Here is a 72,089-nt window from a genome sequence, read left to right as displayed (position 1 = left end):
GGAGGGTCTTGCGCTTCCGAGTGCAAGGATATCCCTTACGTTATGCTCAGGTAAGCAACGTAGATCTATAGTCATGATTCCCCGGTGGATCCACTACTACTATAGGAGCAGTAGATACAAGCAAGTAAGTATTAGGGTAGTAATAGCTTACGGAAAAACTAACTAACTAACTAAATGAACACACCTTTTGAGGATGTTTTGGATGTTCCAACCTTTCGAACAAACCCCATGGATTCAACTTTCTTTCTATTATAGGAATAAGAATATGGATATTCTTCAAATATGGAGAAGAAATAATAACATACTTAGTCTAACTGAGATATCAGAGCTATCTCTCTCAGGCTTATAACGTAGATATGCTAGTATTGTATGTAAAGTAGTCTCCATTATTTTCATTTCATTCAATTAGTCCCATCCTTACCTGCTGCTGAGGCCATTGAGAAATGAGAACTATATTCTTATTGTCGTCTGGTGGGTAGTAAGTAATGTAATGTAGCCTAGGGAGATTATAGCGGATTAGAACAGCTCCCATGGATACCAGGAATCCAAGAATATAGGGGCTCGACTGTTAAGGACCTTTAGGTGCTCGACTGTTAAGGATGCGTAAGCAGGCTCGACTGTTAAGGAGAGGACCTTTAGGTGCTCGACCATAAGGACCTTTAGGTGCTCGACTGTTAAGGAGAGGGAGAGGAGAGGAGAGGACAAGGTTCAATTTACTTATTGGGTGGGGGGGCTTATGGTCGAGCCTGCTTGCGCATCCTTCGTGATTGATCGATTGATGGGTGCGTTAGCACACTCGACCAAAAGGCCGCCATCGCCTACTATTTACCCACCCACCCCAATCCCCGGTGTGAAGCAGGTTCAATGCCTGCTGTATCAGAAAGAATGTATCGTACGGATGCGTTCTAAGGGAAGGTGATTGATTGCTCACCCATCAAGGACCGGTTAGGTACTCACTATTCAGATGGTGAGGGTGAGCCAGCCGAACTCTCGACAATAGGCCCGAAGGGTGCGTTAGCACACTCGACTAAAAAGCCCGACTCGGCCGAGGTTACGAGCCCCCCCACCCAATAAGTAAATTGAAACTTTAGTTGCTCGACCATAAGGGAGAGCAAAGGTACGTAGTCGCTCGACTCAAAGGCCGCCGGAATCTCTTCCAACCAAGAAGAAGGTGATAGCCCTGTAGAGAGTCCCATGGTTGTGTCCCAAGATAAAATTGATGGTTTGTGATTTGTGGCTTCATGGGCTGGCTTCTCCGCTTCATGGGGAACGGTATTTCATGGGGAACAGAACTCGGTTGTGCAGCTTTCGTTTCAACCCAACGATGGGCCGGCTGTGCTCCTCTCGACCCACCCTACCGATGATTAGCAGTTTGCGCTTCTCTCGACCCACCCCCTTAGGACCAGCCTTCCCGTTCGCTTTCGTCCTCCTCTCCCTCTCCTCTCCTTATCAGTCGAGCCCCCTAAAGGGTCCTTGACAATCGAGCACCTAAAGGTGATGGCGGCCTTAACAGTCGAGCCTGCTTACGCATCCTCTCCTCTCCCTATGGTCGAGTACCTAAAGGTCCTCTCCCTATGGTCGAGCCTGCTTACGCATCCTTATCAGTCGAGTACCTAAAGGTCCTATGGTCGAGCACCTAAAGGTCCTTGACCGTCTTAGGACCAGCCGGTAACCCGATAAGCTGGGTAGGACCAGCCTTTTGAATTGAGGGGAAGAAATCGATCTATCATTCATGGCATAATAACATATATAATATATGCATTCACGCTCTCTCGATCGAATAATGAATTCGATAGCGTAATTACATATATAATATATGCACTGTGTCTGCTCGAGAAAGTGTCGAAATGACGATCTAAGAAGAGCGACAATGACGTAGAGAATGGCGGATATATCGCCAACCAAATAGAATCTCGTCATCTCGCAAATAGAATCTCGTCATCTCGCGCGGTGCATTTCTCGAACCATGTATCCACACATTTAGGAATAGCCAAAAGCGTCGGCACGAAGATCTGAGATGTCTTCCCGGGCGGGCATCATTGTCAGACGGGAAACACACCCGATCCCATACCAACCTCGATATGTGAAATCGTCTTACGCCATATGTACTGATCTTTCTTGGGAGACTCGTTATGCTCAGCAGCTTCAACAAGCCTGAAAGTTTCTTGCCGCCAATCACTCTACCGGGAAAGCGCTGCTTTACGTTTTCTCCTATGCACCCTCCGAACACTATGCGCTCCCCACCTTCGGACCTCGCAAAGAGAGAACTTTTTTTCTGAAAGAGTTCTTCTCTCATTCGCGGAGCGAAGAAAGCGGGCTTCGCCCCAACTACCGCTATCCTTGGTAAACCCAAAGAGCGTAAGGAAGGGGAAGTTGCAGCCTCTCTCTGGGCCTCTGGAGAGGAGAGGGCGGGTAATAAAACGTCCTTGATCTCCACGGGTAGGGAGGAGAACGAAAATAGGCCGCCGATGGTGGCCATAGTAGGTTCGAGGATCTCACGCGGAGTGTTGCAGCAAGTCCTACTCTGGCGGCGTAGCAGCACCCCGGAGATCCATCGTACTAAAGCAATCCGAGAGGAAGGTGGCAATTGAAAGTTAACTCAATAGGTGATAGGGGCATTTGGTCCCCAAAAGAATCAATGGTAGAAGGGGTTGGGAGGATCCAAGGATCAGTATGGATATCAAAAATATTCGAGACCATTGAAATGGTCGGAGGAACCTTGGGCGAGAGAAGTGAGAAGGCATTCAATAGACTAGTACCAATGCTAAGAAATGTGTCAAGAGGGCCACACACTAGAGGAACACTGTTGGCAGGTTGAAACTCGAGGGTGCAAAAGGAAAATTGATCCAAAGTGACAATTTTTCCTTAATGAGGGAAAGTGATAACTTAGAAGACATACGATAAAATGGCTCACATTTATTAAGTCCAACTACGACCAAGAAGAAGACTGTAATCAAGTGAGAAATCTACATCTTCGATTTCAAAAGATACAGTTTTTCCCCAAAGAGTGATGGGAAAACTAGCTAGATATCCTTTAGGAGTGAAGGTGTGGCCGTAAGAAACTTTCAAGGAATTTGACAGTGGGGATAAACTAGGTGAACCCAAGTGATCCAACAAGAAGTAGATATCACACATACTGAAGCACCTTCGTCAATGATGGTGTAGTGGATGACTTTTTCCTTTTCTTGAACTTACACATCGAATTCAAGTTGATCGGAAAGGCGAGGTTTAATTTTCTCCATGTTAAAGACAACTAAACGGGAATCTTGAGAGTTAACTCCACCTATGGATGTATGAAAAGCCTTTTGTTGTATAGGAAAAGTTTGTAATACTTTGGGAGTGGACATGGCAGAAGGTGCATGTGCAAGGTATTCTACGATATTATAGTTCTTTGTAGCATGAGCAAACAGATTGTGCATAGTACGACGAAGTGTACCTTTGGCAGGATGAATCACATGGTCTAAAAATGGCCTCTCGATATGTAAATAATTAGGAGGATGCAGGGTGGTGCTTAACGGGGTGTACAAGGTGTCTGAGACAGGGTTTCTATAATTCGTGGCACGGGTTTGTAAGTCAAGTTTCTTAAAAGCGTAGAAAGTTGACAATCATTCTCCAAAAGAATGGGGATGAGAACCACCATTTCCCCGTTCCGGGGGTTTGGGTGGGTTTGCAGCAAGGTGTTTCTACTGCTGCTACTGCTACTGGGCAAGGAAAGGGCTATTAAGGACAACAAGGGTCCTAGAATCCTTCTAAGCAAGGAGATCGATACATTCCTATAAATGAGGAAATTTTGTAGTTCAAAGGGTCCTCAATGCGGATATTACAAGGAAACTTAACTGCTTTCTCTTGTCCTTTATCATATTTTGCAGCGAAAGGGGCTTTCGGAGTCAAGGAATTTTGAATAGCTTACTACTTCTCAGAAGGGGCAGATATTTTCTTATTCTTCTTTTTCTTACCACTGGTTTATTACGTAGATTGTACAAAAATTAATTGCAGTGGTTAGAGGGGTAGTAGGGTGGGCCATTGTAGTTGAAGTGGGAGATGCATTAATAGATAATTGAGTAGATTTCCCTCTAAACTAGTTTACAATAGTTTTGGTCAAAGAAACAATGAGACTATCGACATGCGAACCAAGATATTGAGTGGTAGGAGCATTTTAAGTTTGGGAATAATTAGGGATCAAGCCATCAAGGGTGATCAATTTCAAATAGATAAGTTCAAGATGTTGGGTAGATCTAATGAATGGGTCTTCAGTGACTGCTCTAGGCATGGAAACATCCTTTGTGATGGTAGGTAAAAGCAATTTGCGGAACTAATCGACAAGTAGATAGCCCAGAATGGGTGCCTTTACTAACCTCTATCATCTTCTCCATTAATGGATACGATTGGAGATATGGATGGAATTATTATGGCGCAAAGTAGTTAGTAATTATGTTCTTGTTTCATAACGGATTGTTATCTAAAAATGTTTAAGAAATTCCATGCTGAGGATGTTAAATCTATCGATCAATGTGCGTGGTAATTCGATGTACCATTTGGCAACCTTCCCAGACATGGTATAAGGGAAAAGTCTAAGTCAGAAATTGTCGTCAATCATAGAATTGGAAAAACACAATACATGGTATATAGTGACGTGTTGTTTGGTCGTCTCCCTATTTTCCTTCAAACTTTAGAATGTCAGAAGGAATTTTGTGCGGGGTCAGAGTGATGGGCCTCTAAATTAGACATAAATTAAGGCCTGTGCCTCTAATTTAAAACATAAATTAAGGCCTATGACTATCCTTCAACACATTAAACCTCTCTTTTTGCATTAGATAATTTATTTTTAACTTTAATATATTCATGAGGAAGGTTTATGAATAATTGAAAATTTGTGCCTAATATTATTTATTTTTTGTGGAATAATATGAGAATATTGGGTAGATTATGAAGAGTTGGAGGAGGAGATAATTTAGGGACTTGTTCCCTACTACTGGAGGATCAATAATAAATAATAAGTCAACAAGATATTATGTAATTATGGCACAAATTGTGGAACTCCAATGATTGAAAAAATCTAGGAATGTGTTCCACTAATCAAGGAAGCAGATCCACTAATCAAGGGAGAAAATCCATTAATCAAGGGATTTCGGTGGGGAAATATTCCTCCATCCATGGGGAATGATTCTTAATCATTTTTTATAAGTACCAAGTCGAATTTTCCTCTAGGGAATGATTGAGAAAATCTAGGAATGTGTTCCTTGCCATTTAATGCAAATTCCTAGTATTGGGGACTAGATCCACTAATCAAGGGATTTTGGTGGGGAAAGCTTCCTCCATTCATGGGGAATGATTCCTAATCATTTTTTATAAGTACCAAGTCGAATTTTCTTCTAGATAGAGATTTTCATTAGTGTTATTGTGGAGAGAGCTTGTCTTTTTGCAGCTCCTTTGTATTTTCTTGCAAGGATGTAATTCTATCGATAAAAATAATGAAGATTGGTGTCATGTTCAACTTCTAAATCTTGTTCTCCTCCATAGGTCTCTGAGTTTCTTTGGGCTTGGCCATCCCAGGAGCCTCAAAGCCCTTTTGTATCATTTTCTTTCCTTCTTTTCGTTGCTGATTCACATGCATCTCTAGTTTTTATTTCTTTCTATTTTTGCATTTAGTATTAATGATTTGTTGTTGTGGGATTTTGTTAAATGGTTGATGTAAGTTCTTTTGAAAGATCACAAGAATTATTTCATCCTTGGAAAATCTTTGGAAGTTCATAATAATCATTGAGTTGCTTGGATTAGTCTTCTTATTCCCAAATCTAGATTGTTCGACCTCCTTTTTAGCAAAGAACAATAAATTTCTGCTATTTTTTAGAGCATACTAACGAGCTTCAATAGACTTGATTCCACTTGTATTAGATCAAAAAGGCATTCATGTTCATAACAAAATTACCCCATTGCATTTTCACTTGATTTGGTTAGGAATTTTTTAGCTTTATTAGCCCACTAGTTCTCGAATTTCTAGATTTTCGACTAGTAATGTTTTTTGCTTTTTTTGAATGGGTTAACAAAGGTCTTTTTGAGTGATTCCACTTGGACATCCTAAGACATCCTAGTTAATAAAAAAATTTGTCCCATCCAATTTGGATTTAATTTTTTTGTTCATTCGATGAATTATAGTGAATCTATACATCCTGTAGGAAACTTCTCCGAGCTTTTTGAGCAAATCCATCCATCTCCCAACTTTGGTTTTGAGTTCTAAGAAATCCTAGGAATTTTCTCACTCCATTCCATCCATCTACAACCTTCCCTAAGCCTTCCATCACCTCCAACACCTTCCATTTTTCTCTCGGTTGTACCCTATAGGTTTTAAGGGGATCCTGTAGGTTTCTCCTACATCCTGTAGGTTTTCCTGAAATGGCCTGTTTTGAGGCCTAATTGAGAAAAAACCTCTAGGAAGTCACCAAAAGCCTCTCAAGGGTCTCCAACACCATCCAACCATCTCCTAACCCTTCCATACAACCTCCCATATCCTTAATTCACCTGCCACATCACCAAATGAAATTAGTTTGCATACTTGATTTTGCATGAAAAGACAAAAAGACAAAAACATATTTATTTCAGTCCCTTTACTTGCACATTAGTGTTGTTTGATGCTTCTTACTTCCATGCTTAGATATCAGCATTTGTTTCATGATAATTTAGCATTATTTCGAAGCATAGTTTCTTGGCAGTTAATTAGGAAATGGTGTGATTTAGCATTGAATTTCCATCTCTTTCCTTGTACTTTCTTTCTTGCAATAGGTTAAAGTTCCATTTCGAACATTTCATTTTCTGCAATTAGTTTAGGATTTGACTTCAGTACATGCACTCCATTACATCGTGATAGCAAAGGAAGGACACATTGTATGTCGCACATATAGTGCCGACACCTCTTAAGTTTGTACGAACCCCGGGTTGATAATTAAAGTCGGTAGCCTTGTGAGTTGCAACATTATTGTTGCAATACCGAAGCTCATCACAGAGGCCACAACAATTTATGTTTGATGGGGTTGATAGTTAACTTGTACAAATATGGGATGTCGATAGTAGCCAAAAATGACAATGGAGTAGGCATCATCGAATCTGACCAGGGTATACTAGGGTGACCTAAAGGACCAGAAGGCCCAACCATCAAGTAGTTCTCGGTAGAGTTTACAGATGCAGTTAGATAGTAATTTCCTTATGGTGGAGGTGGAATCATATAAAGCAAGATACCATATGTTATGTCCCCAGCCTAACGGATGTTACCAATAAATTTGTTACCCCTAGAATATAGGTTTCCCAACAGGTATTGATGATTGAGTTGGAAGGCCCCAACGAGATGCAGCACGCCCAAGATACAAGACACCGTTGGCAACATAAGGAGGTTAGGCATAGGATTACCACCTTTTACGATAATGGGACTCGTATTAATAGGATAACCACTAATAGGGATAGAATCAATCAAAGACGCACCCTGTTGTACCATCGGTTGCATGGGTGTAGGTGTTCCGGAAAATTTTCATGAATGATTTCAAACAAAAATCCCCATTATATAAGACCTTTTACCAACGCTTATTTTCATGTGAAATCATGAGAAATGTGAATTATTAAACAACACTTCAGGGAACCATCAACATGAATCAAGAAGTAATAATCAGGAAGCACACATAAACACACAATATGATAACGAAGTTCATTCAATGTGGACTACGTCTCTGGGGCCAGTGTCAAGAGTGGGGAGGTCACCTCATTGGTTTCTGCAAGAATATGATGAGTACATGATGGAATCTCTATCAAATACAAAGATGAACCCCCTTAACTAGAGTGGCATGTCTCTCCTAGGAGATGTTCTTCTATAAGAACACTCCCTCATAAAATCTTTCCTTCAACATGACAAAATAACAATCTCTCACACAAAGTGGCATACATGAATCTCAAATTCAAATAATCATATCAACAAAATCAAATGAACACATGGCAAAAATACACCTTATACCTCCAAGTCTAGGGACATCCTGAAAATTGGCTACTCGAATGAAGGAACTACTAGCATCATTGCGTTCCTTGTGAAAAGCCATGAAATTTGACTATAAACTTGACCCCTTTCTGTCTCCGTCAAATCTGAGCTCCTCCAGAATCTTTTAGATTCCTTACAAGATTCTCTTCTAGGCACTGTTAGCTTTGCTGTGCAAAACTATCAAAAATGGATTCAAACACTCTCAAAGGTTGCAATTACACTTTATAATGGTGCCAAAGGATCCATGGTTGTTGTTCAAATTCTCAAATTATGGCTAAAAGTCTTCCACCGATCGAAAAAATTGCAAGGGGAAAGCCCTTTGGAGGGCAAAAATACACTATCGGGAGGCGGAAATACCCCAAAAACCATGTAAAAATCAAAGTTACAAGCTTAAGGATCCGCTTTAATCTCAGTCGTTGGATCTGGCCGATCAACGGTCCAGATCTCGTTGGCATATCGCAAGTTGGGGAAGGCAGTGGCAGCGACAAAGGAGACCTTGCTAATGAGCGATCGTCGATATCGCATCGGCGTATCGTATCGGCACTTTTAAAAAGAGGAAATGGAGATGGTGATCGACGATTTTGTGAGGACCATCGATCGTGTATCCAGATCAACGGCCGAGATCACGTCGGCATTTTGCTATCGGGGTTGCCAAAGGCCAGGGCCTTCACATATGATATGCTTCCGACCCGATAAGCCGGACCCGATGGCGTTATAAGTGGTTTCTGATAGATTATCGGGTCCGCAGCAATTGGGGCATAAGACATCGCTGATGAGCGATTGCCGATATCGCATCGGCATTTCCAATGGAGCATGGCCTTTTGCATATATATGAGCGATCACCGATGGGCTAGACCCGACGGCGGTGTTAATTCCTTCTGATAGATTATCGGGTCCGCGGCAATATCGCTATCGGCGCTTTCAAAGGGGCGGGCTTTAACATGAGTTATGTTGCGATGCGATAGGCCGGACCCGATGGCCATACAACACTCCATTTCATATTATTTCGAGTCCACGCCCTTCGCGTTTTTAATGTTTTTTTATGTATTTTCTTTGTATAAAGAAATTACAAAGGAGGCCTTGGGCAGGTGCCGATTGCGATGGAGTTCGGACCCGATGGGTCGGACCTGATATTTTATGAATCATTTCTTATAAAATTTCAAATCCGCGCTTAAGCCATTTTCAATGGTTTTGGGCACATTTTCTGTGTATAAGGAAATATAAAGAAACAAAGGATTGGCCGGTTAAGATATGCATTGCGACCCGAAAGGCGGACCCGATAGATGATTGAACCATGCCCGAACCTTTTAAAGTCAAGATTGAAGCAATGATGGGCGGGAATGAACAGTTTGGGCAGCGTTTCACTGTTTATAAGCAAAACAGTCATAATGGAGCCATTTTTAATGTTCAGCTACTGCAATTAATCGGCAGTATGGCCGAGAAGGAAGCAGGACATCGTTTATCAATTCAAAGCATTCAATGGTTATGGTTCCTTTGGTATTTCATGCCATCTGCTCAAAGGAGGACTGCAGAGCAACACAGGGATCAAATCCATTTATAACATAGCCAGAGTTGTATCAGCAGCCCCATTTCTGAATGTAAATGTGGTTGGTGGCCATTTATGGGCTCCTCCGTGCATAGCTAATAGGGTGATTGTGTGATGAGACACCATATATACTGAAAAAACAGATGTAGTGGGGGATGAGTGTTTGATGAATGATAGTTTTGTTGTTGCCTTTAACTTCTGGAGACTGTAAATACTATGAGACCTGCATCTTCTGGTCTTGATTTCCAACTAATACAAGCTTCTTTTGCTGTCACTTGCTCACTTTCCACTTCTATTTCTTGTTCCAGGTTGTGTCTGCTTGCATTTATTTGATGTCCTGTAAATGTTTAACATCAGAGGGTTGTCATCCCACCTCTATGTTATAATTTAGTGGTTCATTGAAATTGCTTGCAGATTGTTGTTGTTTTAATATTAGGGAGTTGTCATCCTGTCTGTGTATTAAACAATAGTTTTACAGATCTTCTAACTGGTTGCAGCTGGCCATCACAGGCTTCTGTGTATCTGCTGGTGTAATTAGTCTTCTCCATCATCACCTTTACCTTAAACTGTGAGTGGTTGGTAGTTGAAAGCCTTGTAGTTTGGGGGTTTTCACCCATGTCTGGGGATAGTCATAGTAGGAGTGTTTATCCGGCTTAAATGTGCAGCATATCTGCATCTATCCATCATCTTATCCAACGTAATTGTTGAATTTGTAATTTTCCTGAGCATCACTGATTTACAACCTAGGTGAGTTTCCTGGGGTGATAACATTAATTGGCGTCGTTGCCGGGAAGAGGAGAATTGGAGCTCAAGCTTCCTTGGGAGAACGACATAGTTTCAAGCTTTGATGATAGACAAGGTTTGAACATAGTATTGGTTGTAATCTTCTATCTGGCGACTCCATTGGTGGAAGACCATCCTTTGGCGACTCCACTTTGAAGTTCTGGCTCAGTTTGTGAGGCATACTAGAAGAAATCCGTAGAAATCTCCAGCTGAACCATTGCATGACCCTGAGAAAGTTGTTAAATCGAAGAAATCATCATAGAAAGGGGCATCAGGATCAGGTAAGCCTAAAAACTCCAATTTATCTCTGAAAGATGAGTTTATAATTGAAGAACTACAACTTGAAGTCTTAGAGCCCAGTACTGTTAATAAAGAAATTCTTTCAGAGATTAGTTCATCCCCTTGTGCAGTTGCTTCCCCTTTGAATCTTAGTCCAAAGAAAGCTTTCCATACTGTCCAAAACATCCCATTATCTCTGCCATCCATTACATTATTTCCTACTGCTCCATCTGCTAGTGTTCTTCCACATATTCCAAACATGGTAGGACAGCAAGCACCTACTAGGATTGAGAGGATTGTTACTGCTAGATATGGACCTTTGGTATTGCCTATGCCTCTAAATCCTATGCCTGTGGGAGAATATCAAAAATATATGCCTAAATTTACTGGAACAGAGGGAGTGACAACAGAAGAACATCTTGAAGCATTTTACAGTTATGTTGATAATTTAGATATAAATGAGAATGATGTATGGATGAGAGTTTTTGTCCAAAGCCTTGATGGAGAGGCTAGGAAGTGGTTTATAGAATTACGCCAAAGATATATAATAGATATTGAAGCATTAGATGATGCATTTTTGAAGCAATGGGGAGATAATAAGGACTTATTATATTATCACACTAAGTTTGGAAACCTGAAAAGAGAAAAGGGTGAATCTTTGCCTGACTTCAATAAGAGATTTAATATGATGTATAGTAAAATACCAACTGAGGTAAAGCCTACTCCCACTGCCACCAAACTCACATATGCCAATGCTTTTAACTCTGATTTTTGCTTATTGTTGAGAGAAAGACGATGCGCTACTCTAGGTGATATGCAAGATGCAGCCCTGGAGGTGGAATCCAATATTATGGCAGCATAGAAGTTAAAGAGTCAAGTTGATAGGAGAAGGCTGAGAGGTGAGGCTTCTTCTTCCCCTGCATCAACTTCAGAGCCTAAATTAGACAAAATGACTAAGATGATCGAGTCATTGGCTGTTGAAATTTCTAAGTTAAAGGTCGAGCAGACTTCAAGGAAAACAAGGCAGCAGAACGCATTTGCTCCAAGAAATCCAAACCTTTTCAGAAAAGCTAATGAGCAGTTACAAATTATGCAAAGGGGTGAAGAAACAAAAGAAGATCATAAAGTTAAAGCTCCCTTTCAAAATGTAGTCATGGAGGGGGAACAATTTGAAGAAGATGAGGATGAAATTCACTGCTTGGAAGATAAAGGCAGTGCTGCATTTTTAACATTGGCCGAATATGAAGAGTCATTGCTGCAAGAACAAAACAGTCAGAGGTGGGATAGTGGTGTTGTTCTGCAATCTGGTGAGCAGTAGCAAAAATATAATCTAAGATCCAATGTAAAGAATCTCAAAGAAAATGTGGGACAAGAAGCAGCTGCTCAAACAATGCCACAGAGTAGCAGGGAAAGAAGACCATCAGCTGATCCTATCACCCTCAAAGCTCCAGTTCAAGAGGTAAAAACTGTTGATAAAGTATTCTCTTCTTTTAGTTTTGAGTCAGAAATTCAGAAATTGAAAATATCCATGCCTCTGGCTGAATTGGTGAAGAGTGAATTATTCAGAAAACCCATCCTTGAGGCCCTTGAACTAGAGTCTAAACAAACCTCCATTGACCCTGTCAATTTGCAAGATGACAAGCCTGCTATTGTGCTTAGCCCCATGATTGAACCTACTGATAATAGTTCTCCATCTTTCTATGTTTCATTAACTATCCATGATAAAATCCTCCACAATTTCCTGCTAGACACAGGGGCCAGCCACAATCTAATGCCCAAAACTGTCATGGAAGAGTTAGGCCTTGATATCACTAGACCTTATCATGATTTGTTCTCTTTTGACTCAAGGAAGGTAAAATGCCTTGGATTAATTAAGGATCTGGCCATTACCTTAACCCAGCTGCCCATGAAAAGTATGATGATGGATATAGTGGTGGCTGATGTTCCTCCCAAGTTTGGTATGTTGCTGTCTAGAGGATGGATTAAGAGACTAGGTGGGACATTGCAGAATGATCTATCTTATGCAACTGTTCCAGTGTTTGGAGGAGAAAGCAGGAGGTTATATAGAGAAGCACAGTTGGCGTATATCATTAGTGATGAGAAGAACCCTACAAACCATCCCATATATGCAGTGGACACTAATTTTGGAGCTTGCATTCTCCAAAGAGAAGAATCTCAGACGGCTGCATTGCAGATCAGGAAACCAACAGCTCAGGCCGAGCGTGATACAGGTGGTCAAATTTGGGAGATGTTCTTTGATGGAGCATGTACCAAGAAGACTGCAGGAGCAGGGGTGGTGCTAGTATCTCCACAACAAGAAACAGTGCAATTGTCTCTGAAGCTGGTTTTTCAGGTGACAAACAACATAGCAGAATATGAAGCACTGTTGTTGGGCCTTCATGCAGCCAAAGATAGAGGAATAAAAAATTTGAAGGTGTTTGGAGATGCTGATCTGATAATTTAGCAAGTAAATAAAACATTTCAAGCAAAGCATCCAAGGTTGAGAGCTTATAGAGATGAGGTATGGAGATTCAAAGAGTTCTTTTATTTTTTCTGCATTTCATATATTCCTAGAGCCCAAAATCAGCTTCCTGATTCCCTTGCTGTCTCTGCTAGTTTGTTAATCCCTCCGTCGCCTCCCAAACTAGTTTATGAGGTACAAATGAAGTATAGACCCTATGTGCCTGATAATGTTCGCCATTGGAAGGTTTTTGATGATGATGATGAGTTAAATAAGTTCCTTCAAGTCATTGATGAGTTCTCTGAAATGCATATTGACCAAAATAATGATGCTTTGTTAGAGGATCCCAAGGCTCAACTTAGAAATAAAATTGGCAAGAATATCATAGTCCAGCTTCCTAGTAACCATATCCCTAAGGGTCTAATTCCTCTTGAGAGATTGTTTGATCACAATGATGTGCCTTATAAAGCTGCCCAAAAAGAAGATTAATCTGCAATTTGTAAGCATGATATAGGAAGTCCAAGTCAGCCCAAATTTATAAATCTGTCCACTAATTTATCTGTTGATCAGAATGCTGAATACTGCAAGTTAATGAGGCAATTTTTTGATGTGTTCACTTGGGAGTACAGTGATCAGAAAACATTTGACAGGAATATAATTCAGCACAAAATTCCACTTGAGAAAGATACTATTCCTTTCAAACAGAAGCTGAGACCAATGAATCCTATGCTCCTTCCTCTGGTTGAGAAAGAAATTAAAAAGTTGCTGGCTACTAAGATTATAGTGCCTCTCAGATATTCTAAATGGGTGGCCAATCTGTTTGTTGTGAGGAAGAAGAATGGATAAATCAGACTGTGTGTTGATTTCAAGAATCTAAATAAATGCTCTAAAAAGGATAATTATCCCCTGCCAAAAATGGAGCATTTGTTGCGGCAAGTCTTAGGTGCCAAAGTAATGTCTTTTATAGATGGATTTTCAGGCTTTAATCAAATCGTTGTGAATCCAAATGATCAAGAAAAGACAGCATTTACCACTCCTTGGGGCACGTTCATGTATGCAAAAATGCCATTTGGGCTGATGAATGCTGGAGCCACCTTTCACCGCGCTATGGATATTGCTTTTGTAGGTGAAAAGGATAAATTCGTGCTGATATATCTTGATGACATAACTATTTATTCTCGCAGCCATCATGATCATCTACAGCATTTAAAGAAGGTGTTTTTAAAGTGCAAGAAATTTGGAATTTCACTCAATCCCAAAAAATCCCAATTTGCTTTGGAAGAAGGCAAACTGTTGGGGCATGTAGTGTCTGCTGCAGGTGTTCAGATTGACCCAGAAAGAGTCAAAGCGATTCAGGCCTTGACTCTTCCAAGATCAAAGAAATATATACAGTCTTTTCTGGGAAAAATTAACTTTGTAAGGAGGTTCATTCCTAATTTTGCAAAGCTGGTTAAGCACATAACCTCCATGTTGAAAAAGGGAGCAGAGGTAAAGTGGACTGATGCGGCCAGAAAATCATTCGAGTCCATTAAGATGGCTATTGTAGAAGCTCCTACTTTAATAAGCCCTTATTATAGCAAGGAGTTTCATCTATTCTCATTTGCCTCTAAGGATACCATTGCAGCTATCCTGTTGCAGCAAGATGAAGTAGGTCAAGAGCATCCAGTGGCCTTTTTCAACAAGAATCTGAGGGATGCTGAACTAAGGTATGATATTATTGAAAAGCAGGCTTATGCTCTTATCAAATATTTGAAAGCTTTCAGAGTATACATCTTGCATTCCAAAATAGTTGCATATGTGCCTTCTGCTGCAATAAAGGATGTCTTAATGCAGCCTGACGCTGATGGAAAAAGAGCGAAATGGATTGCAAAAATGATAGAATTCAACATAGAGTTGAAGCCCACCACGCTGGTAAGAGGTTAGGGGCTTGATAAACTGTTGGCTGAAGAAAATTGCAGGTCTTTGGACATTGATTTCTTATTCAATGTAGTAGAAAATGGTCAAATAGAAGAGCATGAAACAGCGGAAACGCAGAGAGGACAGTTAGTGGCCGAGAACCTAGCTTCATGTAGTTGGTATCATAGTTTTAAAACTCTGACTCTGACTCCGACTCGGCCAAGGGTCGACTCCGACTCCGACTCCGACTCGGTATCGACTCGGCCGGCTCGATTTCAATGACTCGGTCATTGTAAAAAATACATTAAATATTTATTTTTTATAAAAACACATAATTTTAAAGATTTTCATTCACGTTTCCAAACACACAGCATTAGAATATAGATAGAACACAACATATGATCAAAGTAGGCTCATGAATATATCCATTATATCAAAATGGCACCCAGTGCATTGTCCAATACATAACGATGATGATATAGAGATCAAAACAAAAACACAACCAAGGAGGCTATAAATGGCCTCTACAACAAAAGTCTGTGACCAATACTACTGGCTACTACCAGAGTTGCCAACATCATCTGGCTCAGTGTTACTTGGGAGCAGGAGCGAAAGTGGGGAGCGAGAGCGAAAACGGGAGCGAGAGCGACATTTTCAGAAGCTCTTGGTTTGGGAGCAAATCCCATAGGAGTTTGACAACCAATGTCACTAACATCAAGGTACATAGAGGGATTACTGCGCTTGATTAAATACAAGTTCCATACCCTAATACATGACAACATTCAATGGAAACATTGCAATCCTCCAATCCTGAAATCCTGAAAAACTGATAAGTCTGCTGGATTTTGAATGAAATCTAAAATTCTACTTTCTCTATATGAAATCCAATGAGGCCGAAACCACTCTCAAACATCCTGAGTCATTTCATGGTAATGTTAAAAATTTAAGTAAAAGGATGAAAATAAAGATTAAGGAGAATGTCACTTTTACTTTAAGAATTTAACATTACCATGAAATTTGAATAGCATATCAATAGTAGAGAGCATTTGCGTGTGTTAAATAGGGTTTGGGAGGGGGAAATGGACCCCAAATAACATTTAACTAATTCATAAAACACATTGGAGTCCAAACCAATCAACAAACACCTTAAAAATCATCAAAAAATTGTTAAATCGTTGTTTTACTAGGGTTACAGGTCGCTATTTGTGACTCGGCCGAGTCAGTATGGAAACGGTCGAGTTGGCCGAGTCAGCCATGACTCGGCCGAGTCATTCAATGACTCGGCCGAGTCATGGTTGACTCAGCCAAACGAGCCGTTTCTTCTACCGAGTCACTCCTGAGGGCAACAAAACGGATCAACTCGGCCGTTTCGGTTTCGAAATGGCCGAATTTTAAAACTATGGCTGGTATGCTGCAATAATTAATTTCCTTTTAAAGCTAGAAGTTCCTTCAGAATTTTCTCAAAGTCAAGAAAGAACGTTAAAGCTCAAGGCAATAAAATATTGCGTCAATGGTGGCTTGCTTTATTGGAGGGATCCATCTGGAGTGATTTTAAGATGCCTGGACAAAGAACAGTCAATAGAAGTTATGCAGCAATTCCATAACAGCATGTGTGGAGGACATCATCATTGGAGAACTACAGCCCAAAAGATTCTCAGAGTTGGGTACTATTGGCCCTCTTTATTTTCTGATGTATTTGTTTTTGTTAAATCTTGTGACAGGTGCCAAAGATTTGAAGGTAAGCAGCAGTTAAAATCCCTGCCCCTAAAGCTAATAATTACAAAAGGACCTTTTCAGCAGTGGGGCTTGGATTTCACTGGTGAAATCAACCCACACTCCAGTGGCAAAGTTGCTCCAAACAGTGCAGAATGAAGAAGATGATATGGCCAATAGAATCACTGATTTAACAGAATTATGTCAGATCAGAGAGCAGTTGATTGAAAAAGCTACAACACATCAGCAAAAGATCAAGGAAGTCTTTGACAAGAAGGCAAAAAGAAATAATTTCCAGGTTGGGGATTTGGTTCTGAAATGGGATGCATTTAAAGAAAAGAAAGGCAATCATGGGAAGTTTGATGCTCTCTGGACAAGCCCTTTCATCATTTCACAGATTCAAGGAAACAACACCTTCATACTGAAAAGTATGGGAGGAGAACCAATCTTTGATGGCCCAGTTAATGGGCGGTTTTTGAAAAACTATGTGATTTAAGGTCTTTGGGCCTTAAAAACTGTAAATATTGTGCTTTTATCAGTTTTTAGTATAACTGTAGTAGACTCCATGCCCAATGGAACACTAGGAATTTTGGCTAATTTGTTTGTTGTTGGAAAGGCATTGATCTGCAGGTTCTTGAGACCTCACAGGGAGGATCTCATCCTGTTGTGGCCAGCAACAACCCCCCCTCGTTCAAACTAGTATCGACCACGATGCTAGAATGAATGGGGACCCTTAGTTACATTTCAGAGAAAATAAAGATTTCTTTTGAAATTACAAGCATCAGCTTAGGAAAGGTTTCTTGGACAACTTAAGCCTAAGCCTGTGTTCATAAAAGAAAATCTTCAAGGTCGCAGCACGAAAGGGTAAGAAACGCCTGCATTTCCCTTCTAAAGGCCAATATGCACATCATCTCGGCATTAATATACCACGTCGCATCGCAATACGTTAGCATCCATGAAAAAAAGCTTACGAGTCCGCCGATTTGCGCTATTGCGATCGCGCGATCGCACATCGCAGAAATGAGGCGGGATACGTTAGCAAACGTTGAGCCATTGCGATCCGCGATGTTGCGATTTGCGATATTGCGATCTGCGATATTGCGATCGCTACCGTTTGCGATCGCGCGACATGCAGGATGCGTTGGCAAGTCATAAAAGCACCTTGATACGACTCCTTCGGGCACACCACCCAAAGAAAATCCACTTACTATAACCTGACTTGGAAATTATTGCGCTTTTAATGTTAGTAATGAATTAGTTGTCAGTTATTAAGTGGCATAAAGACGCGTGCCTTAATGCGGATTTACTTCACGTAAGGTGGCGTATCTGATTTATCTCTTGCATTCAAAACTCTCCCATCACCTTTTTGATCAATCTTTCCATTTCTCTCATAACCTGCAGGAGCAAAGTGCGAAGGCAAAATCAAACAGAAACGATAAGCAAGATGGGGAAGAAGAACAAAGCTCAGAGCTCAGAAACAAGAGAAAAGACCAAGGAGATGGCGCCCCTTTACACAGATACCGCATGCAATAAAGATGCAGGCATTTCCACATGGGAAGGCATGTATAGGCTGTTAGAGGAAGAGAACCCTAGAATAATCAAGGCAACTGCTGCTGTCGCAGATGCACCACGTCCTTCAGAAGCATCCCTGGAAGACCTAGCGTGCTCTTTCCTCCACAAAATAGCGGCAAGGCCAAAGATCCTACCGTATACAGACATGATCAAGTGGATTTTAGACGACGCAGAGTTGCATCATAGGCAATTCAAAGTCAAAGGACATGGGCTCGTAGGATCGTTCGTGGCTCAAGACCTGAAGCTCATGTATCACCTTCCCGAACCTCAAACGATCTACAATGCAGATTTTGTTAGGAAGTTCGCAGCAGAAAATCCGGACCTATCAAACACCACCAAGGAATGGTCAAAAAGGGATGAACCACTGAAGAAAGATAAGAACGGTATGTATAGCACCGGTTCCCTTACTTCTCCGTATTGTTTTGTTGCAGCCATGCTCTGTAGGCTATTCGGTAAGCCCAATATCAATAAATTTCCATCTGAATGGCTACCATTAATTGATGCTGCGACTAACTCCGAGATAATAGATTGGGCCAAAATCCTTTCTGACACTCTATACACGGCGATTCTCTACTATCGTTCTAAAATATCCTTCTCCCAAAGGTTTTATCCCCTTTTTATTTGTCTGCCTACATAATGGACTCTGTCTGTCTTGTGTCTAAATTCCCTACTATGGGCTGGCAATGGACTACCCAGGACCCATTGCCCATTCATGTCTACCATAAAGTCTTGTGGGATTCTCAGTTTATCCCCCATTTTTACCAGATTTGCCACGGGCTCATACTGCCCATGCATAGAATGATATATGACAAAGACCCTCCGAGATGCTCTCCCGAGCCACAAAACGACATCACCTCCGTAGCAAGATGGTTTGGAGAAGAATGGTTTACTTACATTCGAGTTTTTGGAAGCACAGTACCTCCTCATGTCCTACCCTTGTACATACCAGATAAATTGTTGGCCCGAGAGATCGCTTATCAGACTTGTTCTGAAGGTGGTTTAACTAAGGACCTAAAGAACAAGAAGAAGGCCATTTGGCCTCCATTCCCCGTCACATGTGGGCCTTCTCTTTATTCGATGTGGGACACGCTTTTGGCGAAGTGGAGAATGTGACGTGTCTCCAACTATTTAAATTCTCACCAAGGCCATTTGATCCAAATAAGGTGGCCCAGGAATTTACAACTAACGTCAAGATAAGTGTGTTCTCTGGACATAAAGATCTATTCGACGACCTCTTTCAGAGTAAGAACTCGATCAAAGAAGTTTTGCAAGAATCTCAGTCAAGGTTGTCCCCAGACGACCTCCGAAAATTCAAGTTGTATAGAGAAAGAAGGTTGGCTAACATTCCCCTGGAAAGACTGCGAGTGGCTACCAGAGAACCAACTCCAAGCGTCAGCCTCAGTGAACACTCCAACGCCTCCAAATCTGATTCCAGTGCCGTAAAAGAAATATCTCCAGATCCTGAAGAGTCTGTCCACAAAGAAGACAAGAACGAAGAAACAATCAAGGACACGGCTCAGTCAAGTTCGATGGCTCAGCAGCAAGTTGTCGTCTCGCCACCAAGAGAAGTTCCCCCTCCCGTCACCGAAGCACCTCTGGTTACAGCAGAACTAGATAAAGAATGGGAGACCTTCAATGAACTGATAAATCTTGAAGGCCAAGTCCCGCAAACACCTGTGAGCAATACTCAGGTTGTGCAAGAGTTCTTCTCAACCATAGTCAGTAGTACCGTAGAGACGAAGCATCTTCCTATCACTCCATCCTCAGAACTTCTACTCGGCGTAGAAGAAATTCCTTCACTGGACGTATTCTACAGTCCAGAGCACAAGGTAGTTGTGAGGAGACAAAGAAAGAAAAGGAAGCTTGAAAATGCACTGGCTCAAAATGCTGAACACCTAGATGTCTTGTGGAAAGACCCGAATAACAATCCAACAGAGAATCTCACGAAATTGTCTCAAATTGCGGGAGCATATGCTTCTGCAACTATCGACAAGGCCTCTGAAGTTCAGCAGCTTCTAAAAGAACGTGAAAGTCAAATACAACTGCTACAACAATAGTTGCGACAAGCCAATGAGAACGCTGAAGCCTCCAAGCAGCTTGGAGAGTTACAAGAAAGCTTTCACCAGATGCAGGTGAGCCACCAAAGAAGTATTGAAGAAAGAGAAAAATAGCTGCAGACGGTGCAAGAAATGCACAAAGATGAACCCAAGCTGGCAGAGTTTATTTCAGAGTCCATCGGCTTGAACGACCAATTGTCACAGCAACAGGAGGAAATGGTGCGCAAAATATCACAGTGGAGGGAGTTTTGTGAAATAAGCGACAAGATCACCAGCCAGGTGGTGGAATTGCGGAACGACTATGACCAGGCCAACAAAAGAGTAACAGAATATCTGGCTTGTCAAAATGACGAGGAAGGGAAAAGAGCAGGGGCACCCAAGATTAATGAAAATCATAAAGAACTGCTCTTTAACAAATGGGACGAGAAAATAACACAGGCGGAGCAGGTAGTAGAGTCAGCGGCAACACAGGCGACCATACTTATCGATTGTGTAAATGAAAATTTGCACAGAGCTAATTTGATTTCAGAGTCCACCCCGGGATACTTACCAAGTGCGTTACAGCTGGGAGCAGAATGGAAGCAGAAAGCACAGGCGAACGGGAAGACAATTCAGGCATTGGCTAGGTTAAACTGGGAAAGTTATTGGACTTACTTAGTTAAGCCTCACAGCCATTGCATGACGATAAGGTGCATCATCAACGCGGCCGAGAAAGTAGCACCAGCTCTTATGGACGTTGTTTTCGCAGCCCAACTAAGCACGGAAGTCGGCCAACCGACTCTTCTCAAGCCCATGCTTGATAACTGCAATTTCAGGGACCAAATTAAGAAGTAATTTCAATTTAGAAAGTTGTTTTTCTTTTTGTTTTACTGAATTAGAAAAAGGGCGGCCATTTGAGAGCCGCATCCTAAATTTTGTAATGATACTATTATTAGGATTAGATAGTAGTATTTCAACCCTTCTCACTGCATTAGAGAAGGGTCCAGAAATTTGTCAAAAACTTGTCCTCAGAACATGCACTTCTGCACCCTCAGAGGAGGTTTTGATGAATGGAAGGATCGTGATTTATTTATGTTTGCATTTTTATGTCTGCTACTGATGTTGCACTTCTGTACTCTTGGTAGACATTAGAAGCAAGTAGAGGTAGATCGTTATTGTTTGAAGTCTATGAGTAAGAATTAGTCATTAATGGTACTTTTATCTCTTGATTAATTTCTGCTTGTATTCTTAAAGCGATATACAGCTGATATTGTTTGCAGGCTAATGTATGAATATATAAGTTATCATTTGGAACTTCTGTACGGTGGATTTATCTATTCATGCTTAATATGCGAATGATTTGATTATGCGATGTGCTATTCACAACCGCTCTGCTTAACTTCTTATGCAGAATGGTTTATCTTTATTGATTTATATTCTGATATCAGTTGAATGATCTTTATTACCAGCTGTTGTTAGAAATATTTCTAGATTGCATAATGGAAAAGATATATCCCGGGTTAGTGTAGATTCTATATGTTGTTTCCACTAGATTTCAGTAACTTAGAGTTAGTTTGCAAGTTAGATTCACAGTAGTTTTAGAATGCTTCCAGAACCAACATAATCAAACTCTACACACACACACATCCCATGCATCAGGAAGCTGGTCCCGTTATCCCCAGTCGGACCCGCTACTCCAAACGGGTAAGGAGCCGCCAACCAGGTTCCCGACCGGGTGGGTATCCCCCTTGTTGTTGACTCGACTTCGGGACCCTCAACACATCCCTAGAAGGAGCCAGTGTTAGCTTTGCTGTGCAAAACTAGAAAAATGGTTTCAAACACTCTCAAAGGCTGCAATTACACTTATAATGGTGCCAAAGGATCCATGGTTGCTGTTCAAATTCTCAAATTATGGCTAAAAGTCTTCTACCGATTGAAAAAATTGCAAGGGGAAATCCCTTTCGAGGGCAGAAATACACTATCGGGAGGCGGAAATACCCCAAAAACCATGTAAAAATCAAAGTTACAGGATTAAGGATCCGCTTTAATATCAGTCATTGGATCTGGCCGATCAACAGTCCAAATCGCGTCGGCATATCGCAAGTCAGGGAAGGCAGTGGCAGCGACAAAGGAGACCTTGCCGATGAGCAATCATCGATATCGCATCGGCGTATCGTATCGCACTTTTAAAAAGAGGCAATGGAGATGGTGATTGGCGATTTTTTGAGGACCGTCGATTGCGTATCTGGATCAACGGCCGAGATCACGTCGGCATTTCGCTATCGGGGTTGCCAAAGGGACAGGGCCTTCACATATGATATGCTTCTGACCCGATAAGCCGAACCCAATGGCATTATAAGTGGTTTCTGATAGATTATCGGGTCCGCAGCGATTGGGGCACAAGACATCGTCGATGAGCGATCACCGATATCACATCGGCGAGTTGCAATGGAGGACTTACAAAAGGGCTTTTATATTTCACCGATGAGCGATCGTCGATATCGCATCGGCGTTTCCAATTGAGCATGGCCTTTTGCATATATATGAGCGATCGCCAATGGGCCGAACCCGACGACAGTGTTAATTCCTTCTGATAGATTATCGGGTCCACGGAAATATCGCTATCGGCACTTTCAAAGGGGCGGGCTTTAACATGAGTTATGTTGCGATGCGATGGGCCGGACCCGACGGCCATACAACACTCCATTTCATATTATTTCGGGTCCGCACCCTTCGCGTTTTTAATGTTTTTTATGTATTTTCTTTGTATAAAGAAATTACAAAGGAGGCCTTAGGCAGGTGCCGATTGTGATGGAGTTCGGACCGGATGGGTCGGACCTGATATTTTATGAATCATTTCTTATAAAATTTCAAATCCGTGCTTAAGCCATTTTCAATGGTTTTGGGCGCATTTTCTGTGTATAAGGAAATATAAAAAAGCAGAGGATTGGCCGGTTAAGATATGCATTGCGACCCGAAAGGTGGACCCGATAGATGATTGAACCATGCCCGAACCTTTTAAAGTCAAGATTGAAGCAATGATGGGCGGGAATGAACAGTTTGGGCATCGTTTCGCTGTTTATAAGCAAAACAGTCATAATGGAGCCATTTTTAATGTTCAGCTGCTGCAATTAATCAGCAGTATGGCCGAGAAGGAAGCAGGACACCGTTTATCAATTCAAAGCATTCAATTGTTATGGTTACTTTGGTATTTCAAGCCACCTGCTCAAAGGAGGACTGCAGAGCAACAGAGGGGTCAAATCCATTTATAACACAGCCAGAGTTGTATCAGCAGCCCCATTTCTAAATGTAAATGTGGTTGGTGGCCATTTATGGGCTCCTCCATGCATAGCTAACAGGGAGATTGTGTATGAGACACCATATATACTGAAAAAACAGATGTAGTGGGGGATGAGTGTTTGATGAATGATAATTTTGTTGTTGCCTTTAACTTCTGGAGACTGTAAATACTATGAGACCTGCATCTTCTGGTCTTGATTTCCAACTAATACAAGCTTCTTTTGTTGTCACTTGCTCACTTTCCACTTCTCTTTCTTGTTCCAGACTGTGTCTGCTTACATTTATTTGATGTGTTGTAAATGTTTAACATCAGAGGGGCTGTCATCCCACCTCTGTGTTATAATTTAGTGGTTCATTGAAATTGCTTGCAGATTGATGTTGTTTTAATATCAGGGAGATGTCATCCTGTCTGTGTATTAAACAATAGTTTTACAGATCTTCTAACTAGTTGCATCTGGCCATCACAGGGTCCTGTGTATTTGTTGGTGTAATTAGTCTTCTCCATCATCACCTTTACCTTAAACTGTGAGTGGTTGGTAGTTGAAAGCCTTGTAGTTTGGGGGTCTTCACCCATGTCTGGGGATAGTCATAGTAGGAGTGGTTATCTGGCTTAAATGTGCAGCATATCTTCATTTATCCATCATCTTATCCAACATAATTGTTGAATTTGTAATGTTCCTGAGCATCACTGATTCACAACCTAGGTGAGTTTCTTGGGGTGATAACAGGCACGGGAAAAAAATTTGCTGCTCAGATAAAAAAAATGGGATGCACCATTAGACTCCTAGAAAAATTTTCATTCAGAGGAGTATAAAATCATAATGTTCCTGACACCATAAAAAATTAGCCCCCAAGGAATCTCCAAGATTCCTCAATGATTCTGCATGAAGGAATATTTTGTGGAATATTCACCTAGAATTTTTTTTTCTCGAAAAATGTGAATAGAGTGGACCCTCCTATTTCCGCTGCTTGGTTTTTTGTTGATCTACATTGGTTGAATGGTAAATATGTGGGTTTATATAAAATTTCTTGGGTATAAAAATCAAGGCCAATCCAACGAGCCTCCTAGTTGGCAGATGAATTTTTAAGTAATTTGTTAGGGAGTGGGCCAGGTTCAAAACCCATCACCCCCATTTTGGTCACCATTTGTTTGAAATATTCAGAGGTGTTTGAATGGGGTTGCCCACTTGGCGGGTTGACCACCTAGGCTAGCGGATTGAAATATCGTTGGCCCCAAATATGGTTTGTTCGAAATTGTAGCAATAAAGACTCAATTTGACTTATGCCTTAGTCAAATTGAGTAATTTGATATTCCACATAAGCAAGATGACTTGGATTGCAGTTAGCTAGAGTGACATGGCCTTCTCTATTATTTAACTCAATAAATTCGAGTTATAGGCTTGGAGTAGAGTTGTACATGTAGTGATTGCTACAATTTAGAAATCTAGTTCAATTATTTTCAGTTGAACTCAGTTTATTGAGCTCAAGAAATCAATTGAGTTAGTTGAAGTTCAGTTGAGTAGTAGAACTAATGTTAACTCAGTGATCTCTTAGTTAAACTAGTCAATGAGCTAAAAATAGCCCAGACGTGCATGTAATTCGAATTGCCTAGCTGGAGTGGAGGAAAACACACATTGTAATTATCAATTGTATACTAGTTGAGTGTACAGGCTTGGCATTGATGCAAGTGATCAATTCCTTGGGAATTTCACAAGGAAATAAGGAATTCACCTATTCTCTAGGACCCTAATTTTTATTGAATTCCACAAGGAAATAGGAGGAAGTTAGGGCCTTGAATTGGCTAAGTGTTGGCGAGAGTAGGACAGTCAACAAAAGAACAAGTTTACAGTGCAGGGTGTGCTTCAGGATTGAAGCAATGCATTGTAATAGTTTCTCATTCTCATATGATTAATGAAAAGTAGCGGAGGGTTTTTTCTCATTTGGGTTACCCTATAAAATAATTTGTTCTTGTGGTTTTAATGGTTGCATGTCATTGCATGTGTTTCTAAATTTTGATTTCCATCCATAAAATAGTAGAGTAAATTTGTAATCTCTTATTTTCATTTTGAATTCGTTAGGAGTAGAAAATGTCTATTAATTTCTACATGGTATCAGGGTAGAAATCACACTAGAAAACAATTAATAGACATTATCCTTCAGAGATTTTGATTTGCAGATTTAGTGAAGCAATTTTTCTTTCGTGTGGAAAAATGCTTTCGACAGATTGAGATTAGAGTATTCCCTGGAGGGAACCTCAAATTTCATAGCTTGGAAGGATAGTATGGAAGTTGTATTCAATGATAATGGAGTGTTGGAGTACACCAAAATTAACATTCTAAAACCAACAGTATCAGATGCACATCAGTTAGCCCAGTGGAAGAAAGATATCACAAAACCTAGGAGGATCACCTTGTAAGGTGTGAGAGACCACATAGTCTCTAATTTACATGGCAAGGAGACTCCATTTTCTATGTGGAAGACACTCACTGAGCTAATCGAAAATGGTAGTGATGTCAAGAAATTAGCATTAAGGGAGAATCTTAGAAACATCTGCATGTAGAAAAATGAAACCATTCCACATTACTGGTGAGCCCTAGTATTGCACCAAGAATGTTGCAACTCCCAAGGATTACTCAGCTCAAATTATCAACCCAAGGTTCGTAAAATCTTAGAGGTGATAGTGCTATATGCACAACAAATTGGATTCTACTCATGCCACCCTCATTCATGACATTAGATCAAAGTGCTCAGAGACCATTCCTCCTACTGAACTATAGTGAAAGCTTGTTGATGAAAGTACAATTGAAAGCTAATTCTAGCTATGAAATTGGAAATGCCATTTGCTCAACTTGTAGATGCTAATTAATCATTTCATGAAAGGACAAGGGATAATCTACTTGTAGAAATAAAGCTACTTTATCTTTCATAATTCATCAAACTAGCAACATAATTGCATGTATCATCTACTTATTTCACACTTGCTTTAAACTCGGAAACCTAAATTGCATCATACTTGTGATTAAAAACTAATTCTACTTGGTTTTGCAGTGAAGAAAAGGAATGGTTGGAGTGGCCTAGGAGCTACCCCTGATCAGCAAATCGCAACTTGGGGTAATTATTAATCTTCACTGAGCTAAAGTTGAAGTGGGGATCAAAAATGGTGCTACAAGAGGGGTTTCGAGAGGCTTTTTAGGGTGAAAATGATGCGTTGAGGGCATGGAGAGGTGGATTGAGGCTAGAGAATGAAGGAAGTTTGGGTTGAGCCCCCTAGCCAAGCCCAGAACCTCTTCGAGGTCTATCTTGCACTGGGACAAATGCTCACGAGGTCCTAAGTTTACTAGGAAAAGTGAATATGGAAACCAAGTTTTGGGACATAATTGAGGGGTGGAAACAGAAGATGGAGGAGTCTAAGATGGAGCTAGAAGATGCACCCTCCCCTATAGATAAACATAACCCTCCAACCATCCACATGCATACATCCATTGATCATTAACAAAGTGATATAACCTATGATGGAAAAGATGAGTTGAATTTAAATAACATCTATTTTATGCCATAACACTACTTGTTAAATTGGAAACTAGGGCCAAAATCCATGTGGGTCAGCTTATTTATGGCAGGTGACATTTTTATTGGATCCCTCTCTTCGAGAGGTGTAGGATTGATCTAAAGATCATCCGATTCCGATAAGTATTTATGGAGATATGAATTTATTTTGATTATGGATTTATTATCTAGCCGACCAGCAACTTATGTAGGCTCAAGAAGCCCAAACGTCATGTCTATTCAATCATCCACGCTTTTAGTATAAATAAGAGAGGATTTGGAGTCACTATCTATACACACTTCATGTGATCTCCTCCTCACCACGTCTTTGGTTTTTTGGTGAAGGAGAGACACACAAGAAGATATGCTAGACTAAAGATGATGCCCTAACCACTATGATGCCCTAATTGCTGTAATACCCTAGCCGCAATAAGTCGCAGGGTTATGAGGATGCACATAGAGACCTTATACACTGTTAATGGGGACCATTAATACGCAAATCAGGGAATACACTGATGTTGTACATTGATACGCAGATCATGGAATACGTTGTTCCTTTCATGCAAGACAATCTCGTGATAAATTTGCTCTGTTGTCATATGGAAGAGCCGCAGCCGTTATATGTTGATCATGAGGAGAATGCAATACATAAGGAGATATAATACCACGCATAATACGCATATGGGAATGAATGCCCTAGCTTATATATGGATGATGCCCTAGCAATATGCATACACACATCCAATCATAATTCGTTCTTGAAGGAAAGCGAAGTGAAAGGATAAACGAGAGAAGGTAGCAGCAGTCATTTGAGGAGGTTTGTTCCCTCATGCGAAGTCTGTTCTCTTAAGCGGCATTCTGCTCTGATCTAGGGTTTCATGGGAACATTGTTGGGTTGTAGATCCAATCTAGCCGCAAATTGGATGGATAGATCAGTACCAAAGAGATCGAAGCCATCTAAGGGCTAGAGGAGCCCTATCTCTCCCATCACGTGCATCCGCATACTGAAGCAAAGGGTTCTGTCTTCGTTGACCTATAACAGTCATCCATTTGGCATCACGAAATTACAAATCGAGAGACTATTATGTATGGGATGATTCTTCATGAAGTGTGAGGATAGTAAAAGGCTAGAATAGCCTATCTGAGATCATCGTTGCTGACTGGAATGGAACGATGTAATATATGAAATATATATATGTTTTCCACGAAGTGATGTAAGCAGCAACTTCATGAATGTATGTGGATACGCAGCAACAGCAACTCACTAAATATACATACGCACAACCCAGGTGGATACGCAGCTCAATGAATATATATACTCGCAGTCACTCAGGCAACACGCAGGCACTCAGGTAATATATATATATATACACGCACTCAATATATACACGCACAACTTTCACACTCAAGAAATATATATATTGAAAACAGATTACTGTAGATGATAGCTTGATTGTGTAGTTTGAGATTGCATGGAGGATTTCAGATCTATAGCCTAGCAGCTTTGCTAGGCTGCAAGCCATAGCAAGCAGCTAAGGCTGATGATAGTGTTATAGTGTTGCAGCATGATGATGCACAAATAGCAAAGAAGATCTATGAATCCCCATAGCCATACTAAAGGAGTATATTACAATGAAAAGACTAGATCTGTCATTCTCAGCATACTTGTCGGTTTGGGGTAGCAATGTGATGTTCTATAATGGGAGCAACCTAATAGTCATTATGTACACATCAGATAGGTGCAGATCCATGATGTTGAGAACAGCTCAATGATTTTTGGATGCAGCACTACATAATGAATGGGCAGCATGATAGAATCATGAAGCAACACAACACATGGGTAGCATGATGTATGAGGTCATGGACAACATGATGTGTGGGCAGCACAGTGATCATGAGCAGCATGATGATACATCATGATGATGCTACACGGTCAGGTGCAGCAAATGGACGAGATGCAGAACGATGATAGGTGAAGGAGTCACCTTGGAGAACCAGTGGAAGCAAAATGTCTTCAACTGATCTCATCGTTATAAGAAATGATCTATGCTAGATCTAGATAAGTCAAAGTGTTGACTTCTATTGTAAATGTATTATCTCTCTCTATCTTTCTCTACTGAACTTTGAAGAACATAAAAGAAGAATTGATCAAGGGTTTCCCCACACCTCGTGGGGTTTTTCCCTGGCTTGCGCCACATCTTGTGTCCTCTTGTCTTTTCTTCTCTTCTGCAATTTATATTTATGTTCTATCTGTAGTTTACTTTATGCTGATGTGATTGCCAATATGGAAAAGAAATTAAATAAATTGCTCTAGCATAGAACATACCTAAAATTAACATGGTATCAAAGATGAGGTGAAGACAATGCCCAAGCAAGAGTGAAAGAGTAATCACCAAAGACAGTTGGGACAAGACAAAAGGATCAATGGGTTCTTCACAATTCACTTAGGGTGAAGTAGAAGCATAGCATATTATCAAAATGGTGTAGCAGAATTTCTGATGGCATACCTAAAGATCACTTCATTGAGAAGTTCGGATCTAACGGTGGAAGGAAAGGTGGATGTCTTGGTTATGAGTTCGGCCCTTATGCGAAGGAGTGTCTGAATGAAAAAGATGTAGGTCATCAAAGACACAGACGACTCTTCAAGGGAGCAAGGAACCCCAGTAATGGAAGTCGAAGGTTCAAAGGTGACATTCGTCGATGGAAAGGTACGTGTTTGAAAATAGAATTTTCAAAGATGCTTTTGAGTTCAGGGATGTATTAAGTTACAAGAAGTCCATTGGGGACCATGTCCATTGACACATAGCACCAGAGGTCTGTGAGCTAGATGGTGACAAGGAAGCCTGAATTCAAAAAGAGCATGAAAGTACATGTCTGATATGTACCGAAGGAAAATATTACAAGGGGACCATCCCCCTCATGTAGCAGTTCCACAGGTTTGAAGCAACCCATGGAGTTTGAGATTCATGAATAGGAATCTCATGTATGCAGGTGGAAGAAAGCCCTCTATGGCTTGAAGCAAAACACCCCAGGCATAGTATGAGAGGATTGATAGTTGTTTAATGAAGCTGAGATTCACTAAGGAGTGAAACCGATCCAAATCATTATCCCAAGGCTATGGATGATAGACCTCTCATATCGGCATCTTATGCGGACGAACTATTTCTGAAAGTTGCAGACCCTCTCATTTGCAAAAGTAAGAGGGAGTTGGATTCCGGACATATGTTTTGCAGGGAACTCATATTTGGTTGAGCCTCACTAGATTGGTGCCAAGAATCTTCTGAGATGTCTTTAGGGCACAATCTCTCATGGATTGAGATACACTACCAGAAATATGAAACTGCGTGATTATTCGATTGTTGATTGGGCAGACAGTGTGGAGGATCACTGGAGCACTTCTTAGTGTTGTTTCTCTTTGGATTCTGCTTCGATATCATGGATGAGCAGGAAGCAGAAGTCGGTTGTTGTAAGCACCACCGAGACCGGATACATATCTACGAGTATGATCTCGTATGAAGCTACCTGGTTGGGGAAGCTCTTCAGTGAGCTGTTTGTACACATGATGAATACCATTGTGATTCTTTGTAACAACTAGAGGTGGGATTCGATTATTGAGGAATCTCGTATTTGACAATTGCTCCAGTAGATAGACATCAGATATTGCCTTATCTGGGATATGGCAAGTCGATGAGCAAGGAGGCTCCATTGTCAAAGCCTTGGGGAAAGATCAAATTTGTGATTTTCCATAACGACTTAGAGTCGTCAAGAAACCCTTGTACAAGGGTCCTGCATGTTGCATACATCGAGCTCTGGGAGCTCTGGGGGCTTGCAGTTTTTACTGGAGCAACGAACAACCACAGGGTGACTCACCCTCCCCTGGTGGTGCGCACTGGGACAAGATGATTCGCTCTCTTGTGGGACAAGATTGATGTGTTCTCCTGTGAGGCCTGGATTGATGTGTTCCCCATGGCAATTGTAGCAAGATTGATGTGTTCTCCTGTGAGGCCTCGATTGATGTGTTCCCCATGGCGATTGTAGCAGGATTGATGTGTTCTCCTATGAGGCCTAGATTCATGTGTTCTCCATGGCAATTGTAGCAGGATTTATGTGTTCTCCTGTGAGGATGGGATTGATTAAGTTATCCTATCGAGACATCCTATCCATGCAGTCTGGGACTCATGGGAAGTACCTCTCATCTAATCAATGAGCAGGGAAATGAAGTTAGGGACCATAATAGTACCAATGGATGCATCATTGTTTCTACTGTACTCCCTACACTAGGATGACCTCCATTGATCTGGGATCAATGATACTGGTCTGGGACCAGTGGTAGTTGTGGTACCCACTATGACGCTAACTTTGGGTCAGTTGAGACTGGTTTGGGACCAGTGGTACGCACTTTAAGACTGCCTTTGGGTCAATGGAGAATAGTATGAGACATTCGCGATCAATTCTTCTTATTCATAGTTTAGCAGAGCTAAACTAGAGCAAAGCAGAGCCAGTTGAGCAAAGTAGAGCCACTAGAGCTGAGCAGAGCTGGGCAGAGCAATGCAGGGCACTGATGGCAAAGGCAGTATAGTCAGACTTATGGATCGGCGGATGGAATTCTCCCTAGTTAAGAGGGAGTGTTAAATTGGCAACTAGGGCCAAACTCCATGTGGGTCAACTTATTTATGGCATCTGATATTTTTATTGGATCCCTCTCGTCGAGAGGTGTAGGATTGATCTAAAGATCATCTGATTCCGATAAGTATTTATGGAGATATGAATTTATTTTGATTATGGATTTATTATCTAGCCGACCAGCAACTTATGTAGGCTCAAGAAGCCCAAACGTCATGTCTATTCAATCATCCATGCTTTTAGTATAAATAAGAGAGGATTTGGAGTCATTAGCTACACACACTTCATGTGATCTCCTCCTCACCATGTCTTGGGTTTTTGGTGAAGGAGAGACACACAAGAAGATACGCTGGACTAAAGATGATGCCCTAACCACTATGATGCCCTAACTGTTGTAACACCCTAGCCGCAATAAGCCGCAGGCTTATGAGGATGCACATAGAGACCTTATACGCTGGACCTTATACACTATTAATGGAGACCATTAATACGCAAATCAAGGAATACGTTGATGTTGTACATTGATACGCAGATCAGGGAATATGTTGTTCCTTTCACGCAAGACAATCTCATGATAAATCTGCTCCGTTGTCATATGGAAGAGTCGTAACCATTATATGTTGATCATGAGGAGAACGCAATACATAAGGAGATATCATACCACGCATAATACGCATATGGGAATGAATGCCCTAGCTTATACGTGGATGATGCCCTAGCAATATGCGTACACACATTCAATCATAATTCATTCTTGAAGGAAAGCGAAGTGAAAGGATAAACAAGAGAAGGTAGCAGCAGTCATTTGAGGAGGTTTGTTCCCTCATGTGAAGTTTGTTCTCTTAAGCGGCATTCTGCTCTGATCTAGGGTTTCATGGGAACACTGTTGGGTTGTAGATCCAATCTAGCCGCAGATTGGATGGATAGATCAGTACCAAAGAGACCGAAGCCATCTAAGGGCTAGAGGAGCCCTATCTCTCCCATCACGTGCATCCGCATACTGAAGCAAAGGGTTCTGTCTTCGCTGACCTATAACAGTCATCCATTTGGCATCACAAAATTACAAATCGAGAGACTGTTATGTATGGGATGATTCTTCATGAAGTGTGAGGATAGTAAAAGGCTAGAATAGCCTATCTGAGATCATCGTTGCTGACTGGAATGGAACGTTGTAATATATGCAATATATATATGTTGTCCACGCAATGATGTAAGCAGCAACTTCATGAATGTATGTGGATATGCAGCAACAGCAACTCACTAAATATACATACGCACAACCCAGGTGGATACGCAGCTCAATGAATATATATATGCTCGCAGTCACTCAGGTAATATATATATACACGCACAGCTTTCACACTCAGGCAATATATATATTGAAAACAGATTACTGTAGATGACAGCTTGATTGTGTAGTTTGAGACTGCATGGAGGATTTCAGATCTATAGCCTAGCTGCTTTGCTAGGCTGCAAGCCATAGCAAGCAGCTAAGGCTGATGACAGTGTTATAGTGTTGCAGCATGATGATGCACAGACAACAAAGAAGATCTATGAATCCCCACAGCCATACTAAAGGAGTATATTACAATGAAAAGACCGGATCTGTCATTCTCAGCATACTTGTTGATTTGGGGTAGCAATGTGATGTTGTATAATGAGAGCAGCATAACAGTAATTGAGTACACATCAGATAGGTGCAGATCCATGATGTTGAGAACAACTCAATGATTTTTGGATGCAGCACTACATAATGAATGGGCAGCATGATAGAATCATGAAGCAGCACAACACATGGGCAGCATGATGTATGAGGTCATGGACAACATGATGTGTGGGCAGCACAATGATCATGAGCAGCATGATGATACAGCATGATGATACAGCATGATGGTGCTACACGGTCAGGTGCAGCAAATGGACAAGATGCAGAACGATGATAGGTGAAGGAGTCACCTTGGAGAATCAGTTGAAGCAGAATGTCTTCAACTGATCTCATCGTTATAAGAAATGATCTATGCTAGATCTAGATAAGTCAAAGTGTTGACTTTTGTTGTAAATGTACTATCTCTCTCTCTCTCTCTTTCTCTGTTGAACTTTGAAGAACATAAAAGAAGAATTGATCAAGGGTTTCCCCAAACCTTGTGGGGTTTGTCCCTAGCTTGCGCCACATCTTGTGTCCTCTTGTCTTGGCTTGTCTTCTACGATTTATATTTATGTTCTATCTACAGTTTACTTTATGCGAATGTGATTGCTAATATGGAAAAGAAATTAAATAAATTTCTTTAGCATAGAACATACCTAAAATTAACATGAACATAACCCTCCAACCATCCACATGCATACATCCATTGATCACTAACAAAGTGATATAACCTATGATGGAAAAGATGAGTTGAATTTAAATAACATCTATTTTATTCCATAACACTATTGTAATCACTAAATTGACTTCTAAGCTATAGAAATTAAATGTGAAGCAGAACAACTAACATTCATATATTTCTAAGAAATCATAAACACAATATTTTTGGACTGAGATTGTGAATCCTTCCACCCATTCTCCCACAAGAGAGGTGATGTAGAAGCTTGCAACCACATGTTTTTATAGCTTAACCTCTACTAAAATGAAAGAAACTAAGAAATGCTTGGAATCAAGAAAAAAACACAAGTACAAAAGAGGGACCAAAGCCTCTGGGTTGGGCCCAAACCCAAGGGTCTCAACCCTCTAAAACTAACTCAGATGTAGCTCAATAACCAACTTCTCATTATCATAAAGTAAAGGTTTCATACATCACATAAAAGTTCAAAATGACAATGTCAAGTTCTAAGCTCAATAACTACACCTAGTTGAATCAAAACTTTGAATCCTAATGATATTTTCATCTTGTTTATTTATACAAAAAAGGTAGCTGATAGCAACTCCCTTGAAAATAGGAGTGATTCCCTCCTTGATCTCAGAAATGGTGGATCTTTTCCCTCTTGAGCTTTACTTGCACTAGGAGTTACTCAGCTGCTAATGAATTCGAACTGTTGAGAGAGGATGTTGTGATCCCAACCCGAGTTAGGGAGTTAAGGAGGTGGAAAAATCCCCTAGATTCTTTCCTGGCTGTCTCCATCAAGCTCCTTCATAGTAAGTGCCTAAAAAATGCTCATTTTTCCTACAATAAACCACATTAGGCCACATACTATGAAAAGCACCTTTTACTCCTCTTACTAAGCATAATATAACAAAAAATGTGAATTAATGTGAGAAAAAGATAGTTTTAAGGCTAGAGGATGGCATGATGATCTTCAAAATATACCTATTTATGGGACACATCAATTACCTCTCCATATTCACTTAGTGTCGAGATCAGCTTGGAGGCGCTGGAGAAAACATACAATCTTTAGAGCTATTGATCCTAGCTCTCCTAGGCCTTCCAAAATCTTGGCATAGCTACCATGACTCTGTAAATGGAAGGAACAAATTACCAAATTGGGAGAGACTTTGGTTTTATTTTGTGCAGGAAGAAATCAGAGGAACACTAGAGATGAAGTAACATCCAAAGCCGAGGAGGAAGAAATTTTCACCTTGGTTGGGAAGGGAAAGAAGACACAAAGCAAGCTAGAGCCCATCCAAAACAATGGAAAGAAGAAGGACCTAAGCAAGATAAAATGTTTTCACAGCCATGAATTTTGGAACTATGCAATAAATTGTTTGCACAAGAATTCTAATAAGAAGCCTTTAGTGGGAGCAGGAGGTTAAGCACATATCTGACAATTCAAATTAGACTTCACCATAATTTCATGCATGGATAACACTGTAATGGGTGGTGCATGGTATCTAGATTTAGGCGCCTCGTTCCATATGAAAAGATGCAAATAATTCTTTAGTGTCCTAGAGGAGAAGGATCTCTAGATGCACATAGAACTTGGGGATGATGGGAGGTACAATACCAAAGGAATTGGAAATGTAACCTTTAAGAGGGAGTCAGGATCCCATCTTCATATGAAAGATGTTATGTATGTACCTAGGCTAAAGAAGAACTTGATATTTGTAGTTGTATTGGAGGATAGAGGCTATAATGTTGTTTTCAGTAAGGGGAAATCCCTTTTGAGACATGTAGCTACCAAGCAAGTGAAACATATTGGAATTAGATTGAAAAATCTCTACAAACTTGAGGTGGAATCTTGCGCTACACTAAGTTGCAAGGAAAAAAATGTGTAGCTTTGAGATGTTGGAGAACTCTAGCACAGGCACATGGGACACTTACGCCATGGGCCTTAAAGATCATGCAACATATTACCACCGATCTCTCAAAATACACCCTTGACCAACATGATGTGCAATGGATGCACAATGGGGAAATATGTCAAATCCACCTTCCAAGGTCGAGATTGTAGAGTGGAAGAAATATTAGAGTGACTCCATTCAGATGTATGTGGACCATTTTCTACAACCTATACAACAAATCACAAGTATTATGTAATTTTTGTTGATGACATTTCTAGAAAAATGTTGGATCTTCTTCATGTGGAATAAGGATGAAGTTTTATCAAAATTTATTGAATTCAAAGCATTGGTTGAAAATGAGATTGGTCGGAAATTGAAAGACCTGAGAAGTGACAATGGAGGAGAATTTGTTCCTAACACTTTAATGGACTTTTGTGCTAAAGATGGTATTAGAAGAGAACTTATAGAACCCCCTAACCCACAACAAAAGGGGGTGGATGAAAGGAGTAATAGAAGCATAATGGGAGCATTTAAAGTCATGTTGCGTGATCAAGGCATGCCATTACATCTGTGGGAAGAAGCATGCAACACTATTGTTTATGTGTAGAACAAGAGCCCTCATAGAATACTTGGCATGATCACACTCGAAGAAGGTTTCTTTGGGAGAAATCAAGATGTATCTCGTTTAAAAAAAATGGAGCTACTCTATATTCTCATGTCTCCAAGGATAGTAGGAATAAATTGGAGCCTACAACTAAGATGGGAGTCTTTGTAGGAGAGATTTCACTGGTGAGGAGAGATGTCAAATTTTATGAGGAGAAGGCTATGAGATGATCTCTAGAGAAATAGATGAGTATGCCACTAGAGGAGGGGCTTCTAGCTCCAAAGGAGGAGCTTCGAATAGAGCTTTAGGATGTTGTGGAGTAGACAGGAGGTTGAGTGGAGGCACCCACTCAACCAGAATCTTCCAGATAGGGGAGGAAGAGAACTAGAGAAGTTGAAAGGTCGGCGCAAGATGCTAGGGAGCAAGTGTGAGCTCCTACACCTTTGCGCAAAAAGAGGAGGTCACCAAACATATACACTAGTTGTATGGCTCTCATGAAAAAACTCGTTGAGACAAAGCCCTCTTCATTTGAGGAAGTGATTTCTTAACTAGTGTGGGTTGAAGCCATGGTGGAGGAGTATGACTCCATCATTAGGAAAGATGTATGGGAGGTGGTGCTGAGACCAGAGGACAATTCAGTGGTTGGTTCCAAATGGATCTACAAAGTGAGGCATGCAGCTGATGGGAGCATCGAGAAGTACAAGGTTAGATTTATGGCCAAGGGCTTCTCTCAAGTAGAGGGAGATTATGAGGAAAAAATTTCCTCAGTGGAAAGATATTCCTCGATCAAAACCATTTTAGCATTAGCTATGTAGATGGGGTGGAAGATCCACTAGATGGATGTAAAGATCACCTTCCTCAATGGTGTTGTTGAGGAAGAAATTTACATAGAGAAGCCAAAGGTATTTGAGACATATGACAAGGATACACGTGTGTAAACTCAGGAGAGCCCTTTATGGTCTCAACAAGGCACCTCAAGCTTGGTACACTTATATTGATACATATCTTTGTGGATTGGGCTTCACCAAAAGTGAAGTAGATGCCAATCTCTATCACATTGTGGTACATGGCAAGTTTCTTATCTTGGTATTGTATGTTGATGACTTGATACTTATAGGGGATGAGCAGTTGATCCAATATTGTAATGAGGACCTTGCAAGAGAATTCAAGATTAAAGACATGGGCTTGATGCATTACTTCCTTGGGATGGAAGTATGGTAGGGTGATGGTGAGTTGTTTGTGAGTCAGGGGAAGTATTCCTCTAAAATACTTCAGAGATTTCACATGGAGAACTAAAAGCCTATGGACACACCTCTAGCTACAAAATGGAGGAAGGAGAGTGCTTCTTCAGGAGAGGTAGTAGATGCTACCATCTATAGACATCTTGTGGGATCCTTGATGTATCTGGTGAACAAAAGGCTCAACATATGCTATGCAGTTAATCAATTGAGTCAAGCCATGGTGAAGCCTACCAAGTTGTATTAGAAGGTAGAAAAGCATGTGTTAAGATACCTCAAAGGCATAACCAAGTATGGGTTATCGTACAAGAGGACAAACAGAAGCTCCAAGGCTTCGCTAATGAAAATTAGGAAGGGGGTCCATCAAATAGGAAAAGTACTTAAGGTGTTATCTTCAATGTTGGGTCTACAATTATTTCCTAGTATAGCAAGAAACAAAGGTATGTGGCACTCAACTCAAAAGAGGCTGAATACATGGTTGCAATTCAAGCATCATGTGAGGCCATATGGATGAGGAAAATATGTGTGGGCCTTTTCAGATAGGAGATGGATCCGATAATGATTCATTGTGATAATAAGAGTTGTATTAAACTCTTAGAGAATCCAATATTTCATGATAGGTCCAAGCACACTTATATCAGGTTCCATCACTTATGGGATTGTGTCCATAGAGAATTATGATGTTACAGTACATTCCAACTTTGGAGCAGGATGTAGATGCATTATCAAGAGGAAAATTTGAATTTCACAGGTGTAGGATAGGGGTGGTGCAAAATTTGTTTCTTGCTAAGAGGGAGTGTTAGAAATTGTAGCAAGGAAGGCTCAATTTGACTTATTCTTTAGCCAAATTGAGTAATTCGATTTTCCACATCAGCAGGATGACTTGGATTGCAGTTAGCTAGAGTGACATGGCCTTGTCTACTATTTAACTCAGTAAATTCGAGTTACAGGATTGGAGTGGAGTTTTACATGAAATGATTGCTGAAATTTAGCAATCTAGTTCAATTATTTTCAGTTGAACTCAGTTAATTGAGCTCAAGTAATTAATCATGTTAGTTGAAGTTCAGTTGAGTAGTAGAAATGTTGTTAACTCAGTGATGTCTTAGTTAAACTAGTTAATCAGCTAAAAATAGACTAAACATGCATGGAATTTGAATTGCCTAGCTGGATTGGAGGAAAAAGCACATTGTAATTATTAATTGTATACTAGTTGAGTGTACAGGCTTGGCATTGATGAAGGTGATTAATTCATTAGGAATTGCACAAGGAAATAAGTAATTCCCCTATTATTTAGGAGCCTAATTTATCTTGAATTGCACAAGGAAATAAGAGGTAGTTCGCTCTTTGAATTGGCTAAGTGTTGGCCAAAGAAGGACAGTCAACAGGAGAAGAAGTTTACAGTGCAGGGTGTACTTTAAGATTGAAGCAAGACATTGTAATAGTTTCCCATTCTCATCTGATTAATGAAAAGTAGCAGAGGGTTTTTTCCTAGTTGGTTTCCCTTGTAAAATTATTGTATTCTTGTGGTTTTAATGGTTGCATGTCACAACATGTTTTTCTTAATTGTGATTTCTATTCCACAAAATAATAGAGGAAATTTGTGATCTCTTTTTTCCAGTCTAAATTCATCAATAGTAATAAATTTCTATTAATTTCTACATGGTTGACTGTTGGCCATATTATGATATAATATGATAGGGAAGGGGGTGGTGGCCCACCACCTTATTTAATATATATATTATTTTTTGTGTTTTTTTTTTTTTTGAATAAACAACCCCAAAAATCGTCACTGACTTTTAAGGGTTATCAGAAAAATTAAAGAGGTGATAATTTGGTCAGTTCTTACCTCTGCACAATGCCAAATTTTCGGTTAGTTGGCGGCTGCCAAATTTAGTGAGCCTCTAAATGTAGCCAACGACCAAAACCCTGGGACTTTGATGACCAATAACCGACACATAGGATGTTGAATTTGAGTGTTGCCTGCATTGTTGGAATCAATATGACGAGCTCTACGTCGTGGTTCTTGTTTCTAAGAAATCCAAAGGCTCTTATTTTTTAGCCTTTTTGGAGCCACTTGGATCAACACGAATACCCCCAATGATCGGGTAAGTATCAAAAACATTACCCCTGCCTTGTGGTTGAGGGAGGGTTGAAGATAGAAGCAGATTCCAACTGAAAGGATTATTTATGTTTATCAAATTGTCCACACCGAAAGGGGTGTCAGTCCAAGGTCCATGAGCTGACACAAAAGGAGAAGGGTTGGTAGGAGGCGAAAAGTGACTCACCACCGACAGTTGGTGTTTCTAGGGTTCCTATATTAGACATATTTTGAATAGTAGGATAACCGAAAAATGGTGTAGAAGCTGAAACATGTGGGATATATGACAATGGACCAAAAGTGTCCACCAAATATCATGACTCACCAGTAGTCATTGGGATTTTCAGAGTGAAAACTAATGAAGGAATTGTAGGCACGGGTTCTATTTGGATAAAAAAAAACCCAAGAGGATCTATTAGTGGAGGATTATAAGGAGGTACTAGACCTTCAATGAAAGGGTCCTCAAGCAAAGTAGAATCTCGGTCAGTGTGTAATGATTAAGAATTAGAAACTGTAGACTTACTCCCCTAAGTAAAAGGAGAATTTGATTCACTCATAAATTCCTCCATAAAAAGTCAAGGAAGACCCTATAGTCATTTAGACTAACGACAAGGTATGGTGGAAGCCATGGTGAATGATATAGATTTTACAAAAAAATTATTAAGTGATGTTCTTATATCATATTAGTAAACAAAACAAAACACTCCTAAAAAATAAAAGAACTCTACGAGATTAGCAAGAAATCAGACTTTATCTGATAGTCACAACTAGTTGGAGATGGAACCCAATATCGAAGGCCTATAAGAGAAAGTTGGCCAAAAAAACGTAGTTACAATTACCCCTAAGCTTCTCCCAAACCTCAGTAAGAAGGGTCCAAGTATTCTCGTGAAGATGAGCACCCTCCCAAAATAACAAAGATAAATTAGGTATGTCTGTCTAGGTACCAGGGCATCCCACCCTAGTCACCTTATGTAAGTCCCTAGGAATATGGTGACTAAGTTCACCTCAAATTACAGACACCACCAGGGGGGTCATGGTTGTATACAATATGCTATGTGGGTAGGATACCTGAGTCCCTGACTCAGCTTTCTAATCCTCAAAAAGACCCACGGTACACAGAATATCCACTGAAATGCAATCGGAGGTGGTCTACCTTCTTTCGCACTTTGATGTTGTCTCACGTTTAACTCTTATGTTGGAGGAGTGGTCCCGGATGATGTGAGTGCAACATGATTTTCTCTCTTTAATGACACTAGTCTAGTTTTACAACCTTGGGGAGTTGACTTTCAAAACCTAACCCAAGACCCTAACCTAAGCTAATGCGTGTTTTCCTCAAACAAAGAGTTTCTTCTATTACATAGTTTCTTTTAAAGGAACTTTATTAGTGTGTTTGGAAGGGTGTTGACTTATCAAGTTTGTGAAACCTGACTCAAACCATGCAGAAAATATGATTTTCAATTGAATTCCATGATAAATGGTTTCTACAAGGAGATAGTAACAACACATTTTCTAAAGCAAATAGTCCTGATGCAACTTCTAATATTTCACAACACATGAAAACATTCAAACTCAAAATAACAAGCTCACTTTTTAGTTGATCAAAACAAAACCAAATTGACAAAAAGTAATATATTTTTTTCTTTTTAAAATGATGCAATTAAGCTACCTTTTCAAAAGAAAAACATATAACTGCAACTAGAAAAATTAGAGTTTCAAACATAACAGGCCTAAGGACTAATAGACAAGCAAAAATCAAAGTAGTGAAATCCATGAAAAGGGTGGAAAACAAGATTTTAGGGTACTAACGTGGGTTTCTAGATCACATAGGGTGTTAACAACTAGGGTAACACTCTGTGAACAAGGGAATCTTGCATTATTATGCAATGGAAAGCACCGGAAGAGTGCGTTACAATGGCTTTTCTTGAAAAAATAATGATCCAAGCCACAACAGAGACTCAAACCAGCAATACTAGCATGCAAATACACAGATAACAAGAATTCAAAATTAACAAAGCAAATCAAGCGTGGAGACTCAAGATCTAGGAGGTACAAATAAAAAAGAAAATAAAAAATAATCTTCATTGGAGTCACCAATTCTGCTATAGGGATTTAAGCTCAGGTGGAGAAACTAGAAAAGCCTATTAGGTTTCCCGAAACCTAAGGCAAGTGGATCAAGGGAAATATAAAATTATGGTCTAATTTATTCAACAATGTAAACAATAAGCTAAAAGTTACAAATAAATGGTAAGGTATTTCTTGATGATCCTTTTTGCATAGATCAACTGGAGCATTCAATGTGGGTGATAAGTTCTCCCAACCAACTCCTAAGTTCGACCCTACACACAAAAGAAATCAATCCCAACCTTTACAACATGTAAATATTGATCAATTCAATCATTAATAAATGAACAATAATACATTATTGAACATGAAAATACGAGACCATATTCCATGTTATCATTAAATAGACACAAAACACATGAGAAACTGACAACAATATGAAAGGAACAACAATAGATCTATATATTCAAAAGATGAGGGAAAGTTACAACCATAGATAATTGAAACATGACCTCCTCCAACTCCTAGCTCTTTAACCTCTCTCTCTCAAACAATATTTTGACATCATAACAATGCATGAATTCTAATCCTGATTACAATGGCCTAGCCTCAAATATATAGGCAATGGGAGGCTGAGAAAGCTACTTATTCCTTCACCATTCACGTTGGGAAAAATACAAATGCTCGAATATGTTTCCTATACTTTACTGCTTTCTTCTGATCCAATAGTCTTTATTAGGATAGTCAACAACAATACTTGGACTTGAGGTGATATTTTCCAGCATTTTAGATTCAACTTTGGGTAAAAAATGAAGGAACAATGAGTTAACTCGTGAATTTTTCTCGTGGGCTGATGAAAGTCAGGTAATGCGGTCCCAAGAGAGATACAAAATTTTAATATGTAGGGTAATGCAGGTTACTGGATTGAGTCCAGCATTAACATGCTTTTTGCAGGTTTTTAGGGTGTGTTACAACTTAAAATTAGGCCTGAATCGGGGGTGTATCTCAGTCAAATGTCTAGTATTCTCCTCTAAGCTGGCAAGGAGGTATTTTCTTGTATAACACTTCACACATTATTTTCATACAGATCCATCCTCAACCCAACTCATTGAGTGGTTCTCAACCCTAAGGAAAGCACTTAATGGTAGTCACATTGCTCCACGTATTATTTTTATATAACTCCATCCTCAAACCCAACTAAATTAGTGGTTCTCATCCCTAAGGAAAGCACTCAGTGGAAGTCATATTGCTTCACACAGTGTTTTCACACAACTTCCATTAGATTCCTCATGCACACGTCCCAGTGAACATAGTCATATTTCCAACTAGCTACTCACTCGTACGGGCCCAGGTAACCTCTAGTATGGGTATTCTACCTAGACAAATGCTTTCCTGCATGGGCCCCCATTAGTCACTCACCCTTCTAGGTCTACTTTATCGCAATTTTGCATAGTCTACCTATTCAAGGGCTTTCCTGTGTGGGCTATTCAATAGAGTCGTACATCTTAGCAGCCATCTATCATGCTTTAATGACGTGCCAATATTATTAAGGACAAGTCACAGTCTGGCATGCTCCATTGCAATATTCATGGAGTCTTATAGTCAAAATCCAACTATGATTTTCTCCCATGAGTTAACCAAAGTGCCACAGGCCACAATGCCTCCCTGGAAATCTTTTTCTTGAGCTCCTGGCTCCATTATGCCATGTGTATCACAACATTCAATTTATTTCATGAGATATATTCAAAATTTCAAACCAAAAATTTAAATTTCCCAATACTTGCTTCATCCATAATCTTGATCTCATAATTGTGAGACTTTTAATCATGTTGTTGGGATCCTTTGCAAGTGGTGTTACTATGCATGGTGATTTTGATATCCCACCATTCCAACACTTTTCTTGCAACTTGATATTTCAATCAGGCAACACTTTTCATTATCCATACATGCACATACATATATAATTTCACAATTCATAACAACCTAAAGTGATTTCGCAAATGTTACACCTATAATAATTCTACCACTTCCGTTCATGTAAATTAAAATGGTGTTATACTTGTACATCACATTTATTTCAATAATTTCATAATGCACTTAAACATTCATTTCAACAACCATTAAATAAAAAGTGAAACCTAAATATCTCTAATTTCATTAGCATTTTAATTTTCCATTTCACTCAAAAAGACTTGTAGTAGCCCTTGTAATATTTCATATTGAAGGCCCCTATATTCACAATACCATTTCCTAGTATTCATACAATCATACACAATCTGAAGACAAGAATTTTTGAATCTCAGCTGAAGGAGTTATTTCCCCAATTCCTTCAAGTTAGTTGTTTACCCAAGCTTACTTCTTGCCTCATTTACTTGGTTTTCCTTATTAGAACTTTCAATTGAGCCTTTTGAAGGATCCAACTAGTAGGTGATATTTATGTTATCTATAATACTCAATAGATCCTGGCTTATCACAATCCCACACATTAGTCATAGGTTTATTCATTTAGTTCTTTATGATTTCGATGCAAGTTTCATGAAGGTGTCTTGCCTTGCATTCAATTTCAACATGTTCTTTTCCATGCTAAGAATGCACTACCCACTTCAAACCTTTGTCACTTTCCAAATACCAAGACTTGTAGTAGCCCTTGTAATATTTCATATTGAAGGCCCCTATCTTCACAATACCATTTCCTAGTATTCATACAATCATACACAATCTGAAGACAATATTTTTTTAATCTCGTCTGAAGGAATTATTTCCCCAATTCCTTCATGTTACCTTTTTACCCAAGCTTACTTCTTGCCTCATTTACTTGGTTGTCCTTATTAGCACTTTCAGTTGAGAATTTTGAAGGGTCCAACTAGCAGGTGATATTTGTGTTATCTATAATACTCAATAGATCCTGGCTTATCACAATCCCACACATTAGTCATAGTTTTATTCATTTAGTTTTTTATGATTTCAATGAAAGTTTCATGAAGATGTCTTCCCTTTCATTCAGTTTCAACATGTTATTTTACATGCTAAGCATGCACTACCCATTTCCAACCTTTGTGACTTTCCAAATACCAATAGAATCATATCAACACATTAGTAATGACGTTGATCAATAATTATACATGGAATGCAACAAGTAATACCATTATGTTACTCAAACATCCTAAGTGCCATTTATACCTTCACATCATTCACACGATCATAATATTTCAAAGGTAAGAAACCAAATGTGGCACACTTCAAGATCTTTAGTTCATCATTCTACTGTCATGTTACCAAGGATGCATCTAAAAATCTAGATCCAACAACTGAGTTGGGCATATTTGTGGGGTACACTGATACACCTCACAACTATCAGGTTTACCTGTCATCCATCAAGATGACAGTGGTTCATATGTGAAGTTTGACGAAGAGAAGGCCATGAGATGTTCCCTTGAGAGGGAGCTTCAGTTACATGTCGATGAGGAGCTTTTAGCTCCAAGGAGGAATCTGAGGACGATGTGGAGCAGCCACATGCAAAGGAGCGGAGAATGGAAGCACCCACTCATGCATAGAGTTCCAGAGATGTAAGGAAGCACACTAGAGAGGCTGACAGATTGATGCATGATGCTAGAGAGAATGTGGGAGCACCCACATCACAACACAGACTAAGGTCACTAGATTGGTACACTAGCTACATGGCTCTAATGAGAAAGATTGTAGAGGTTGAGCCATCCTCATTCGAGGAAGCAGTGTATCAACCAGTATGGGTTGATTCCATGGTTCAAGAGTATGACTCCATTATCAGAAAAAGTGTTTGGAAAGTGGTCCCAAGACTAGCAGACAAGTCAGTGGTGAATTCTAGATGGATTTACAAGGTAAAGAAAGCAGCAGATGGGAATGTGGAAAAACACAAGGCCAGATTTGTGTCCAGGGGATTCTCTTAGGTGGAGGGAATTAATTACGATGAGACATTTTCTCCAGTAGCAAGGTAATATTCAATCAGATCTATTCTAGCATTGTCAGCGCAGATGGGATGGAAGATACATTAGATGAATGTGAAGACAGCAAGTATGATTGAGGAAGAGGTGTATATTGAGTAGCCGGAAGGATTTGAGACCTTAAACAGAGAGTTGCATGTGTGCAGGGTCAAGTGAGCATTGTATGTACTAAAACAAGCACCTTGTGCTTGGTACACCAAGATTGGCAGTTATTTCACCGGGTTGGGCTTCACCAAAAGTGAAGCAGATGTGAACCTTTACTATATTGTGGTTGAAGGTAAATTGTTGATTATATTATTATATGTCGATGATTTGATTCTAACATGTGATGAGAGGCTGATAAAATCTTGCAAAGATGATCTTGCAAGAGAATTCGATATGAAGGACTTGGGGCTCATGCATTACTTTCTTGGTATGGAAGTATGGTAAGGAGATGGGGAACTATTTATCTCTCCAGGAAAGTATGTCAACAAGATACTGAAGAAGTTCCACATGGAGGGCAGAAAACCCATGGAGACTCCTCTAACAGGTAATTGGACGAAGGAAGATGCTACTTTAGGTGAAGTAGTGGAAGCTACTATTTATAGATAGCTTGTGGGTTCACTTATGCATTTGGTTAACACATGGCCGAACATGTGTTTTGTAGTTAACCAGCTTAGTCAAGACATGGTTAAGCCAACCAAACTTTATTGGAAGGCAGCTAGACATGTGTTGAGATACCTCAAAGGCGCCATTCATTTTGGTCTTTGGTACAAACAGACAGAGGGAATGAAGCTTCAAGGCTTCATAGATGCAAATTGGGCAAGGAGTCCATCCGACAAGAATAGCACATCAGGGAGAATCTTCAGTATTGGGTCAATAGCAATTTCTTGGTACAGCAAGAAGCAAAGATCAGTTACACTCACTTGAGTAGAAGCAGAGTACATGGTTTCTAGTCAAGCAACCTGTGAGGCTCCTTGTTGGGTTATTTGGTCAGCAGATTGATCCTACAGTGATTTATTGTGACAATTAGAGTTGTATCAAACTCTCTGAGAATCCAGTTTTTCGTGATCGATCCAAGCATATCGATATCCAATTTCAACGTCTACGAGATTGTGTGCAGAGGAGAATCGTGTTGCTGGAGTAAATTCCTACAAAGGAGCAGGATGCAAACATTTTGCCAAAGGAATTTTCAAGATGCAAATTCGAGTTTCACAGAGGCAAGATCCAAGTAGCAGATAATCCCTTTCTTGTTGGGCGAGAGTATTGAAAATGCAACCAAAAAATCCTAATTTAATTTGTCATTGAATAAAATTAGAAATTAAATTGTAATTCCACATCTGATAACAACTTCTAATAGTTAAGTTAATTTGACCTAGTTAACTTAGTTAAATTCGAGTTGAGGGTCTAACCAGAGTCATGTAGAGTGTCTCCTACAATTAGGAGCACTACTTGAGTTTATTTTGAGTTGTAATTATTTAATTCAGTCCAACTAATTTAAATTCAGCTAAACTAATTCCAACTGATGGAGGAATTAGTGGGAAATCAGAAACAATGGGGTGTAACCAGCAGCAGTGGGCTGTAACCAGCAGCAGTGGGCTGTAACTTACTGTAGTGGGTGTAACTTACTACATTGGGGTTTAACTTACTACATTGGGGTGTGACTTACTATAGTGGGGTGCAACTTATTATAGTGGGGTGTAACCTATGGTAGTGGGATGTAACCTATAGTAGTGGGGTGTAACCATCATTGATCTGTAAAATGAAGATTCACTCATAATTAACTCATGCAAGTCAGATCGAAGAAATACCTAGTTGAGATTGGAGTTCAGGGACAGTGTACTATCAGTTGTATAATCATTTGAATCGTACATGTGGTGCATTCAATCATATGAAGACCTGTGAGGATTGTGCAATTCATAATTGTGGGATTTCCCAATTAATATGAGCTAATTCCAAAAGGGAACAACGTAAGGAAATAGAAGCTTGGAAGGCAGTAGAATTGGCTAAGTATTGGCCAGAGTTAGCTTGTGAGGAAGTGAGATAGATAGAGATAGTGTAGAGGTTGATCGAGCTTGAGCAAAGCATTGTAATCTTCTTATATTTTCCGATTAATGCAATAAACATATAGCAGGGGTTTTATTTGTGGCTTTCCCAAAACATCATTGTGTTGTGTGTGATTGAATTATTTCTCTTATATGCTTTATTATTTCATCAATTGTTTATTGTTTTCGTTGATGAGTAGAGTAGATTCAAGTCAATTTTTTTAGCATATTACAATCTGCAGTTTGAATCTACAAGGAATTTCTACATTTGCGTTATTGAGATTTGAGAGAGATATCTTTATTTCTTATCAGAGAAATTTACAACATTGAATGACTGCGATAATTTCTACTTATTTCCCTTGAAATGTGTGCACTAAATTTCCTTGGAGAATGTGTTGTAGGTGCTTTTTTAATTTCCTCACTAACTTCCTTGACTTTTGTGCTCTTCCCACTCAGAAATTTGTGCCAATTAGCTATATTTCAATCCCTCAAAATTTGTGCACAAATCCCTCTAAAATCTCACTCAACCTTGAAAATCGCGTCCAGTTCACAAAAAAATTCATGTTGGTTATCTTGAATTTTCGCAACATTGTCCCTCAAATTATGTTGGTTGTCTATAATAAATGTAGCCTAGACTGCCTTGAAAATTGTGTTGGAACATTGGTACTCAGGAAAATAACCAGGGATATATCTTGGGGTTCGAGCCTCCTTTTGTCTTTGGATTGTTTGACGAGTGATGTATTGTGTATTGTGTATTATGTCCTTTCTCTGTTGTACACTCCTTTATCCTCTAATTTTTTTCTTTCAGACTCATTTGCTTATTTTCTCCAACTCTCATGAAGAAATGTGCAAATGGTGCCTTCTCCCCTTTCCTTTTTCTCTTTTGTTCTCTCATTAAGAAATTAGACCTAACTCTAATATATAATGGTTGAGATTAGATCTAAGGCAATTAGATCAAGGGTGGAAATCTAATCTCTCGTTGACCCATGAGACACCTTTCCCCTTAGTCCCATTTTCATTAATTTCTTTATGTTTATAAAGTCACTTTATGATTTTATTTCTCTTAAAGTCGCTTTATGACTTTATAAACTCACTTTAACTTTGTTTCCCATAAAGTTAAGTAAAGGGGTCACATTATGACACTATTTCCTAAGCTAGACACCAAGCCTTAGGAACACTTGTCCTTCGTACTCATTTTCTAACACTCCCTCTTACTAAGAAAGTGTTTCTCACCATTCGCGTATTGTCTTTGAAGTAAATATGCTTTCCCCATGGCAAGGACTTGGTGAGAATGATGGACACCTGCTCATAAGTAGATATATACTCAAGATATATCACTCCTCCATGAACACAATCACAGATGAAGTGGTACTTGATCCCTATGTGTTTTGACATGTCATGCAACATTGGATTTTCTATGACTTTAATGAAACTCTAATTATCGCAATAAATCATCGTAGGCCTCAACACCTTACCAAATAAACACACAAGCATATTTCAAAGCCAAATGGCCTCACAACTGGCCTAACTAGCTACCATTTACTCTATATTGGAAAAACTCATTGCTACTCGTCGTTGCTTCCTGCTAAACCGTGACATTATTTTCGAACCCAACCTGAAGCAACACCCAAAAGTACTCTTCCTATCACCAACACATCCTGCCCAATCTAAGTTTTTGTAGCTAGTCAGTTTGACTCCATCCCCTTAACATATTCCAGATCATAATCCATTGTACCCTACAGGTACTGTAACACATGTTTTGCAACCACCCAATGCACCTTCCTAGGCTCCATCGTGAACTGACTCAATGTATTGGCTACAAAACAAATATTTGATTTGGTATTAACTAAATACATTAACGAGTTGATCAACTAACGTATAAATTGGGATCTACCAACTCAGAATTAGAAGCATGCAGCTTCTTCCAGTTTGCAATCATATGCATGATCATGGGCCTGCAATCCTCCATATGAAATCTCCTAACTATGTCCACTGCATACTTGCCCTATCCTAGGAAGATATGCCCATGCTCCTAACAAACCTCCAACCTAGAAAATAGTGCATCAATCCAATATTGGTCATCTCAAACTCTGAATCAAGGTTTCTCTTGCAATGCTCAATGAGTCTCTCCTCTCCTATAATAAAAAAATCGTCTACATACAATACAAGAATGAGTGGATCCTCACCAACCAAAATTAAATATAGGTTTAGATATACATCACCCTTCTCGAAACTCATCTGCTACAAGTAGGAATCAATCTGCGAATACCACACTTTCGGTACCTACTTCATCCCATATAAGACCTTCTTCAGCCTACACAAATGAGAGTTTCTCCCATGCACCTAAAAGCCTTTTGGTTTCTCAATATATACCTCCTATTGTATGATTCCCTTAAGAAAGTGGTCTTCACATCCATGTAGTGTATCTTCTAGCCCATCTCTATTGCAATGGAGATCGTTGCTCTAATTGAATTATATTGAGCCATTGGTGTGAAGTTCTATTCATAGGAAACTCCCTCTACATGTGAGAACCCTTGTGTCACAAATTGAGCTTTGAACTTCTTAATGCTACCATCTGTAACATACTTGATCTTGTAGAGCAACTTGGAAGTCACTACTGACTTCCCCTCAAGCCTCAACACTATATCCCATAATTTTTTCTTCATGATGGAAGCATACTCTTCCACTATGGCATCCCTCCATGACATGTGTCCTCATCGTAGCTAGATGGAATTATCTCCACAATGCTACTCACCATATCAAAATAGCTACCAAATCTCTCTGGTGGTATGCTCTCCCTAACTAGCCACTTGGGATTTCCCATTGTCTCTTAGGCTTCCTACAAGGTATCACGAAGCCATATTGGCTTCCTCTTCCCTAAATTAGCCTCCTGCACTAGGGTGGGAATATCCTCCTCTGAAGTTTGAACCCCTCATGATGATTCCCATGTGGTTAATGTTGAACCTGTACCTTGGGAACCTGTGCCCTGTGACTCTATAACATGTGGACCTATCACCCTTTAACCCTATGATCCTCCAAGCCCTTGTGAACCTAAACTAATGTTCACATGCCTTGTGATGTACTCCCCCACTGAGCAGTTTTTTGATCTCCCTGATCGATGTCTCATGACCTACTCAAATATCCCTCCTCCTTAAATCTCACATCCCACCTCACACCAACCTTCCTCTGCATACGAATATATATGTGGTAGGCCTTGCAGTTCATGTTATACCCCACAAAAATTCCCTTCTTGATTATGGGTTCTAACAAAAATGGAAAAATTTGACCTTGGGAATAAATCGACAAGGGTTTGGAAACTGAAAAAGTCGCTAAAGTCAGGTGGTTTTTGAAAAAATCGACAAAAAATCAGAAAAATTTAAAAGGTACAAAAATATTCTTTTTTTATTTTTTTGGCATCTAAAGTATCAACGACATTATATAAATGAATTTCCACATAAATATGAAAAGAAAGTTAATATATAAGATGTACAAGAAGTTTTATGCTACATCACATATCGAAAGTGAATCAAGTCTTAAATCCTAAGTCCTAACTTAGTCTCGAGAGTCAAAATATCAACAAAATATATAATAAATGTATATCATGATTCATCTACAGGGCATAAACTAATCAATCATTGAGTTCCCCTGCCCCTTTTATGGGAATAGGGAATGGATTTTCCTTTTACACTATAGGCAAAGGAACTACCCCTATCCCTGGGGCTACAAATGGACTTTGTCATCCTTTAGAATAAAAAATAGGAGGTAGCCTCTGTCATTTGTTGCTTCCCATCCTAGAAGGTGTCACCTCCTCCTCCTCCTCGTTCTTTTCCTCTTATTCCTACTCCTTCTCCTTGTCCTCCCCTACCTCTCCCTCCCCTACAGTTGCCACCTCTTATGGATCCAATGCGTCTGGATCCACCTCTAATCAATCAAGGACTAAGTCCATGATATGCCTCTCAGTCTCAACCCTCCATGCAAAAATGGTGTCAATATCGTCCAATGAGATGGCTTCTATGTCAGGGGTTTCTGAAGTTGATTCACACACAATCGGGTAAATAACCTCCTCTTGGGCAGAGACAAACACCTCCTCTCTCCACAGGCACAAATCACAAAGGTTTGAGTGCAAAATGAGTGGAAAAGGCAACCTTTTCCCAACTTATATGCATCCCAACACCTCACTTATGAGTTTTTGGATGAACTCCCAATTTTATCTTGAGTTTTTCATTTTTTTTAAATCGCGAAAAACTCAGATGATAAAATTGGTGAGTTGGAAAATTTGGGAATTCTAGATGTTATCATGATTTTATAAGGACTTTTTCCACATTGGTTCTAACTTTTTCCTCTGCTCCTCAAGAACATGAATATGTCAGGCACCCAAAATCCTAAAGTGCCCAATCTCAGGCTTCCTTCCAAAAAAAGCCTCCTCAGGAGTCTTGTTCCCCAACACTCTATGTGAACTCATGTTCAGCAAATACACTACAGTGTTGGATGCCTCGGCCAATAGAAAGCATAGTAGCCCCTGATCATGGATAATAGCTCTCTCTACCCCAACTATGGCTATGTTTTTCCTGTCTGCAACCCCATTTTGTTATGGGGTGTAAGGAATTGTCCACTCCCTAGCTCTGGTTGCTCGCTCTAACACAAAAATATTTCATCTCATTGGAGGTATACTCGTACCCATTGTCAGACCTGAAGACCTTGATATTCTTCTATGTTTAGTTCTCCACAAGAGCTTTAAACTCCTAGAACCTCTTGAATACCTCATCCCTGATCTTCATGAAGTAGATCTAGGTTTGCTTAAAGTAATCATCAATAAAAGTGACATAGTACTCACATTTGCTCAATGATAAGGAAGACATCTGACCACGCACATCAGAGTGAATAATTCCAATATCCCAACTACCCTACTATCACTTCTTGGGAAAGTTGTCTTGGTGTACTTTCCCAAAGCAAACCCCCTAAACACAACATGGTTCTCTGTACTAAACTTTGGAAATCCTATTATGATATCCCTCAATACTCTCAAAGCCCCATGATGCAAATCAAACATTCTCTTGTGCCACAAATCACAAAAATCATTATTGTTGGAGGTTGAAACTTATGCTTTAGTATTGAAACATGAACCTATAGAGTTTCCCATGGCGAACTCGAATCACTATGGAAGAAGTGATACTAGATCCCTTGAAATACATAAGAACCTGTCCATGTGGGAACACCACCTCAAATCCCTTTCCCTCAATAGTGGGCACTGATATTTGGTTCTTCTTCAACCCAAGAACATTTAAGACCTCTGTCACTTTAATGGGAGGTTATGACACCCTCTAAAAGGACACATTCTCAACGCCAACTACTCTAATCATGGAGTCGTCTCCAATCACCACCTTCAGATCTACACCCCTCTCTGTAAGACCTCTAATATTCTCCCTGACACCTATCATGTGACATGAAGCTCCACTTTCAATGTCCCAAACATTAGAGGATGTGACACTTATGGCAAGCTTAGCAACCAAGGAAAACTCCTCATCAAATCTGGTGGAAAACTCATCCATCTCTACTAATGTTGCAACAACATTCTTCTTCTTTCCCTTCGTTTTTGGACATTGAAAGGCACAATGCCCCATTTTCTAGAAAGAAAATCATCTCACTTTGCTCATGTCCTCTTGTGTCTTATGTTTCCCTTTCTACTTGGTCCCACTCATGGACCCCTTCTTGGACTTCTTCTTACCCTTAGATGCAAGAGAAACATTCTCCTCCTCATCCACCCACCATGCTTATTGCCACTCTTGGAATTCTTCCTAATCCCCTCCTAAATGAAATCATCCCACATCCTCCCCTAATCTAGAACATACTCTCTGGCCACAATACCATCCACGAATCCATATCACTTCTTTGGGAAGCCACTCAATATCATCCTAACCAACTGGTCATCAGGAATCATATCTCCCACTATAACTAACTCATCTCTTACATATGTGATCTTGGTAAGGTATGAGGTCATTGTGTCAATTTTGGTCATCTTGTTGTTTCTTAATTTCTCATGTAACACCATCTCCTTGTTTTCATTAGTTCTTTATTAAAGTTTTATCAAGGAATACCACATCTTGTAGGCATATTTCTTCCATGACACATAAGGTATAAGGTGGTATTTAATCACATCAAGAAGGATTCTCTAAGCCTTCACATTGCACTTGTTTAAGTTTGAAAACTAAATTGGATCAACAAGTGGTTGTACCGCCCACTCGACAATATCCCACAACTAAAAATCCTCAAGTAGAAAAACTATCCTTTGATGACACATGAGGTGTAAGGTGGTACTTAATCACATCAAGAAGGATTCTCTAAGCCTTCATATTGCACTTGCTCAAGTTTGAAAACTAAATTGGATCAGTGAGTGGTTGTACCACCCTCTCAACAATATCCCACAACTAATACCCTGCAAGTAGAAAAACTATCATCTCCTTCCATGGGCCAAAGTTTCAGCCCCACTTAACCTATCCTCCAACCTCAAACCAGAAGCCATTTGACCCTCTCAACCAACACAATTATCCAACATTAAAAATGGGTAAGAAATTTCCCTCTCATCCACCAAATATTTGGGTATGTAGGTTGGGTGTGCTTGTTGTTCAACACTTCTCCACTGATAGGTTCATTGTCGCTCTGATACCATGTAGAAATTTGTAGGTCCAACCCGGTTTCAGTTTTAGAAATCACATCAATTTAATGCCCAACCCAACATAGATTTATGTTGTTGTTTTTAAACATGAATATTTGCTAAAGCATGAAACACATAAGCCTACTCTACTCTTTCACTTTCACTGAGAATAAATGCAACAGTCACACAAATTTAACATAGTGATTTTTGGTCCAAAGACCTTGGAAAAACCCTAAAGGAAAAACCAGTGAGAGAAATATTTGTATTCCTTATCAAAGATATTTACAACACTATATGACATCATAATTTCTAGTTATCTCCCTTGAAATTTGTTCACTAAATTTCCTTAGAGAATGTGTTGTACCTATTTTTAATTTCATCACTGAATGCCTATATTTATGTGCTCTTCCCGCTCAGAAATTCATGCCAATTAACTCTTTGTTAATCCCTCAAAATTGGTACACATCTCCTTATGAAATCTCACTTGGAAACCTTGAAAATCACACCAATCTCACACAGAAATTCGTGTTGGATATCTTCAAAATTGTGCAATTTTGTCCCTCAAATTCTGTGTCTGTTCTTTGCAATAAATGTAGCCATACTACCTTGAAAATTGCATTGGTGCTTAGGAAAATAACCAGGAATATCTATTGGGATTCAAGCATGCTTTTGTCCTTGGACTATTTGTTGATTTCATTGTTTTTGTACTGTGTGCTGTGTATTTTCTTTTTTGTACACTTCTTTCTCCTCTAACTTTGCTCTTTCAACCTCCTTTGCTTCTCTTCTCCAACTCTTATGAATAAATGAGAAAATGGTGCCTTCTCCCCTTTCCTTTTTCCCTTTTATTATTTCATTAAGAAGAGAGACCTAACCCTAAGATCTAATGGTTGAGATTAGATCTTAGCCAATTAGATCAAGGGTGGATATCTAATCTCTCATTGCCCATGAAACACCTGTTGAAATTTGGTACCGGAGGACACGTGGTTCCCTTAGGTTTTGATCTTTGGCCTAGGGAAAAGTGTCTAAAAGAATTTAATTTTTCTCCTAAAGTGACTTTATAATTTTATAAAGTTAAATCTAATTTAAAAGTGAGTTTAAGTGATAAAGTTACTAAGTCTAATTTTAAAGTGACTTTTATAAAATCAATGAAAAATTAGAAAGGAAAAGTAACTTTGGAAATAAATGACTAAGTGAGTCTTTATTAAATTGGGGTGAATTAAAATATAAAAAGTGAGATTTAAATGAGCATTTAATCTCAGCCTTAGATCTCAATCTATTTCAGCCATTGGATTTAGGGATCAACCAAAAGTCACTGGGATCACCCAAAAGTCACTTGGGGTTATATTAAAGGAGAAAAATGAGGAAAAGGTCATTAATTCTTTCATGAGCAGATTGAGAGAAGGAGAGCAAAAGAGCAAGGGATATTTCTGGACAGTGAGCTGCGGAGTTTCAGCAGAGCGGAGTTTCAGCAGAGCGGAGTTTCAGCAGAGCAGAGTTTCAGCAGAGCGGAGTTTCAGCAGCGGAGTTTCAGCAAGTCTGTACAACAGAGTTTCAGCAGGGTGGAGTTTCAGCAAGGCGGAGTTTCAGCAACGCTGAGTTTCAGCAAGGCTGAGATAAGTTGTAAAAGTTTGCTTGCTGATTTTTGCTGAATATTTCTCTTACTGTAAAAAGGCATTTTATAAATAAAGAAGAGCTCTCAAACTGGTTTTCCCTAAGAGTTGTAGGGGTTTTCCCAGGGTCACATTGACCAAAAATCTCAGTGTTTAAATGTGTTTTAATGGTTGTTTATTACTGCTGATTTTTATTTCTGCAATTTCCAGCATTCTGTAAAATTTCCAGAATTTGTGTTTTCAGCAAATTTATTTTTTCCAGCTAGTTAAATGTATGGTTATGGGAAAGGGCATTTAACTATATGGGAGAAATAAAGAGAAATTGAAAACCGAGGTGGGAAATGAGAAATTTCTACATGGTATCAGAGGTTGAGTGTTGAAGGACAGTTTGGGACAGTAAAAGGAAAAATTACAGCCGCTGATTTTTCACTCAGAAAATTCCAGCAAGCTGATTTTTTTCATAAACAGCAGTTTTATCTTTACTACAGCAGGGCTATTTTTCAGTTTTAGGATAGCGGGATGTCATTGGGATTGAGGGTGGAGGATAGGCTGGATGGGCATACAAATTACAGCGTTTGGAAGGAGAGAATGCAAAGTATCTTTAAGGAGACAGAAGTCTAGGATATCATGGTGCATACCACACAGAACCCTGTTGTTGTGCCTACTGATGCTACTCAGTTGACAGCTTAAAATAAAAATAACAACAAGGGTAAGAGGTTGATTCTAAATGGAATCAAAGACCATTGCATTCCTCATGTGAGAGGAAAGAGCAATGCCCATGAGATGTGGACAGCATTGTCCAATCTCTACCAGAGTACCAATGAGAACCGGAAGATGGTCCTGAAGGAGAAGCTGAAGAACATTAAGATGGATAATGATATTGCAGTTGGATATCTCACAAAGATTACTAATGTGAGAGATGAGTTGGCAGCGATTGGAGAGGCCATTCCACCCACTGAGTTGGTGTGGATTGCAGTGAATGGCCTCCCACGTTCATGGTTGAACTTTGTTGATGGGGTTTGTGCACGTGAGACCCTTCCCACATGGGAGAGGTTTTGGGATGATTGCATTCAGAAAAAAGATCAGGAAAGGTCAGCTTGGGGCAGCCAAGCCAGTTGAGCAGGATGAGGATGTAGCACTGGTGGCAAGAGGCAAGAAAGGCAAAGGGAAGAAGCAGGCTTCCACAAGCAGTGGTGGGGGCAAAGGCAAAGGTAAAGGTAAACAGGGGAACACAAAGAAGGACTATTCCAAGGTGAAGTGTTGGAATTGTCAAAATGGGACACTATGCAATTGTGTGTCCGGAGAAGAAGAAGAAGAAGGGGAAGAACCAGGACGTGGCAGCTTCAACAGAGATTGAGGACTTTGTAGGTCGTTTTGACATGGATTTTGCGTTCACCACATGTGAGTCCTCTAGTGCAGGATCACCTGCCACACAGGTTCAGAGGGAGCATGCTTTTCCCTCAATTAGCGGAGCATCTTCAGGTATCTGGTATGTGGACAGTGGAGCTTCACGTCACATGACAGGAGTCCGTGAGTACTTCTCAGAGCTTTCAGAGAGTGGCACTGATATAGAGGTAGTACTCCGTGATGACAGAGTTGTTAGAGTAGTCGGGATGGGGACACTGACATTTCAGAGGGAGTCCAAACCTCCCTTGAAAGTGTCAGATGTTCTTTATGTGCCAGGGATGAGGAAGAACCTCATATCCGTCTCAACTTTGGAGGATAGAGGATGAGGTACTATTCAGGGGAGGACAGGTGTTGATGTATCCCAGGGGCACTCTAGTTGATTCAGCTAGAGTGATAGGTGTACGCCATGCAAAGGTGTACAAGTTTGCATTCCAGCCCATTTTGGCATTGAGCAGTAGTACCGACAGCAGAGCTAGAAGTTCTGAGATGTGTGAGATTTGGCACCACAGGATGGGACATATGTATCATGGAGCCTTAAGGACATTGCGGGAGATCACTACAGGTGTGCCAGATTTCAGTACTAATCACTTTGATACTTGCAGAGGTTGTGCGATGGGCAAGTTTACCAAATCCCCTTTTCCTAGCAGTGACAGCAGAGCGACTGGGATACTTGATTTGATTCATTCCGATGTGAGCGGTTGGATGTCTCATGTTTCCTTGAGTGGATATGAGTACTATGTTTTATTCATTGATGATGACTCCAGGAGGACCTGGATTTATTTTTTGAAGACCAAGAGTGAGGTCTTCAAGCGGTTTCAGGAGTTCAGAGCTCTTGTAGAGACACAGACAGGTCGAAAGATCAAGTCCCTGAGGTCGGACAATGGAGGAGAGTACACCCTTGGAGAGTTTTTTTACTATTGTGCGGAGGCAGGCATTAGGAGGGAGTTCACTGTTCCTTACAACCCCCAGCAGAACGGGGTTGCAGAGAGGAAGAACAGATCCATCATAGGGGTTGTCAAAGCCATGTTACATGATTAGGGGTTGCCATTGTTCTTGTGGGCAGAGGCCTGCAACACAGTTGTTTACTTGCAGAACAGGAGTCTGCATCGTGCCTTGGGGCACATGACTCCGGAGGAGGCTTTCTCTAGGAAGAAGCCTGATATTGGTCATCTTCATATCTTTGGATGCATTACATACTCTTATATACCCAAGGAGAAGAGGACCAAACTAGAGCCCACCGCAGAGAAGGGTATCTTTGTGGGCTACAGTGAGACCTCAAAGGCCTTTCGGATTTACATTTTTGCACAGAGGATAGTTTTTGTCAGACGGGATGTGAAGTTCGAGGAGGACAGGGCCTTTAGGACGTCACGGGAGTTAGAGTATCTGGATCAGCCAGACCCTCAGCAACATTTGAGTCAGTCACAGGGATCCAGTGGGCAGGGATCAGGAGGATCAGGAGGTACATCTATGAGGATGTCAGGTACGTCAGTGAATAGTGGCTCACCGAGCCAGAGGGGTGGTGCTCCGGGCAGCATGTGGAGCAGTTCACTAGGGAGTCCACTGATGGACAGTTCACACAGTACCTCAGCTTCTACAGGTTTAGGTGCAGGCAGGAGGATAGCAAACAGACAATCAGGAGTTCAGGCTCCTGATGATGATGAGGAGGAGGAGTTTCATTCTCTGGTTGGAGAAGTGCGCTCAGGGAAGAGGAAGCCCAAGTGGCTTCAGGACACCTTGAGAGATGCCTCATCTGTTGTTGAGCCGAAGAGGCCGGTCAGAGAGAGTAGACCACCTGAGAGGTTTTGTAGCTATATGGCGATGGTTACCAGCATCCTTGACTCTGAGCCTTCTAGCTATGAGGAGGCAGCTAGCCAGCAAGTCTGGAGAGAGGCCATGCAGGAGGAGTATTCTTCTATCATGAAGAATGATGTTTGGGAGGTGGTGTCGAGGCCTGAGGGAAAATCCGTGGTTACTTCCAGATGGCTTTACAAAGTAAAGCATGTTGCAGATGACAGCATTGAGAAATTCAAAGCAAGGTTTGTGGCTAGAGGGTTCTCCCAGGTAGAGGGAGTTGATTATGAGGAGACCTTCGCTCCCGTGGCTCGATATACTTCGATCCGCTCCATTATATCGATAGCAACAGAGATGGGTTGGAAGATCCACCAGATGGATGTGAAGACTGCATTTCTCAATGGCTTCATACAGGAGGAGGTGTGCATTGAGTAGCCACAGGACTTTGAGGTGCATGGGAAGGAGTCCCATGTGTGCATACTGAAGAAGGCCCATTATGGCCTGAAGCAAGCTCCTAGAGCTTGGTACTCCAGGATAGATACAGATTTGCAGGGGATGGGTTTCACAAAGAGTGAGGCAGCTCCGTACCTTTACTTTATTGTGATTGGTGATGAGCCTCTCATTCTAGTGTTGTATGTGGATGACTTGGTCATTACAGGTGCAGAGAGACTCATAGAGCACTGCAAGAGAGATCTTGTGACGGAGTTTGAGATGAAGGACATCGGCTTGATGCATTACTTTTTGGGCTTGGAGGTGTGGCAGGAGGAGGGTCATTTCTTCCTGGGGAAGGGGAAGTATATTCTGGACATCCTTAGTAGATTCCACATGGAGGATTGTAGACCCATGTCGACACCGATGAACTGGAAGAAGCTTCATGCTTCGGATTCTGAGTTGGTGGATCCCACATTTTACAGGTCGTTGATTAGTTCCTTGATGTATTTGGTCAACACTAGACCAGATATCTGTTTTGCAGTCAACACGATGAGTCAGTTTATGTGTGAGCCTAGGAAGGTTCACTGGGTGGCTGCAAAACACATTTTGCGGTACTTGCAGGGGACAGTGGATTATGGTCTGGACTACATGCAGGGAGATGGAGCGAGATTGGCAGGATACAGTGATTCTGATTGGGCAGGTTGTGCTTTTGATAGGAAGAGCACTTCAGGGTGTTGTTTTGGGTTGGGTTCAGCAGTAGTGTCATGGTTCAGCCGAAAGCAACAGTCAGTAGCACTGAGTTCAGCGGAAGCAGAGTATATGGCAACCAGTCTAGCTAGTTGTGAGGCTATCTGGCTTCGCAAGATGTTGTTTGGCTTATTTGGTCAACCGTTGAGACCTTCAGTGATTTACTGTGATAATCAGAGTTGTATTAAACTCACGGAGAATCCAGTATTTCATGACACGTCAAAGCATATCAGGATCAGATATCATTTCATCAAAGACTATGTTCAGAAGGGAGCTGTGAAGCTTGAGTATATTTCCACTGATGAAAAGGTTGCAGATATTCTTACCAAAGCCTTACCACAGGGCAAGCATGTCTACTTCAGAGACAAGATGGGTGTGGTGAGGAACACCTTCCTCGGTAAGAGGGAGTGTTGAAATTTGGTATCAGAGGACAGGTGGTTCCCCTAGGCTTTGATTTTTGGCCTAGGGAAAAGTGTCCAAAAGAATTTAATTTTTCTCCTAAAGTGACTTTATAATTTTATAAAGTTAAATCTAATTTAAAAGTGACTTTAAGTGATAAAGTTACTAAGTCTAATTTTAAAGTGACTTTTATAAAGTCAATGAAAAATTAGAAAGTAAAAGTGACTTTGGAAATAAATAACTAAGTGAGTCTTTATTAAAGTGGGGTGAATTAAAAAATAAAAAGAGAAATTTAAATTAGCATTTAATCTCAGCCTTAGATCTCAATCTATTTCAGCCATTGGATTTAGGGATCACCCAAAAAGTCACTTGGGGTTATATTAAATGAGAAAAATGAGGAAAATGTCATTAATTCTTTCATGAGCAGATTGAGAGAAGGAGAGCAAGAAAGCAAGGGAGATTTCTGGACAGTAAACTGCGGAGTTTCAGCAGAGCGGAGTTTTAGCCACGGAAAATTTTAAGAACCCCCCCTAAATTTATAAATATAATAAATGGGCGAATCTCCATGGTATATATGAAAAATGGAAGGCGATTTTATCAATAATATAATATGTATAAATAATTTTTTGGCGAATCTCTCTCAAGCATGGCGAATATTTTACTCAATTATAAAATCTTGTAAGATCTTGGCGAGTCTTTCGCTAAATAATAAAACTTTGTAAAGTCCTAGTGAATCTTAGCATAGGCTACATGATGGTTTAATTCCCCCATTTAAATAGGCTACATTCCAGGTGAATACCATGGGTCAATACCATGTGCCATTTTGGTGAATACCATGGGTCAATACCATGTGCCATTTTTATTTTTATTAATTCTAATATTAGGGTTAATAATGGTATTTTGCATGGTATTAATAACAATCTAGTCCATGGTATTTGTCCCATAGTATTTTGGCCATAGGTTTCACCTAAATATAACCCATTTTTTGAGTGTTCGTAAATATAAGGCGACTGATGCAGTAAATATAAAAAAATGTTTTATTTGTTTACCATAACTCTCGTTTATTTATATTTTTATTAATTTACCATACCTCTTTTACAAATATAGTATTTGGCTCATAGGATTCACTTAAATAAAACCTATTTCTTGAGCCTTCATAAATAGAACGAGGGTTATGGACTAAATATAAAAAGATGTTTTATTTATTTACGATACGTCTAGTTTATTTATATTTTTATTTATTTACCATACCTTTTGAGTAAGTATAAAAAGATGTTTTATTTATTTACCATACCTCCATTTTACTTATATTTTTATTTGTTTACACCCTTACATGTATATAAGGTGACTTATGGAGTAAATATAAAAAATGTTTTATTTATTTACCATACCTCTTTTATAAATATGGTATTTGGCCCATAGGATTCACTTAAATAAAACCTATTCTTGAAAATGGGCGAATGGATTCACTTAAATAAAACCTATTCTTGAAAATGGGCGAATGGAAGGTTGTAAGTCCTAATTTCAAGGGCTAAATTTACCTTTTTTACCCTCTCCCTTAAAATAAGGTGGGCTATTTGAGGTGATTTGTAAAAATGTACTATGATACAAAATATTCGCCCACTGAAAATTTAAAACCCCTTAATTTCGCCAAAGGGCGAACATTCGCCCCTAAAATTATCCTTGGTTTTAGCAGAGCGGAGTTTCAACAGTGGAGTTTCAGCAGAGCGGAGTTTCAGCAGCGGAGTTTCAGCAGGGCGGAGTTTCAGCAAGTCTGTACAGCGGAGTTTCAGCAGGGCGGAGTTTCAGCAAAGCGGATTTTTAGCAAGGCTGAGATAAGTTGTAAAAGTCTGCTTACTGATTTTTGCTGAATATTTCTCTTACTGTAAAAAGGCATTTTCCAGAAATAAAGAAGAGCTCTCAAACTGGTTTTCCCCAAGAGTTGTAGGGGGTTTGTTACACAGTAATTTGTCACCATTTGTCACCGTCCTTGTTACCCCTCTCCCGCACACTGGAGGACTCATTCCGGGACCTGTGAGAAGTGACATGACCTGAAATCACTTGCATCATATTCCTCTAAGTATGAGCTTCATATGCCCTGAAGACATCTCTTGCAGAATACCCATGGAAACAGCTCTTTTTGCATTAGCGCGGGTCCACAGTGTACTACCCGCGCCAATGGGGAAAATCCTCTAAAGAGGGTGCGCCATTGGCACTCTGTCTCAGAGTTGCACTCGCGCCAACCGAATTGAGTAAAGTTTTTAACAAACAAGCTTCCGAAGGTTCCCCTTAACCCATTCACCAACTGAATCTATGTTGAGCTAGGATGGTTTGGCTTCGAATCTCCATAGAAGGGAAGTGGTTTGCCACCTTTCATGGAAGTTTCCAAGTGATAAAGCCAATCCCATGAATAATGTGGTTGATCCTATCTCTTTCCTCTCTATCTATAAAAGCTTGTCTCTATGCCTTGAGCAAGCTAGTTCCAGTTCTAGCATAGTGATAGAGAATTCCAGGAGTTCAAGAGTTTGAAGTTGCAAGAGCCTTCTTTGCACCCATAAGGCCAAATCTAAGTGAGGAGATTCTTGTCACCCAAGAGAGAGAGGCTTGTTTCCCATCCCAACAAGCTTTGCAAGACTTGAGTAGCTGACTACCCAGCCAAAGGAGGATTTGACGTCAGAACTATGGTTGTATTCTTCTTTGTTATTTATCAATAATAGATGACTATCATTATGGTTCCACTCTCATTGTTCTATGATTGATGTTGAGTTATATCTTTTCTGACTGATATATAACTGCATCTATTGGATTTTATGCTTGTATTTGTGTTGTTCTTTGCATGTGCAGGTGTCCAATCACGGAGATCGTGGGGATCGTGACCGGCCGAGGCAAAGGAACGAGAGCGACATTTCTTCTACGAATATTAGCGTTGGAATCCAAGTAGGTTCTTACCATCCACTTTTTATTTGCAATTAGGAACTTGCATGATAGCATTGTTTGATTGTTGCTAGACCCGGTCTGGGCTAGTAGGGATCGTCTCTGTCCGCAGAGAGGATTTACCTCCACAACAATTTGGCGACTCCACTGGGGACTTAACTTGTTGTTTGATTTGTAAACTTTAGACGGAGCCTAAAGTACGGCCAGATAACCTTCGAAACGCTATTGCTTTGCATTAGTGAAGTAGATCAATGCCACTTCAGTCAATCTCCGGTTTGATTTACGGACTAAACAACTTGGAGTTTGTCTTGTCTCTTTGGTTTCTCTTGTTTTGATTGCTTAGATAGCTTTCTGGGTTGGATTTCTTGCTGTCTCTTGCTTCCTGGTCTGCCTGGATACTGCTTTCAAGCCCTGGATTGCTTGTTTTTGTTTTTGATTTAGAAAACTTGATTAGCGCGCTTTTTAGCCTAACAGTCACGCCAATTGGCGCAAGTTGCTCAAAGACAACCCGTGCCAATCCCTTAAAAGCGCGAGTTGCAGCCTGACAGTCGCGCCAGGCCTGTCAACTTTTCCAGTTTGCTTGTTTTCGAGCCCTCTGAGCTTGGATTTGTATCTTGCCACGTCTTTTTCAATTACTGGAGTGTGTTTGATCCTTTTTTGACTGGTTTTAGACCTCCATCCTTCGGGTGTTTGCCTCTTTCCATCGATTTCACATTTTAGCCCTAGGGCATCTAGTGGCTTTGTGCATCGAGCCTTCCGTAGGAGTCTTGGGTTCTTTGATCGTCCAGTCGACTTTGTGATTACTCTTTCGCATTTTCTCAATAGTTGTCAAAGCTTTTTATTGTTATTCAAGTTATTTGCTTCTTTTTCGCTTGGATTTCGCTTGGCTTCGTTTGGGCTTAGATCACATAGCTCATAGAGGTCTCTGTGTTTTCGTTTTGGTTTGAAGGACTGCCTTGGTGTTTTGGGGATTTGATTGTGTTCTCATTGAGTGAAATTTGTCTCTTTTACTCGGTGTTATTATCTCTCAAAATTTGTTTAGTGCACTTTGCCATTGAAAAGAAAACGAACAATCTCTTTTGCGTTGAATTAGTTAATTGAAATTAGAAGCTTTTCATTGATTAGTGATTTAAAACAAAACAAAAAAAGTTTCATTTATTTCCATTAGCTGCATTAGAGTGGTTCTTGATTGTTTGTGGTCATTTTGTTTGTTTGAAAAATTCTCAACTCTCTCGTAGTTAGTATTCATCGAACGAAATGATATTCTTTGGCATATAGCTTGCATTTAGGGAATTGTGAGAGATTACATACGGTAGGACCTGGAAATTGAAACCTAATCAAAGATCAACCATAAAATGAACTGAATGAACTTAAAAACGTATTGGAACATAACACTCTAGTGACTCGATAGTGGTCTAGCACGGACTTGAGCTCCCACGTACCTTCGCATATATAGGAGAGACCCACTAGGTTATCATCATTTATCCACAAGAAGTTGTGTCTGCCGCCTTACAAGCCGTAACGCACCGAACCCAGCATTCAGGGAGATTGACTGCCGTACGGGAAGTCCTTGGTTTTCATATGACTACCAAGGTGTATATGCAGTTTTACGAATTTGTTTGCTAAACCCTTTTGCCTAGTTCTCCATAGTAGTCACTTTTTATCCTTTTCAGACTCCTTAAAAAAAAAGGCTCACTTGAGCAGTTTGTCACTTCGGGCTCACAAAACATTCGAAGGCGACTAGAGTCACCTTTTTGTCCTTTTCTCGACTCTTAAAACATGAAAAGGTCAAGTTGTGTCCTTGCATCTTAAAATTTATTTGGCCACGATTAACATTACCTGGTTAGATCTTGTGTGCGTTAGTTTGAGTAGGGTCCTTTATCGTTAGATTCCCTTAGGTCTTGTTTGAAGTTTGTCATCCTGGCTGAACCGTCGACTCTCGTTCCAAGTGATCAAGGGTCTCCATCTTTCGTTGCTCTTGAGGTACCGGTTGTGAGTGATACTCTTCCTGTTATCCCAAGTATCCAACCGATCAACTCTCGTGCCCCGGACGACGAGGATTACGAAATTCATTGGAACCCCATCTGGGAGCCTGAAGAGGACGATATTCCTTTTACCCCCCCTGGTGTTTCGTCTCCAATGTCTACCTCTCACATGGATGAGACATCTCCTAGAGTGAGTGAGACACCCGTTTTGTCGAATATCGACACTCCTATCCCAGCCACTTCTCCGGTACCCTCACGCTATAAGTCGTTGAGGGATAATATAAGTGCCAGGATCCCTGCTTCGAGTATGTGGGACCCCCATATCACTCCCACTACGGGATCTTTTGTTTCACGAGTCCACAGTACACCTGTCACTTCAGTTCCAACGAATCCAACTATTTGTGTAGCACATTCAACTTCGGTTGTTAGTGTCATTACAGCGTCTTCAACTCTGAATACTGGTGCTGGTCCTCCTCACGGTCAAGTGAGTAGCGGTCAGCCGGCACACACACCCAAAGTTGTCCATCCTGCACAAAGTGCACCACCCTCTTCTGGCCCCGTCCCAGGAGGGGGGTCGTATGATCAGTGTGGGCAAGTTGTTCAGGATCTGAACGCGCAAGGTCCATTCTATTATTACGATTCTACTAGTCGGTACCTTTACCCTTCTCGACCCTTGCCTACTCAACCTATTGTTGAGGTCTCGGTACCATTATCCATTGCTTGGAATGCCACCACTTTCCATGGGGACCAAGTAAGGCCTGCACAGCTTCAGGGACCGCCTAACCAATGCCAGTCGTCTTATATGCAAACCCCCCAAGGGCAGCAATATTACGGCCAGTCTTACCCAGGACAACCTGGGGGCCTACAAGGACAACCCTATCAGGGACAACCTTCGGCCGCTGATGGTCCATCTTTTACTTATCTGACTCAACCTTCTGGTTATCCAGGACAACCTGGTACCCAGCAAGGTTACCCGTCTGGACATCCAGGACAACCTTACATCCAACAAGGTCAACCTGGTGTCCAGCAAGGTTATCCCTCTAGACAAGTGTAGAGCCTCTAACTTGCACCTAATTATCCATCATTACCTACAGCTTTTCCTCACTTATCCCTCTCTTTTGCTCTATTTTCCTTACAAACCTACCCAGATCATTACATTTGATGTCTTTAAGCATAATTGGTTAACTTTGCTTATGTTTGACTGTTGGTCTAGATTTTTGATATATGCACAGAGTTTCCGCAGTTGTCTGGCAATTCCGCAGCCATTCAGCAATTCTGCAGCTATCTGGACATTCTGCAGCCTTTTCATTGATCTCTATGTTCCACGTGTCATTTTGCAAAACGAATCACATGGGCACGTGGGAATGAAGGTGTTGAAGGTTCCTGTGCTATCAGTTCGGTCAGCAACTCCACGCATACCTCCGGTCAACGAGGATCAAACTTCGGTCAACAAAGCCAGCTCAAACGGTGCTGCGTGAGCTGAAAGGTCACGTCACTCCAGATGGCGACTCCTCCACTCTACGCAGGTCATGGGAGACAGGATCCAACCTTGGATTCAACCTCCATGACGACCGTACCTTCCAGATCACCCACGGACTTGTTGACGTGTTACTGAACCATTTAATTAGCATGTTTTTCAGTTAATTTCCAGTTTCATGTTTTACGCAGTAGGCAGTTACTCATATGCTTATAAAATCCAGCGTCTGCGCACGCTTAAGGATTAGTCTTTAGTTGTTTTGTTTATGTAATTGCTACGCTTTTAGTGAGCACAGAAACTCTGTTTTGAAGTTGTTGTTTCAGCACTTTTTGACTGTAATTTCTGCATTATGAATTAATAGAAGACTGCTGTTTTGACTCCTTTACGTAGCTGATCTTTCCTTGGGTTTTGTGGATGGAGGGCCCCCGTTCATAACAGCCCTTGTACAGTAATTTACCTTTATGTTCTTGCCATTTCCTTCTTTTGAATTCAGCAATTTTCCCTTTTCTTTAATACATGTACAGATTTAATTTACTTTCACTGTCATTTCATTTCCAGCATTTACTTTAAACTGATCAGGATTGTTTTCTGCAGGTGTTAGCCCGGGATTGTGTGTCTTTGTGTATTTGCTTTATCTCTAATAGTATTTTCAGTTGTCATATTCATAGTTGCTGCCTTTACTCTGTTTTCCTAGCTGATTTCTAGTTTAGTTTCTCAAGTTGTATGCTAACATATTGATGGTCTCTTTATCATAAGTTGTTCATCTTTAAGAGATCAGAATACTAATAAATTACAGCTTGCTTTGAGTACTTTTTAGACTTATCTCTAACTACTTCTTAATCGTGTTTCACATAATACCATATGTTGGAAGCAGAGAGTTAGGAAGAGTTGAACATTATAACTGGTCTTTAAAGTGGATTTTTCTTATTTTGATTACTTTTTAGACTTATTTCTAACTACTTCTTAATCGTGTTTCACATAATACCATATGTTGGAAGCAGAGAGTTAGGAAGAGTTGAACATTATAACTGGTCTTTAAAGTAGTTTTTCTTATCTTTTTTTTGCAGCAGCATGAGTAGTGACTAGTGCTATTAGAAAGTGGTTTTTCTGCTTTGCTTTCAGTTTCATTTCAAGTTATTTCTTTCAAGCTTTTTCTTTGCAAGTTTAGAAGGTAGTTAGAAACCACCAGTAACACACACTCACTCATTTAGAAATCACCTTACACACACTATCACTCATCTGTTTATAAAATCTCCATTCCATCTTAGGAAGATAAATTGACCACAAACAACACCTCCAAACGACAAAAAGATCTAAGAGGTTGCTTAAGTACATATAATACACCTTCACTTCATCAGCTTACGAGCCCCGGGTTGACAATTAATGACATCAATTTAGAAACACTAAATTGACTAAACATTTTGGCGCCGTTGCCGGGGAAGTGAAATTAAGTAGCCATATTCTTAGAAAAAAAAAACATAAAATTTCAAGAAAAGAAGTTGATAACCTATCAAAGTATGCTCTCCTCTTGCACTTCAAAGTGATCTAGAGGATCAGAAAAGAGAAAGTTATTGATTTAGTAGTTTCTTGAGTATGCTCTCTTCTTGCACCTAGAGTGACCTGGAAGATCAGAAAAAGAACTATTAACTTGACTTGAAGAAAAATAATAAAAAAAAAAAAAAATGACATGCATAGAGCTAGAGATTCTAGGGGAAGGTTTTTAGCTAGAGCAAAAAGTTCAATTTTCACAAGTCCATCTACTTCAAGAGATAGACAAGAGACACCTCCCTTATCTCCAACTGATACTCCTAGCCCTAGGGTTCCCGGAATTCAAGAAGCAGGAGTCGACTCTCCCATACCTTCCATCGAGTCTGAGTTAGAAAGAGATCCTTTCCTTCTTTCTCCAGAGAGGCAAATTATAATTGAAGAAGTAGAAACATCTGAAGAAGAAGGAGGAAATCCTTCTCATACACCCTTAGTAGAAGAACCTAAAGACTCTGAAGTCTCTGGGGAAACTACTATGGCAGAAGAAGAAGCACCTGGATTTGGTAGAGGTAGAGGTAGAGGAGGAGGAGGAAACAACAATGGAGGAGGTAGAGGTCCCCTTGGAGGAGGAAATAGAGATGGGGATAACTCATTTGGGTTTCCTATTGTTAATGAGGATTCCCGGGCTACTATGAAAAACATATCGCCATCTGTCCTCCCAAATTTCCATGGGACAAGAACTGAGGACCCTGAAACATTCTTATTTGAGTTTGAAGTCTTATGTAGAACTTATGACTATTTAGATGATACTCAAAAACTCAAATTGTTCCCTTCCACATTGAAAGGACAAGCTTTGAAATGGTTCATGGGGTTAGTCACTCAGTCCATTAGGTCTTGGGATGAAATGAAACAGACATTTTTGGAAAGGTACCTAGATTAATGTATTCCCACCAATCATAAGGATGAGGTATTTAAAATGGTACAAGGAGAAGATGAGAACTTAGAGGATCTGATTGAAAGATTTCAATATAATTTGAAAAGAGCAAAAATGAGTAACTTGGATGAAGAGACCTTGAAAGCCCTCTTACTAAAAGCCATTAGAGATGAATGGATAGATCTTCTGAATATGATGGGGAAGGGAGATATATCTCAGCTTCCACTTTCTGATATAGCAGAATTATGTGTCCATCTCTCAAGGGGAAAATCAAAAACTCAAAAAGGGCCTAGAGATCCTTCTCTACTTAGGGCAAATAAATCCGCAACCGGATCAGTAAGTAGAGCTGAAATCGGCAATATGCTTGATGAATTTAAAACTGATATCTTAGGGAGTCTTAGTGAACAATTAGACACCCTTAAGATCCACAATAAACAGAAAGCAGAAACCGAGGCCTTGGCCATCTTTTGCCCGAAATGTAGAAAGAACCATGCTTTAAGGGAATGTCCCTTGGAGGCACAAGTTGTGGAAACATGTGTAATTTGCTCAGAAACTCATGAGACCAAGGATTGTCCTTCAATCCCTGGACTCAAGGCAGTCTTTCAAGAAGATCCAAACACACTTGAATCTCTCTGTTTTGTTGCAAGGAGACCTTGGCAGGGGCAACAAAATCAAGGGTTTAACAACTCTATGAATTTTCAACCCCAACCAAATTGGAATCCTTGGCAACAACCTTGGCCTCAACCACAAAATCCTTTTCAATCATGGATGCAAAGCATGCAAAATCCTTATGGGAGATTTGCTCAATTCTATCAATATCCTCCATCTTTTCAGAATCAGCAAGCTCCACAACTTCCAAATCAAGGTCAACAACTATCATTGCCATACCCTCAACAACAACAACCTCCTCCACAAAATCAAAATTCTCAACTCTTGCTCCAATCTCAACAGAAGTCAAATCAACTTCCCTCTCAGCCATTGCCAAACCCCAATAATAGGAACCCTCAAAATGCTTACATGATGGAAGGTCAACCATTCCCTACCTATATGATTGTTCCTCTTAACGAAGTACAACTCAGATCAGGTAGAATCCTAGATCAACCTTCTATAAATGTTCAACAGCCAAGCATTTCTGAGGAAGAATCTCTTAGAGCTAATAAGGGTTCTGAAGTATCCCTTCAACGCCCAAACATTCAAACAGAAAAAGAAAAGAAAAAGAATCAACCCCCACAACTCCCATAGTTGAGCAACCTACCTCTTTAGCTACACCTCCTTTTCCTGAAAGATTACAAATTGACAAAGGAGTGGAAAAGCAAATTTGGTTGCCTGACTATAATTTTCTAGATGAATTGAAGAATGTCTGTATCAAGATCCCCTTGTTACAAGCCATTAAGGAAATTCCCATTCTAGCAAAGACAATAAAGGAGTTGAGTTTAAAGAAAACAGGAAAAAGAACCAGAGATACCAGAAGAATACATCTGGTTGGAAAAATTGCAGACATTATGATGGGTAAGATTACCATGCAAAAATATGTGGACCCCGGTAGCCCTATTGTCAAAACTCATATTAATGGGGTTGAAATCCCAAATACTTTGATTGACTTAGGAGCCGCGATCAACATCATGAGTAGACAGACCATGGATCAGTTAAAGCTTCCTAACCTTCTCTTTACACCTACTTTACTGCAGCTTGCAGATAGATCAATCATTAAACCTGATGGTGTATTGGAAGACATTCCAGTCTCCCTAGATTCTTGGGAATATCCAGTTGATTTTATGATTTTAACTCCCAAGAACAATCTAGGAGGACATCCTCTTATTTTAGGAAGACCTTGGCTGGCCACAGCTGATGCTTTCATAAGTTGTAGGTCTGGGGACATGTATATATCAGATGGTAATTCCACCAAGAAATTCAACTTGTATCCTCCAGCAAAGGCAATAACAGAAATAGGAGAAGATGAATGGGTTGATGATGAAGATACTATACAACCTGTCTTTACCACTTCTGAGATTAGTGAAGATAGTCAAATTCTGAATACATTAGAAAATTTTGAACCATCTTCAGAATATGACTCTACACATTTTCAGTTGGATTCTGACATAGAGTGTCTATCATCTAGACAAATGTCTCTTTTCTCTATGGAAGAATTTGGTAGTTCCGCCATTGAAGTCTTTCCAGGTAAAACACTAAACATCAACAAAAACTTGGAAAAATCTCAACAAGAAGAGCTAACCAAAGTCTTG

The sequence above is a fragment of the Pinus tabuliformis genome, chromosome 1_2 (assembly GCF_031772625.1).
Source record: "Pinus tabuliformis cultivar Carrire ecotype Pingquan chromosome 1_2, CPIR1, whole genome shotgun sequence".
In the NCBI taxonomy this organism is placed as follows: domain Eukaryota; kingdom Viridiplantae; phylum Streptophyta; class Pinopsida; order Pinales; family Pinaceae; genus Pinus; species Pinus tabuliformis.
The sequence above is the reverse complement of the archived record's forward strand: the minus strand, read 5'-3'. Positions refer to the sequence as shown.